The following is a 71,019-nucleotide window of genomic DNA, read 5'->3' on the forward strand; positions in this document are numbered from 1 at the left end:
CGTGTCTCCCGTGCCGGCTGCTCGGGGAACGGGAGCTCTGGCCCGGCCGCACCCCCAAGCCCCCGCCGCGACCCCCTCCGCGCACTGCCCGCGCGGCGCGGAGCCCCCCCTCCCGGCCCAGACACCCCGCCGGACGCCGCGGAGACACGTCCCGGCACGGACCGGCGCCGGCAGAAGGCCGGCCGCGGCTGGGGGGGGGTGGAAGGCGCGGCGCCTCGCCGCCCGCGCGCCCCGCACCGACCCCCGGCCCGCCGCGACCACTCGCGCCGCGACCCGCCGACCGCCCGGCCCCGGCCGACCCCGCGACGGGCGGCGGAACCGGAGCCTCACCGGGAGGGAGCGCCGGCATCCCGACGGGCCCCCTCATCGCCCCGGAAAGCACGGGCAGGCTCCTCGTGGCAGCTCCGCGGTTATACTGCCCGGAAAGGAGCGGGGCATGCCGGGATATACTGCCCCGGAAAGGAGCGGGGCATGCCGGGATATACTCCCCCGCAAGGGAGCGGGGCATGCCGGGATACGTTCCAGTGCGGCTCCGGCGGAAAAATGGCCGCCGGAGGACTTCCGGGCATGGCGGCGCCCATCTCCGTACGGCTCCGGCGGTTAAATGGCGACCGAGGGGCTTACGGGCATGGCGGCGCCCATCTCCGTGCGGCTACGGCGGAAAAATGGCCGCCGGGGGGCTTCCGGGCATGGCGGCGCCCATCTCCGTGCGGCTCCGGCGGTTAAAAGGCGGCCGGGGGGCTTCCGAGCATGGCGGCGCCCATCTCCGTGCGGCTCCGACGGAAAAATGGCCGCCGGGGGGCTTCCGGGCATGGCGGCGCCCATCTCCGTACGGCTCCGGCGGTTAAAAGGCGGCCGGGGGGCTTCCGGGCATGGCGGCGCCCATCTCCGTGCGGCTACGGCGGAAAAATGGCCGCCGGGGGGCTTCCGGGCATGGCGGCGCCCATCTCCGTGCGGCTCCGGCGGTTAAAAGGCGGCCGGGGGGCTTCCGAGCATGGCGGCGCCCATCTCCGTGCGGCTCCGACGGAAAAATGGCCGCCGGGGGGCTTCCGGGCCCCCGTTTGGGGGCGCGAGCTTGGGGGGGGGCTACACAGCACAGCTGCCCCGTTCGGGAAGCTAAGCAGGGACCAGTTCGGTCAGCGCCCGGATGGGCGACCTCCCCCCGTCTTCGAATCCCCGCACCTAACAGTGCCCCCGCCACGTGCGCCCCTCCTCCCAAAATCTGACCCCCCCCGAGGGAGTCCCATCACCTTCGAGGGTTCCCCGGACCTGACAGTGCCCCGGCCGACCCCGCGACGGGCGAAGGAAACCCCGCCTCACCGGGAGGGAACTTTCGGAACGCTGCGGCTTCCGTGCGCTGCGCCACCCGGGCGCAGTACCGCTGCGTGTCCGCAAGGCGGCAGCACCGAGCGATCCCGCGAGGGGGGCGGGGGGGGGGGCGGTACCGGCGCCTCTCCGGGAGGGAGCGTCCGGTGACCTCACAGCTTCCCCGTCCGGGAAGCTAAGCAGGTACCAGCTCGGTCAGCGCCCGGATGGGCGACCTCACCCCGTCTTCGAATCCCCGCACATGACAGTGACCCCCCCCCCCCGCGCGCCCCCTCCCAAAATCTGCCCCCCCGAGGGAGTCCCATCGCCTTCGGGGGTTCCCCGGACCTAACAGTGCCCCGGCCGACCCCGCGACGGGCGGCGGAACCCCCCCCTCACCGGGAGGGAGCGGCCGCCCCGCAATGGCGGCGTCCCTCGTTAAAGCGCCCTGCCGCTCGCGCTGCGCCGCCCGGCCGCAGTCCGCACGCAGCGGGCTCTGCGCGCACCCGCGCAGGAACGCGGCGAGTGTGCACGGAGGCAGCAGAACGCGGCGGCTTCCGTGCGCTGCGCCACCCGGGCGCAGTACCGCTGCGTGTCCGCAAGGCGGCAGCACCGAGGACCCCCGTGTTCGAATCCCCGCTCGGGCCTTTCCGCCAGTGCTCGTATCTCTCCGCCTCTGCTCGTATCTCTCCGCCTCTGCTCGTATCTCTCCGCCTCTGCTCGTATCTCTCCGCCTCTGCTCGTATCTCTCCGCCTCTGCTCGTATCTCTCCGCCTCTGCTCGGCCCTTTTCGGCTCCCCCTGCCCCACTAATTACCCGTCTGCCGCTGACCTGCGCTCATTAACAACCCCCCATCTCCTCCAGCGAATTCAACCCCCCTCCCAACCCTACTGCGACCCCTCCGAGAGCCCTCGAACCCCACCCTGGCCCCTGACCCCCTAGAAGACCCCCGAAGGAACCCCCAACACCCCAAAAATAGACCCTAGAGAGACCCCCCCAGAACCCCTCAGAGACACACCCCCCCCCAAAGAGCCCCCCCACGATCCCCTAAAAAGGCCCTTAGGGCCCCCCAACTCCCCAAAGAGCCCCCCCAAAAAACCCAGACCCCCCAAACAGACCCCATAAAGAACCCTAACCACCCCCCAAAAAACCTGAGACTCCTTAAAGACGCCCCCAAGCCCCTCACATCCCCCCCAAAATGAGACCCCATAAAGATCCCCTCAAAGAACCCCACACCCCCCCTTAGAGAACCCCCCCCCAAAAGCCCTAGACCCCACCAAAAAGAGACCCTGTAAAGACCCCATAGTCCCCCAAAAAGAGCCAACCGCCCTGACTCAGCTGCTGCCAGCCCCATCGATGGAAAGATGCCACAACAACAGTGGCCTTGGCCACGCTTTCTTGGAAACAACTGGTTCCCTCATCACCTCTGAATAATAAAAATTCTAAGGCATTTTACAACAATGTCCAATACAACAGTAAACTGCTGCCAAGTATAACCCAGAAAATTGTCAGCCGATTCTCCTCTGCCCCCCCGAGGGAGTCCCATCGCCTTCGGGGGTTCCCCGGACCTAACAGTGCCCCGGCCGACCCCGCGACGGGCGGCGGAACCCCCCCCTCACCGGGAGGGAGCGGCCGCCCCGCAATGGCGGCGTCCCTCGTTAAAGCGCCCTTTGTCTTGGAAAACAACTTGGAAACAACTGGTTCCCTCATCACCTCTGAATAATAAAAATTCTAAGGCATTTTACAACAATGTCCAATACAACAGTAAACTGCTGCCAAGTATAACCCAGAAAATTGTCAGCCGATTCTCCTCTGTCGAAACCGTTGCCAGCTTTGGGCTGAGATGCCTCCAAGGTTTGGTCACCTTCGTCTTCAGCCAACATTGCCAAGTCTCTTGGCTGTTCTTCTGGATCCCCTGGAAGAAGACTGGTAGACTGCCTGGAGAAGTGACTCAATCTGCTCTTCTGTTAGTCTTTCCTCACTTTCTTCCACCATCTGCAGGTCAAAAACCAATACATTGTTATTCAATCCATACTTCCTTCCTCAGCTCCAAACAGGAAGACTCGGCCCCAGTAAATACTGCTTTCAATGGATGCAAGACGTAGCCTGAACTCATCACAAAAGCATTTTACAAAGTGGAACTCTTGTAATATTGATAACAACACAAAACAAAAAAGCTCCCTTGTTAGCCACGACAGCTGGCATGCCACAGTGAGACCCTGCTTCTGTTACAAGGAGAACACCACGCTCAGAACAGGCTTTCCTCCTAAAGCCTCTCAGCCTAAGAAAAACCAAACCAAAATACCCAAAGAATTCCCACAAACTAGAAACCCCCACAAAGCCCAAAAACCAAAGAAGCCACAAACCCCCATTAAAGACACACACAAACCCCAGACCCCACAAGAAAAGCTGCGGGAACTCAAAACACCACAGAAGCCCCTAGCCCTCCCCCAAACCCGCAACCCACAGAACCCCAAAGCCTTCAAAAGGCAGAGAACCAAAACCCCCCCTTAGAACCCCAGTTAAAAAAAACAAACCAACAGAAAAACCTCACAAGCCCACACTAACCCCACAAATCCCAGACCCTGTAAAAAAACCAACCCACCCAACCCCTATAGCCACAAAAACCAGGAGAAAAAAAAAAAAATCAGTAAAACTACAAACACCTTAACAACCTCCTTGGCTCATTTTCTGAGAGGAGCCTGCACCAGCAGACAGACTAACACATTTTACTCCTAAACTCGGTTCTCTGCGTTCTTTCTCTGCCCCTTCTCTACATCCTTTTCTTTCAACTTCCTCTTCCTACCCACAAGGCTGTCTAAACCAATGGATAGAAACACTAACCCAGGTAACAGTACATCCAGTTCAGATAAAGGCAATGAAATCACCAGCGCCAATACTACGACCTTCTTACAGGTACCACAAGCTCCCAAGAACTCACCTGTAACAGGAAAAGAGGAGAAACCATAGAGACCTTAAATGCAATACGCCAAAACCCGAAAGAGACTTATTCTTGTATATTGAATGTTAAAATCACATGCATAATTACTGAATTCTTTACAGCTGAAAAAATATTTTTAGAAGACGACCCTGACAGTCTACCTGCAACTGCTGCAAGATGTCTATAATAAACCCCCACAATTTTCTGTAATTAAAAAAAAAACAAAACAAAAAAAAAAAACAGGAAAGAATGCAATCAATCATCCAGGTAATTCTGAGTTAACTGATGCCCTGAATGGGACAAGTCGAACCCAAGCTAACACCAGCCAGTTTACTGCAATGCTTGTCTAGCATACACGTATATAAATCAAAATGACATGTGGCTAGAGGCCAGGTGCAAAAAAAATAAGACATTTGCACACCACAGCAGACAACCTGCCGAGGGCCACGATATGATATGCTGCAGCAGAGTCTTGTGGCTGTTCGCTCAAACACGCTGGTGGAATAGTCTGCATAACCGGCCCTGTGCACGATTTACATGGGGTTTTCTAAGCTATGCCTGATGTGGCTAAGGGATTTTTACTGGGCAATCCTGGTTTAAGACCAGTCTCGGCTCCTAAGGAATGCCAGCCAACAAAGATGTTTTCAGCCGTTAACAAGAGGAACAGAAATCCAACGACGAGCTGCTGCTTTTAAAACGTGGAGTCATCATTGTGACAAATGGCACCACACAGATCTCTGTTAACACATTTGTAGACAAAGTGGAAGACCTGGGGTTGGGGACAGCTGTGCAACTCAGCCTTCATTTCCCGAGGGCAGGTATGCTCCGTCAGCTGCTGCCAGGTGTCGTCGACAACAAGAAACGGGCTGCACTCTGCCGGCTTGTCCACCTCGAACTTCTCAGCGCAGAGCTGGCGAACATCTTCGGTGGTTATAGACAGTCTCACCAGGAAAGATCTTTCCTGTACATCCACAGTACACTCCCTGGAACGCAACATGAAGGTGGTTCTGTAGAATGAGAAAACACACATCAGCAACTCAAAAACCCCAACAGCTGAAGCGTCAGCAACAAACCTGTCCCCACACTGAGACTCACCCCCGCGATTCCCACGCCCGACAGCCACCTCGCCAACTGCAATACTGGTGGCAAAACTGTGGCAAGCGAAACAGAAATTCCTAAGCCAACACCCTCCTTTCCTCATATTACACTCTAACCCTGCAATTACAGCCAAACAGGACTTGTCCTGCCGAGCAAAACCAGGAAACAAAATGCAGTGAGGCTAAGCAATGTCTGAGGCAGCAGGGTCGAGAGATGGTGCTGCTGCACTACTGCCACAAAACAGGCACCTCCTATGGCCGTGTCAGTCAGAAGGAATAAGAAAAAAGCCTCTGCCAGTGGCAGCAAACGGTGCTGATCCCCAAGTTACTGCGTGATAAGCCATCTGCATTCTTATGCTGCAGCACGCAAAGTGTTTTAGGGTGCTTCAGTCCAGTCAGGACACTTTCATTGCATTAAACCGGTGACAATCTGGGGTCCGAGCCCGATTTAACCGGCTTTCCCATGACAGCTTTTTTTCTTTTTTACAGTAAGGCTTAGAGGGAAGCAGAAAGAAAGCTTCCTCGGCAACATTAGGCTAAACCCTAATGGCAAAAGCCTCGTGGCAAAAGCTGGACCTTTTTTCTGTGTTGAAACTGACATGTTCTTACAACTCCGATAACATGGAAAAAGTCTAAGTGCACCCTACAAGGAAATGCAGTTCTACCTTTCAGAAAGCACTTAAAGAGGAAAAAAAACCAAGCAACAACTGGGGGAAAAGCAACCACAAACATCTTTTGAACACATGAACAAAGCAAGCTGCTGTAGTGTGCTTTTTTAAAAAAAAAAAGACATTAACTGTGGTTACAGACTGAAAAAGATACAATTAAAGGAAGTGGAAAAATGGCACAGTGAGAAAGACCTGTTTATCAACTCAGCGGGTGCCAATGTCTGTATGCTAAACCAATCAGGCACGCTAAATCACAATGGCAAAGATGTACATTGCACAAAAGCAAGCCAGCAAAAGCTACCATTGAGAAGGTGGTTCTACCACTTAAGTTCCAAGAAGCACTCTTATCTTTAACAAAGTATTTTTACAGCTTGCAAACTGAAACACTGAAGCTTTGCAGCAGCATTTAAACGAGGTCAGGACTGACCCTGACGAAACAGGGCCTATCCGTTTCTGTTACCGGGGTGAAGCAATTATGAAAAATCAGCCCTAGAGGAGGAAAATCAAGCTGCAGTTTTAGTTCCTAATGTATGTAACACACAGATGTTTTTAAAAGCACGCGCTTTAGACAGACGGGACTGCTTCGAGAAGAGGCTGAAGCTCCCACAAGCACTCCTAACATATACTAAGTATCAAAGTTATTTATGGAGCGGCAGAAAATTGTACTCAATCATCCTCACCATATGGCATGTTTTGCCTTTTCATCCTAGAGACGGAGGGAGGATGAAGGCCTTCCGGGGTCCGAGAGCTGATAAAACTGCAGGAGCCCATCACAAGTGTAGCTACCACATTGTTAAGTCACGATGACTCCCCCTGCTCGATCGAAAATATCTCACCTCATAAGGCAGAGTCCATCAGTAGATTCCCAGGTCACACAGGCCTGCACTCTGCAAGCTGAACAGCTTTCTGTACTTCCACTTTACAGCGGAACCATGAGACTCTCTTGTTATGCTACTGATGTTGCCAACTTTAGGACCACCCTTGGATGGATTTCTACTCCAACAATGTCATCAAAATCTGCGCTGTGAAGAAGAACCCACCTTCCCTAGTCCTTTGCTTCATTTTAAGAAAAATAAACGAATGACAGGTTACCTTCTCCATGCAGAAAACACAGATCCATCGATTCCACCACGTACTCAACTTCAGTATCCAGCTCCAGCATGTCACACCTACTCACCCAGTGTGATAACACAGTCAAGAAGTCATCATTTTCATTCAGCCTCCCTGAGACAAAGGGAATAGAGACAGTCAGAGACAAACTGCGCTTTCCTTACCAGCCTCACCGTTTGAAAGGAAAGTGTTGCTTCACTGCCTTCGCTGAGAAGTACATCTGTATTACTCTAGATCCTCCTGTAACCAGTGCGCAGCAAAGTGGGTGTCACCTGACACTGGCTGGACAGGACGCCAATGCCAGCTTCGTCCCATACTCTCTAGCGAGCGCAAATCCGACGATGCACACTTTGAGGCGTGCTCTCCTCAGGCAGCAACTCTGTCTTCTACAGGATCTGCTGGAGATGCCCCTCGTTTCATGAACTGCTGCCAACAGCACCTGCATTTATGGAGAATAAAGCATATTCAAGGGCCAGCTTGCTGTCTGGGACAGTGAGATATAGAATGAAAAAAAAAAAAAAAAGAACACCAGACAACAGGCTAGAGAAATTTTTGGAGAAAACAAGACAGGTGCAGATCACGACAAAGAGATGGAAAAGGAAAGTAACTGCAGTGGCCTGCAGGACAGAGATGGAAGACGAAAAAAGGAGGAAGAGAAAGCAGGAAAAAAGCACAGAGAGAAAAAGAAAAGGGAGAGGGAGATGAAGAAAGAGAAAGGGAGAGAAGAAAAGGGAGCAGGACAGTAGAATAGAGAAGTACAGGCAAGGGGAAAAAAAAAAAAAAATCAGAGGAGTAGTAAGAAAGGGCAGGGGTCAGTGGAGGGCTGGGAAGGACCAAGACTCACAAGAAGGACAACAGGTTCTGGATGGGTAACCACCCAACTCTTAAACTTTTGGGGACTTAATGGGTACAAGGTATCCAAGAAGAAAGCTCAAATAGCAAGCCAAACAGTAATGTCTCCAATGGGCTTGGACATTTCACAAGGGCAACAAAGGCTGACAAGGAAACAAAAGGCAGAGCAGAACCTGTGCTCCATTTTCATTTACCATAAAAAATTATAGAAACCCCGCGAGCCACGGAACCCCCAAAAACCCAATTAAAACCACAAAAGAAACCCAAACCAGAAAACCAACAAAAGACCAGAGCAAAATAACCACCGAGCCGAAGAAACCAGCAAACCCGGAAACCCCAGACACCACAAGAACCCCCGATAACCACTGAACGCCACAGCAGCCACAAGAGAAGCCCTAAGCCCTCCTCTGCCAAAACAGCCCCGCGAGACAGAAAACCCACAAGCGGCAACTAGAGAGAGACACAGACCCACGCAAACCCCCAAATCCCCCCAAACCTGCCAGCCCCGCGGCCCGGACACGCTCAGACTGACCGGAAGAGTCCAGTCGCGCCCCGCCCCGCCGGCCCCTTCGGTGCCCCGTGTCTCCCGTGCCGGCTGCTCGGGGAACGGGAGCTCTGGCCCGGCCGCACCCCCAAGCCCCCGCCGCGACCCCCTCCGCGCACTGCCCGCGCGGCGCGGAGCCCCCCCTCCCGGCCCAGACACCCCGCCGGACGCCGCGGAGACACGTCCCGGCACGGACCGGCGCCGGCAGAAGGCCGGCCGCGGCTGGGGGGGGGTGGAAGGCGCGGCGCCTCGCCGCCCGCGCGCCCCGCACCGACCCCCGGCCCGCCGCGACCACTCGCGCCGCGACCCGCCGACCGCCCGGCCCCGGCCGACCCCGCGACGGGCGGCGGAACCGGAGCCTCACCGGGAGGGAGCGCCGGCATCCCGACGGGCCCCCTCATCGCCCCGGAAAGCACGGGCAGGCTCCTCGTGGCAGCTCCGCGGTTATACTGCCCGGAAAGGAGCGGGGCATGCCGGGATATACTGCCCCGGAAAGGAGCGGGGCATGCCGGGATATACTCCCCCGCAAGGGAGCGGGGCATGCCGGGATACGTTCCAGTGCGGCTCCGGCGGAAAAATGGCCGCCGGAGGACTTCCGGGCATGGCGGCGCCCATCTCCGTACGGCTCCGGCGGTTAAATGGCGACCGAGGGGCTTACGGGCATGGCGGCGCCCATCTCCGTGCGGCTACGGCGGAAAAATGGCCGCCGGGGGGCTTCCGGGCATGGCGGCGCCCATCTCCGTGCGGCTCCGGCGGTTAAAAGGCGGCCGGGGGGCTTCCGAGCATGGCGGCGCCCATCTCCGTGCGGCTCCGACGGAAAAATGGCCGCCGGGGGGCTTCCGGGCATGGCGGCGCCCATCTCCGTACGGCTCCGGCGGTTAAAAGGCCGCCGGGGGGCTTCCGGGCATGGCGGCGCCCATCTCCGTGCGGCTACGGCGGAAAAATGGCCGCCGGGGGGCTTCCGGGCATGGCGGCGCCCATCTCCGTGCGGCTCCGGCGGTTAAAAGGCGGCCGGGGGGCTTCCGAGCATGGCGGCGCCCATCTCCGTGCGGCTCCGACGGAAAAATGGCCGCCGGGGGGCTTCCGGGCCCCCGTTTGGGGGCGCGAGCTTGGGGGGGGGCTACACAGCACAGCTGCCCCGTTCGGGAAGCTAAGCAGGGACCAGTTCGGTCAGCGCCCGGATGGGCGACCTCCCCCCGTCTTCGAATCCCCGCACCTAACAGTGCCCCCGCCACGTGCGCCCCTCCTCCCAAAATCTGACCCCCCCCGAGGGAGTCCCATCACCTTCGAGGGTTCCCCGGACCTGACAGTGCCCCGGCCGACCCCGCGACGGGCGAAGGAAACCCCGCCTCACCGGGAGGGAACTTTCGGAACGCTGCGGCTTCCGTGCGCTGCGCCACCCGGGCGCAGTACCGCTGCGTGTCCGCAAGGCGGCAGCACCGAGCGATCCCGCGAGGGGGGCGGGGGGGGGGGCGGTACCGGCGCCTCTCCGGGAGGGAGCGTCCGGTGACCTCACAGCTTCCCCGTCCGGGAAGCTAAGCAGGTACCAGCTCGGTCAGCGCCCGGATTGGCGACCTCACCCCGTCTTCGAATCCCCGCACATGACAGTGACCCCCCCCCCCCCGCGCGCCCCCTCCCAAAATCAGCCCCCCCGAGGGAGTCCCATCGCCTTCGGGGGTTCCCCGGACCTAACAGTGCCCCGGCCGACCCCGCGACGGGCGGCGGAACCCCCCCCTCACCGGGAGGGAGCGGCCGCCCCGCAATGGCGGCGTCCCTCGTTAAAGCGCCCTGCCGCTCGCGCTGCGCCGCCCGGCCGCAGTCCGCACGCAGCGGGCTCTGCGCGCACCCGCGCAGGAACGCGGCGAGTGTGCACGGAGGCAGCAGAACGCGGCGGCTTCCGTGCGCTGCGCCACCCGGGCGCAGTACCGCTGCGTGTCCGCAAGGCGGCAGCACCGAGGACCCCCGTGTTCGAATCCCCGCTCGGGCCTTTCCGCCAGTGCTCGGGCCTTTCCGCCAGTGCTCGGGCCTTTCCGCCAGTGCTCGTATCTCTCCGCCTCTGCTCGGCCCTTTTCGGCTCCCCCTGCCCCACTAATTACCCGTCTGCCGCTGACCTGCGCTCATTAACAACCCCCCATCTCCTCCAGCGAATTCAACCCCCCTCCCAACCCTACTGCGACCCCTCTGAGAGCCCTCGAACCCCACCCTGGCCCCTGACCCCCTAGAAGGCCCCCGAAGGAACCCCCAACACCCCAAAAATAGACCCTAGAGAGACCCCCCCAGAACCCCTCAGAGACACACCCCCCCCCAAAGAGCCCCCCCACGATCCCCTAAAAAGGCCCTTAGGGCCCCCCAACTCCCCAAAGAGCCCCCCCAAAAAACCCAGACCCCCCAAACAGACCCCATAAAGAACCCTAACCACCCCCCAAAAAACCTGAGACTCCTTAAAGACGCCCCCAAGCCCCTCACATCCCCCCCAAAATGAGACCCCATAAAGATCCCCTCAAAGAACCCCACACCCCCCCTTAGAGAACCCCCCCCAAAAGCCCTAGACCCCACCAAAAAGAGACCCTGTAAAGACCCCATAGTCCCCCAAAAAGAGCCAACCGCCCTGACTCAGCTGCTGCCAGCCCCATCGATGGAAAGATGCCACAACAACAGTGGCCTTGGCCACGCTTTCTTGGAAACAACTGGTTCCCTCATCACCTCTGAATAATAAAAATTCTAAGGCATTTTACAACAATGTCCAATACAACAGTAAACTGCTGCCAAGTATAACCCAGAAAATTGTCAGCCGATTCTCCTCTGTCGAAACCGTTGCCAGCTTTGGGCTGAGATGCCTCCAAGGTTTGGTCACCTTCGTCTTCAGCCAACATTGCCAAGTCTCTTGGCTGTTCTTCTGGATCCCCTGGAAGAAGACTGGTAGACTGCCTGGAGAAGTGACTCAATCTGCTCTTCTGTTAGTCTTTCCTCACTTTCTTCCACCATCTGCAGGTCAAAAACCAATACATTGTTATTCAATCCATACTTCCTTCCTCAGCTCCAAACAGGAAGACTCGGCCCCAGTAAATACTGCTTTCAATGGATGCAAGACGTAGCCTGAACTCATCACAAAAGCATTTTACAAAGTGGAACTCTTGTAATATTGATAACAACACAAAACAAAAAAGCTCCCTTGTTAGCCACGACAGCTGGCATGCCACAGTGAGACCCTGCTTCTGTTACAAGGAGAACACCACGCTCAGAACAGGCTTTCCTCCTAAAGCCTCTCAGCCTAAGAAAAACCAAACCAAAATACCCAAAGAATTCCCACAAACTAGAAACCCCCACAAAGCCCAAAAACCAAAGAAGCCACAAACCCCCATTAAAGACACACACAAACCCCAGACCCCACAAGAAAAGCTGCGGGAACTCAAAACACCACAGAAGCCCCTAGCCCTCCCCCAAACCCGCAACCCACAGAACCCCAAAGCCTTCAAAAGGCAGAGAACCAAAACCCCCCCTTAGAACCCCAGTTAAAAAAAACAAACCAACAGAAAAACCTCACAAGCCCACACTAACCCCACAAATCCCAGACCCTGTAAAAAAACCAACCCACCCAACCCCTATAGCCACAAAAACCAGGAAAAAAAAAAAAAAATCAGTAAAACTACAAACACCTTACCAACCTCCTTGGCTCATTTTCTGAGAGGAGCCTGCACCAGCAGACAGACTAACACATTTTACTCCTAAACTCGGTTCTCTGCGTTCTTTCTCTGCCCCTTCTCTACATCCTTTTCTTTCAACTTCCTCTTCCTACCCACAAGGCTGTCTAAACCAATGGATAGAAACACTAACCCAGGTAACAGTACATCCAGTTCAGATAAAGGCAATGAAATCACCAGCGCCAATACTACGACCTTCTTACAGGTACCACAAGCTCCCAAGAACTCACCTGTAACAGGAAAAGAGGAGAAACCATAGAGACCTTAAATGCAATACGCCAAAACCCGAAAGAGACTTATTCTTGTATATTGAATGTTAAAATCACATGCATAATTACTGAATTCTTTACAGCTGAAAAAATATTTTTAGAAGACGACCCTGACAGTCTACCTGCAACTGCTGCAAGATGTCTATAATAAACCCCCACAATTTTCTGTAATTAAAAAAAAAACAAAACAAAAAAAAAAACAGGAAAGAATGCAATCAATCATCCAGGTAATTCTGAGTTAACTGATGCCCTGAATGGGACAAGTCGAACCCAAGCTAACACCAGCCAGTTTACTGCAATGCTTGTCTAGCATACACGTATATAAATCAAAATGACATGTGGCTAGAGGCCAGGTGCAAAAAAAATAAGACATTTGCACACCACAGCAGACAACCTGCCGAGGGCCACGATATGATATGCTGCAGCAGAGTCTTGTGGCTGTTCGCTCAAACACGCTGGTGGAATAGTCTGCATAACCGGCCCTGTGCACGATTTACATGGGGTTTTCTAAGCTATGCCTGATGTGGCTAAGGGATTTTTACTGGGCAATCCTGGTTTAAGACCAGTCTCGGCTCCTAAGGAATGCCAGCCAACAAAGATGTTTTCAGCCGTTAACAAGAGGAACAGAAATCCAACGACGAGCTGCTGCTTTTAAAACGTGGAGTCATCATTGTGACAAATGGCACCACACAGATCTCTGTTAACACATTTGTAGACAAAGTGGAAGACCTGGGGTTGGGGACAGCTGTGCAACTCAGCCTTCATTTCCCGAGGGCAGGTATGCTCCGTCAGCTGCTGCCAGGTGTCGTCGACAACAAGAAACGGGCTGCACTCTGCCGGCTTGTCCACCTCGAACTTCTCAGCGCAGAGCTGGCGAACATCTTCGGTGGTTATAGACAGTCTCACCAGGAAAGATCTTTCCTGTACATCCACAGTACACTCCCTGGAACGCAACATGAAGGTGGTTCTGTAGAATGAGAAAACACACATCAGCAACTCAAAAACCCCAACAGCTGAAGCGTCAGCAACAAACCTGTCCCCACACTGAGACTCACCCCCGCGATTCCCGCGCCCGACAGCCACCTCGCCAACTGCAATACTGGTGGCAAAACTGTGGCAAGCGGAACAGAAATTCCTAAGCCAACACCCTCCTTTCCTCATATTACACTCTAACCCTGCAATTACAGCCAAACAGGACTTGTCCTGCCGAGCAAAACCAGGAAACAAAATGCAGTGAGGCTAAGCAATGTCTGAGGCAGCAGGGTCGAGAGATGGTGCTGCTGCACTACTGCCACAAAACAGGCACCTCCTATGGCCGTGTCAGTCAGAAGGAATAAGAAAAAAGCCTCTGCCAGTGGCAGCAAACGGTGCTGATCCCCAAGTTACTGCGTGATAAGCCATCTGCATTCTTATGCTGCAGCACGCAAAGTGTTTTAGGGTGCTTCAGTCCAGTCAGGACACTTTCATTGCATTAAACCGGTGACAATCTGGGGTCCGAGCCCGATTTAACCGGCTTTCCCATGACAGCTTTTTTTCTTTTTTACAGTAAGGCTTAGAGGGAAGCAGAAAGAAAGCTTCCTCGGCAACATTAGGCTAAACCCTAATGGCAAAAGCCTCGTGGCAAAAGCTGGACCTTTTTTCTGTGTTGAAACTGACATGTTCTTACAACTCCGATAACATGGAAAAAGTCTAAGTGCACCCTACAAGGAAATGCAGTTCTACCTTTCAGAAAGCACTTAAAGAGGAAAAAAAACCAAGCAACAACTGGGGGAAAAGCAACCACAAACATCTTTTGAACACATGAACAAAGCAAGCTGCTGTAGTGTGCTTTTTTAAAAAAAAAAAGACATTAACTGTGGTTACAGACTGAAAAAGATACAATTAAAGGAAGTGGAAAAATGGCACAGTGAGAAAGACCTGTTTATCAACTCAGCGGGTGCCAATGTCTGTATGCTAAACCAATCAGGCACGCTAAATCACAATGGCAAAGATGTACATTGCACAAAAGCAAGCCAGCAAAAGCTACCATTGAGAAGGTGGTTCTACCACTTAAGTTCCAAGAAGCACTCTTATCTTTAACAAAGTATTTTTACAGCTTGCAAACTGAAACACTGAAGCTTTGCAGCAGCATTTAAACGAGGTCAGGACTGACCCTGACGAAACAGGGCCTATCCGTTTCTGTTACCGGGGTGAAGCAATTATGAAAAATCAGCCCTAGAGGAGGAAAATCAAGCTGCAGTTTTAGTTCCTAATGTATGTAACACACAGATGTTTTTAAAAGCACGCGCTTTAGACAGACGGGACTGCTTCGAGAAGAGGCTGAAGCTCCCACAAGCACTCCTAACATATACTAAGTATCAAAGTTATTTATGGAGCGGCAGAAAATTGTACTCAATCATCCTCACCATATGGCATGTTTTGCCTTTTCATCCTAGAGACGGAGGGAGGATGAAGGCCTTCCGGGGTCCGAGAGCTGATAAAACTGCAGGAGCCCATCACAAGTGTAGCTACCACATTGTTAAGTCACGATGACTCCCCCTGCTCGATCGAAAATATCTCACCTCATAAGGCAGAGTCCATCAGTAGATTCCCAGGTCACACAGGCCTGCACTCTGCGAGCTGAACAGCTTTCTGTACTTCCACTTTACAGCGGAACCATGAGACTCTCTTGTTATGCTACTGATGTTGCCAACTTTAGGACCACCCTTGGATGGATTTCTACTCCAACAATGTCATCAAAATCTGCGCTGTGAAGAAGAACCCACCTTCCCTAGTCCTTTGCTTCATTTTAAGAAAAATAAACGAATGACAGGTTACCTTCTCCATGCAGAAAACACAGATCCAGCGATTCCACCACGTACTCAACTTCAGTATCCAGCTCCAGCATGTCACACCTACTCACCCAGTGTGATAACACAGTCAAGAAGTCATCATTTTCATTCAGCCTCCCTGAGACAAAGGGAATAGAGACAGTCAGAGACAAACTGCGCTTTCCTTACCAGCCTCACCGTTTGAAAGGAAAGTGTTGCTTCGCTGCCTTCGCTGAGAAGTACATCTGTATTACTCTAGATCCTCCTGTAACCAGTGCGCAGCAAAGTGGGTGTCACCTGACACTGGCTGGACAGGACGCCAATGCCAGCTTCGTCCCATACTCTCTAGCGAGCGCAAATCCGACGATGCACACTTTGAGGCGTGCTCTCCTCAGGCAGCAACTCTGTCTTCTACAGGATCTGCTGGAGATGCCCCTCGTTTCATGAACTGCTGCCAACAGCACCTGCATTTATGGAGAATAAAGCATATTCAAGGGCCAGCTTGCTGTCTGGGACAGTGAGATATAGAATGAAAAAAAAAAAAAAAAGAACACCAGACAACAGGCTAGAGAAATTTTTGGAGAAAACAAGACAGGTGCAGATCACGACAAAGAGATGGAAAAGGAAAGTAACTGCAGTGGCCTGCAGGACAGAGATGGAAGACGAAAAAAGGAGGAAGAGAAAGCAGGAAAAAAGCACAGAGAGAAAAAGAAAAGGGAGAGGGAGATGAAGAAAGAGAAAGGGAGAGAAGAAAAGGGAGCAGGACAGTAGAATAGAGAAGTACAGGCAAGGGGAAAAAAAAAAAAAAATCAGAGGAGTAGTAAGAAAGGGCAGGGGTCAGTGGAGGGCTGGGAAGGACCAAGACTCACAAGAAGGACAACAGGTTCTGGATGGGTAACCACCCAACTCTTAAACTTTTGGGGACTTAATGGGTACAAGGTATCCAAGAAGAAAGCTCAAATAGCAAGCCAAACAGTAATGTCTCCAATGGGCTTGGACATTTCACAAGGGCAACAAAGGCTGACAAGGAAACAAAAGGCAGAGCAGAACCTGTGCTCCATTTTCATTTACCATAAAAAATTATAGAAACCCCGCGAGCCACGGAACCCCCAAAAACCCAATTAAAACCACAAAAGAAACCCAAACCAGAAAACCAACAAAAGACCAGAGCAAAATAACCACCGAGCCGAAGAAACCAGCAAACCCGGAAACCCCAGACACCACAAGAACCCCCGATAACCACTGAACGCCACAGCAGCCACAAGAGAAGCCCTAAGCCCTCCTCTGCCAAAACAGCCCCGCGAGACAGAAAACCCACAAGCGGCAACTAGAGAGAGACACAGACCCACGCAAACCCCCAAATCCCCCCAAACCTGCCAGCCCCGCGGCCCGGACACGCTCAGACTGACCGGAAGAGTCCAGTCGCGCCCCGCCCCGCCGGCCCCTTCGGTGCCCCGTGTCTCCCGTGCCGGCTGCTCGGGGAACGGGAGCTCTGGCCCGGCCGCACCCCCAAGCCCCCGCCGCGACCCCCTCCGCGCACTGCCCGCGCGGCGCGGAGCCCCCCCTCCCGGCCCAGACACCCCGCCGGACGCCGCGGAGACACGTCCCGGCACGGACCGGCGCCGGCAGAAGGCCGGCCGCGGCTGGGGGGGGGTGGAAGGCGCGGCGCCTCGCCGCCCGCGCGCCCCGCACCGACCCCCGGCCCGCCGCGACCACTCGCGCCGCGACCCGCCGACCGCCCGGCCCCGGCCGACCCCGCGACGGGCGGCGGAACCGGAGCCTCACCGGGAGGGAGCGCCGGCATCCCGACGGGCCCCCTCATCGCCCCGGAAAGCACGGGCAGGCTCCTCGTGGCAGCTCCGCGGTTATACTGCCCGGAAAGGAGCGGGGCATGCCGGGATATACTGCCCCGGAAAGGAGCGGGGCATGCCGGGATATACTCCCCCGCAAGGGAGCGGGGCATGCCGGGATACGTTCCAGTGCGGCTCCGGCGGAAAAATGGCCGCCGGAGGACTTCCGGGCATGGCGGCGCCCATCTCCGTACGGCTCCGGCGGTTAAATGGCGACCGAGGGGCTTACGGGCATGGCGGCGCCCATCTCCGTGCGGCTCCGGCGGAAAAATGGCCGCCGGGGGGCTTCCGGGCATGGCGGCGCCCATCTCCGTGCGGCTCCGGCGGTTAAAAGGCGGCCGGGGGGCTTCCGAGCATGGCGGCGCCCATCTCCGTGCGGCTCCGACGGAAAAATGGCCGCCGGGGGGCTTCCGGGCATGGCGGCGCCCATCTCCGTACGGCTCCGGCGGTTAAAAGGCGGCCGGGGGGCTTCCGGGCATGGCGGCGCCCATCTCCGTGCGGCTACGGCGGAAAAATGGCCGCCGGGGGGCTTCCGGGCATGGCGGCGCCCATCTCCGTGCGGCTCCGGCGGTTAAAAGGCGGCCGGGGGGCTTCCGAGCATGGCGGCGCCCATCTCCGTGCGGCTCCGACGGAAAAATGGCCGCCGGGGGGCTTCCGGGCCCCCGTTTGGGGGCGCGAGCTTGGGGGGGGGGCTACACAGCACAGCTGCCCCGTTCGGGAAGCTAAGCAGGGACCAGTTCGGTCAGCGCCCGGATGGGCGACCTCCCCCCGTCTTCGAATCCCCGCACCTAACAGTGCCCCCGCCACGTGCGCCCCTCCTCCCAAAATCTGACCCCCCCCGAGGGAGTCCCATCACCTTCGAGGGTTCCCCGGACCTGACAGTGCCCCGGCCGACCCCGCGACGGGCGAAGGAAACCCCGCCTCACCGGGAGGGAACTTTCGGAACGCTGCGGCTTCCGTGCGCTGCGCCACCCGGGCGCAGTACCGCTGCGTGTCCGCAAGGCGGCAGCACCGAGCGATCCCGCGAGGGGGGCGGGGGGGGGGGCGGTACCGGCGCCTCTCCGGGAGGGAGCGTCCGGTGACCTCACAGCTTCCCCGTCCGGGAAGCTAAGCAGGTACCAGCTCGGTCAGCGCCCGGATGGGCGACCTCACCCCGTCTTCGAATCCCCGCACATGACAGTGACCCCCCCCCCCCGCGCGCCCCCTCCCAAAATCTGCCCCCCCGAGGGAGTCCCATCGCCTTCGGGGGTTCCCCGGACCTGACAGTGCCCCGGCCGACCCCGCGACGGGCGGCGGAACCCCCCCCTCACCGGGAGGGAGCGGCCGCCCCGCAATGGCGGCGTCCCTCGTTAAAGCGCCCTGCCGCTCGCGCTGCGCCGCCCGGCCGCAGTCCGCACGCAGCGGGCTCTGCGCGCACCCGCGCAGGAACGCGGCGAGTGTGCACGGAGGCAGCAGAACGCGGCGGCTTCCGTGCGCTGCGCCACCCGGGCGCAGTACCGCTGCGTGTCCGCAAGGCGGCAGCACCGAGGACCCCCGTGTTCGAATCCCCGCTCGGGCCTTTCCGCCAGTGCTCGGGCCTTTCCGCCAGTGCTCGTATCTCTCCGCCTCTGCTCGTATCTCTCCGCCTCTGCTCGGCCCTTTTCGGCTCCCCCTGCCCCACTAATTACCCGTCTGCCGCTGACCTGCGCTCATTAACAACCCCCCATCTCCTCCAGCGAATTCAACCCCCCTCCCAACCCTACTGCGACCCCTCCGAGAGCCCTCGAACCCCACCCTGGCCCCTGACCCCCTAGAAGACCCCCGAAGGAACCCCCAACACCCCAAAAATAGACCCTAGAGAGACCCCCCCCAGAACCCCTCAGAGACACACCCCCCCCCAAAGAGCCCCCCCACGATCCCCTAAAAAGGCCCTTAGGGCCCCCCAACTCCCCAAAGAGCCCCCCCAAAAAACCCAGACCCCCCAAACAGACCCCATAAAGAACCCTAACCACCCCCCAAAAAACCTGAGACTCCTTAAAGACGCCCCCAAGCCCCTCACATCCCCCCCAAAATGAGACCCCATAAAGATCCCCTCAAAGAACCCCACACCCCCCCTTAGAGAACCCCCCCCAAAAGCCCTAGACCCCACCAAAAAGAGACCCTGTAAAGACCCCATAGTCCCCCAAAAAGAGCCAACCGCCCTGACTCAGCTGCTGCCAGCCCCATCGATGGAAAGATGCCACAACAACAGTGGCCTTGGCCACGCTTTCTTGGAAACAACTGGTTCCCTCATCACCTCTGAATAATAAAAATTCTAAGGCATTTTACAACAATGTCCAATACAACAGTAAACTGCTGCCAAGTATAACCCAGAAAATTGTCAGCCGATTCTCCTCTGTCGAAACCGTTGCCAGCTTTGGGCTGAGATGCCTCGAAGGTTTGGTCACCTTCGTCTTCAGCCAACATTGCCAAGTCTCTTGGCTGTTCTTCTGGATCCCCTGGAAGAAGACTGGTAGACTGCCTGGAGAAGTGACTCAATCTGCTCTTCTGTTAGTCTTTCCTCACTTTCTTCCACCATCTGCAGGTCAAAAACCAATACATTGTTATTCAATCCATACTTCCTTCCTCAGCTCCAAACAGGAAGACTCGGCCCCAGTAAATACTGCTTTCAATGGATGCAAGACGTAGCCTGAACTCATCACAAAAGCATTTTACAAAGTGGAACTCTTGTAATATTTATAACAACACAAAACAAAAAAGCTCCCTTGTTAGCCACGACAGCTGGCATGCCACAGTGAGACCCTGCTTCTGTTACAAGGAGAACACCACGCTCAGAACAGGCTTTCCTCCTAAAGCCTCTCAGCCTAAGAAAAACCAAACCAAAATACCCAAAGAATTCCCACAAACTAGAAACCCCCACAAAGCCCAAAAACCAAAGAAGCCACAAACCCCCATTAAAGACACACACAAACCCCAGACCCCACAAGAAAAGCTGCGGGAACTCAAAACACCACAGAAGCCCCTAGCCCTCCCCCAAACCTGCAACCCACAGAACCCCAAAGCCTTCAAAAGGCAGAGAACCAAAACCCCCCCTTAGAACCCCAGTTAAAAAAAACAAACCAACAGAAAAACCTCACAAGCCCACACTAACCCCACAAATCCCAGACCCTGTAAAAAAACCAACCCACCCAACCCCTATAGCCACAAAAACCAGGAGAAAAAAAAAAAAATCAGTAAAACTACAAACACCTTACCAACCTCCTTGGCTCATTTTCTGAGAGGAGCCTGCACCAGCAGACAGACTAACACATTTTACTCCTAAACTCGGTTCTCTGCGTTCTTTCTCTGCCCCTTCTCTACATCCTTTTCTTTCAACTTCCTCTTCCTACCCACAAGGCTGTCTAAACCAATGGATAGAAACACTAACCCAGGTAACAGTACATCCAGTTCAGATAAAGGCAATGAAATCACCAGCGCCAATACTACGACCTTCTTACAGGTACCACAAGCTCCCAAGAACTCACCTGTAACAGGAAAAGAGGAGAAACCATAGAGACCTTAAATGCAATACGCCAAAACCCGAAAGAGACTTATTCTTGTATATTGAATGTTAAAATCACATGCATAATTACAGAATTCTTTACAGCTGAAAAAATATTTTTAGAAGACGACCCTGACAGTCTACCTGCAACTGCTGCAAGATGTCTATAATAAACCCCCACAATTTTCTGTAATTAAAAAAAAAACAAAACAAAAAAAAAAAACAGGAAAGAATGCAATCAATCATCCAGGTAATTCTGAGTTAACTGATGCCCTGAATGGGACAAGTCGAACCCAAGCTAACACCAGCCAGTTTACTGCAATGCTTGTCTAGCATACACGTATATAAATCAAAATGACATGTGGCTAGAGGCCAGGTGCAAAAAAAATAAGACATTTGCACACCACAGCAGACAACCTGCCGAGGGCCACGATATGATATGCTGCAGCAGAGTCTTGTGGCTGTTGGCTCAAACACGCTGGTGGAATAGTCTGCATAACCGGCCCTGTGCACGATTTACATGGGGTTTTCTAAGCTATGCCTGATGTGGCTAAGGGATTTTTACTGGGCAATCCTGGTTTAAGACCAGTCTCGGCTCCTAAGGAATGCCAGCCAACAAAGATGTTTTCAGCCGTTAACAAGAGGAACAGAAATCCAACGACGAGCTGCTGCTTTTAAAACGTGGAGTCATCATTGTGACAAATGGCACCACACAGATCTCTGTTAACACATTTGTAGACAAAGTGGAAGACCTGGGGTTGGGGACAGCTGTGCAACTCAGCCTTCATTTCCCGAGGGCAGGTATGCTCCGTCAGCTGCTGCCAGGTGTCGTCGACAACAAGAAACGGGCTGCACTCTGCCGGCTTGTCCACCTCGAACTTCTCAGCGCAGAGCTGGCGAACATCTTCGGTGCTTATAGACAGTCTCACCAGGAAAGATCTTTCCTGTACATCCACAGTACACTCCCTGGAACGCAACATGAAGGTGGTTCTGTAGAATGAGAAAACACACATCAGCAACTCAAAAACCCCACCAGCTGAAGCGTCAGCAACAAACCTGTCCCCACACTGAGACTCACCCCCGCGATTCCCACGCCCGACAGCCACCTCGCCAACTGCAATACTGGTGGCAAAACTGTGGCAAGCGGAACAGAAATTCCTAAGCCAACACCCTCCTTTCCTCATATTACACTCTAACCCTGCAATGACAGCCAAACAGGACTTGTCCTGCCGAGCAAAACCAGGAAACAAAATGCAGTGAGGCTAAGCAATGTCTGAGGCAGCAGGGTCGAGAGATGGTGCTGCTGCACTACTGCCACAAAACAGGCACCTCCTATGGCCGTGTCAGTCAGAAGGAATAAGAAAAAAGCCTCTGCCAGTGGCAGCAAACGGTGCTGATCCCCAAGTTACTGCGTGATAAGCCATCTGCATTCTTATGCTGCAGCACGCAAAGTGTTTTAGGGTGCTTCAGTCCAGTCAGGACACTTTCATTGCATTAAACCGGTGACAATCTGGGGTCCGAGCCCGATTTAACCGGCTTTCCCATGACAGCTTTTTTTCTTTTTTACAGTAAGGCTTAGAGGGAAGCAGAAAGAAAGCTTCCTCGGCAACATTAGGCTAAACCCTAATGGCAAAAGCCTCCTGGCAAAAGCTGGACCTTTTTTCTGTGTTGAAACTGACATGTTCTTACAACTCCGATAACGTGGAAAAAGTCTAAGTGCACCCTACAAGGAAATGCAGTTCTACCTTTCAGAAAGCATTTAAAGAGGAAAAAAAACCAAGCAACAACTGGGGGAAAAGCAACCACAAACATCTTTTGAACACATGAACAAAGCAAGCTGCTGTAGTGTGCTTTTTTTTAAAAAAAAAGACATTAACTGTGGTTACAGACTGAAAAAGATACAATTAAAGGAAGTGGAAAAATGGCACAGTGAGAAAGACCTGTTTATCAACTCAGCGGGTGCCAATGTCTGTATGCTAAACCAATCAGGCACGCTAAATCACAATGGCAAAGATGTACATTGCACAAAAGCAAGCCAGCAAAAGCTACCATTGAGAAGGCGGTTCTACCACTTAAGTTCCAAGAAGCACTCTTATCTTTAACAAAGTATTTTTACAGCTTGCAAACTGAAACACTGAAGCTTTGCAGCAGCATTTAAACCAGGTCAGGACTGACCCTGACGAAACAGGGCCTATCCGTTTCTGTTACCGGGGTGAAGCAATTATGAAAAATCAGCCCTAGAGGAGGAAAATCAAGCTGCAGTTTTAGTTCCTAATGTATGTAACACACAGATGTTTTTAAAAGCACGCGCTTTAGACAGACGGGACTGCTTCGAGAAGAGGCTGAAGCTCCCACAAGCACTCCTAACATATACTAAGTATCAAAGTTATTTATGGAGCGGCAGAAAATTGTACTCAATCATCCTCACAATATGGCATGTTTTGCCTTTTCATCCTAGAGACGGAGGGAGGATGAAGGCCTTCCGGGGTCCGAGAGCTGATAAAACTGCAGGAGCCCATCACAAGTGTAGCTACCACATTGTTAAGTCACGATGACTCCCCCTGCTCGATCGAAAATATCTCACCTCATAAGGCAGAGTCCATCAGTAGATTCCCAGGTCACACAGGCCTGCACTCTGCGAGCTGAACAGCTTTCTGTACTTCCACTTTACAGCGGAACCATGAGACTCTCTTGTTATGCTACTGATGTTGCCAACTTTAGGACCACCCTTGGATGGATTTCTACTCCAACAATGTCATCAAAATCTGCGCTGTGAAGAAGAACCCACCTTCCCTAGTCCTTTGCTTCATTTTAAGAAAAATAAACGAATGACAGGTTACCTTCTCCATGCAGAAAACACAGATCCATCGATTCCACCACGTACTCAACTTCAGTATCCAGCTCCAGCATGTCACACCTACTCACCCAGTGTGATAACACAGTCAAGAAGTCATCATTTTCATTCAGCCTCCCTGAGACAAAGGGAATAGAGACAGTCAGAGACAAACTGCGCTTTCCTTACCAGCCTCACCGTTTGAAAGGAAAGTGTTGCTTCGCTGCCTTCGCTGAGAAGTACATCTGTATTACTCTAGATCCTCCTGTAACCAGTGCGCAGCAAAGTAGGTGTCACCTGACACTGGCTGGACAGGACGCCAATGCCAGCTTCGTCCCATACTCTCTAGCGAGCGCAAATCTGACGATGCACACTTTGAGGCGTGCTCTCCTCAGGCAGCAACTCTGTCTTCTACAGGATCTGCTGGAGATGCCCCTCGTTTCATGAACTGCTGCCAACAGCACCTGCATTTATGGAGAATAAAGCATATTCAAGGGCCAGCTTGCTGCCTGGGACAGTGAGATATAGAATGAAAAAAAAAAAAGAACACCAGACAACAGGCTAGAGAAATTTTTGGAGAAAACAAGACAGGTGCAGATCACGACAAAGAGATGGAAAAGGAAAGTAACTGCAGTGGCCTGCAGGACAGAGATGGAAGACGAAAAAAGGAGGAAGAGAAAGCAGGAAAAAAGCACAGAGAGAAAAAGAAAAGGGAGAGGGAGATGAAGAAAGAGAAAGGGAGAGAAGAAAAGGGAGCAGGACAGTAGAATAGAGAAGTACAGGCAAGGGGAAAAAAAAAAAAAATAATCAGAGGAGTAGTAAGAAAGGGCAGGGGTCAGTGGAGGGCTGGGAAGGACCAAGACTCACAAGAAGGACAACAGGTTCTGGATGGGTAACCACCCAACTCTTAAACTTTTGGGGACTTAATGGGTACAAGGTATCCAAGAAGAAAGCTCAAATAGCAAGCCAAACAGTAATGTCTCCAATGGGCTTGGACATTTCACAAGGGCAACAAAGGCTGACAAAGAAACAAAAGGCAGAGCAGAACCTGTGCTCCATTTTCATTTACCATAAAAAATTATAGAAACCCCGCGAGCCACGGAACCCCCAAAAACCCAATTAAAACCACAAAAGAAACCCAAACCAGAAAACCAACAAAAGACCAGAGCAAAATAACCACCGAGCCGAAGAAACCAGCAAACCCGGAAACCCCAGACACCACAAGAACCCCCGATAACCACTGAACGCCACAGCAGCCACAAGAGAAGCCCTAAGCCCTCCTCTGCCAAAACAGCCCCGCGAGACAGAAAACCCACAAGCCGCAACTAGAGAGAGACACAGACCCACGCAAACCCCCAAATCCCCCCAAACCTGCCAGCCCCGCGGCCCGGACACGCTCAGACTGACCGGAAGAGTCCAGTCGCGCCCCGCCCCGCCGGCCCCTTCGGTGCCCCGTGTCTCCCGTGCCGGCTGCTCGGGGAACGGGAGCTCTGGCCCGGCCGCACCCCCAAGCCCCCGCCGCGACCCCCTCCGCGCACTGCCCGCGCGGCGCGGAGCCCCCCCTCCCGGCCCGGACACCCCGCCGGACGCCGCGGAGACACGTCCCGGCACGGACCGGCGCCGGCAGAAGGCCGGCCGCGGCTGGGGGGGGGTGGAAGGCGCGGCGCCTCGCCGCCCGCGCGCCCCGCACCGACCCCCGGCCCGCCGCGACCACTCGCGCCGCGACCCGCCGACCGCCCGGCCCCGGCCGACCCCGCGACGGGCGGCGGAACCGGAGCCTCACCGGGAGGGAGCGCCGGCATCCCGACGGGCCCCCTCATCGCCCCGGAAAGCACGGGCAGGCTCCTCGTGGCAGCTCCGCGGTTATACTGCCCGGAAAGGAGCGGGGCATGCCGGGATATACTGCCCCGGAAAGGAGCGGGGCATGCCGGGATATACTCCCCCGCAAGGGAGCGGGGCATGCCGGGATACGTTCCAGTGCGGCTCCGGCGGAAAAATGGCCGCCGGAGGACTTCCGGGCATGGCGGCGCCCATCTCCGTGCGGCTCCGGCGGTTAAAAGGCGGCCGGGGGGCTTCCGAGCATGGCGGCGCCCATCTCCGTGCGGCTCCGACGGAAAAATGGCCGCCGGGGGGCTTCCGGGCCCCCGTTTGGGGGCGCGAGCTTGGGGGGGGCTACACAGCACAGCTGCCCCGTTCGGGAAGCTAAGCAGGGACCAGTTCGGTCAGCGCCCGGATGGGCGACCTCACCCCGTCTTCGAATCCCCGCACCTAACAGTGCCCCCGCCACGTGCGCCCCTCCTCCCAAAATCTGACCCCCCCCCCCCCGAGGGAGTCCCATCACCTTCGAGGGTTCCCCGGACCTGACAGTGCCCCGGCCGACCCCGCGACGGGCGAAGGAAACCCCGCCTCACCGGGAGGGAACTTTCGGAACGCTGCGGCTTCCGTGCGCTGCGCCACCCGGGCGCAGTACCGCTGCGTGTCCGCAAGGCGGCAGCACCGAGCGATCCCGCGAGGGGGGGGGGGGGGGGGGGTACCGGCGCCTCTCCGGGAGGGAGCGTCCGGTGACCTCACAGCTTCCCCGTCCGGGAAGCTAAGCAGGTACCAGCTCGGTCAGCGCCCGGATGGGCGACCTCACCCCGTCTTCGAATCCCCGCACATGACAGTGACACCCCCCCCCCCCCCCCGCGCGCCCCCTCCCAAAATCTGCCCCCCCGAGGGAGTCCCATCGCCTTCGGGGGTTCCCCGGACCTGACAGTGCCCCGGCCGACCCCGCGACGGGCGGCGGAACCCCCCCCTCACCGGGAGGGAGCGGCCGCCCCGCAATGGCGGCGTCCCTCGTTAAAGCGCCCTGCCGCTCGCGCTGCGCCGCCCGGCCGCAGTCCGCACGCAGCGGGCTCTGCGCGCACCCGCGCAGGAACGCGGCGAGTGTGCACGGAGGCAGCAGAACGCGGCGGCTTCCGTGCGCTGCGCCACCCGGGCGCAGTACCGCTGAGTGTCCGCAAGGCGGCAGCACCGAGGACCCCCGTGTTCGAATCCCCGCTCGGGCCTTTCCGCCAGTGCTCGGGCCTTTCCGCCAGTGCTCGTATCTCTCCGCCTCCGCTCGTATCTCTCCGCCTCTACTCGGCCCTTTTCGGCTCCCCCTGCCCCACTAATTACCCCTCTGCCGCTGACCTGCGCTCATTAACAACCCCCCATCTCCTCCAGCGAATTCAACCCCCCTCCCAACCCTACTGCGACCCCTCTGAGAGCCCTCGAACCCCACCATGGCCCCTGACCCCCTAGAAGACCCCCGAAGGAACCCCCAACACCCCAAAAATAGACCCTAGAGAGACCCCCCCAGAACCCCTCAGAGACACACCCCCCCAAAGAGCCCCCCACGATCCCCTAAAAAGGCCCTTAGGGCCCCCCAACTCCCCAAAGCCCACAAAGAGCCCCCCCAAAAAACCCAGACCCCCCCAAACAGACCCCATAAAGAACCCTAACCACCCCCCAAAAAACCTGAGACTCCTTAAAGACGCCCCCAAGCCCCTCACATCCCCCCCAAAATGAGACCCCATAAAGATCCCCTCAAAGAACCCCACACCCCCCCTTAGAGAACCCCCCCCAAAAGCCCTAGACCCCACCAAAAAGAGACCCTGTAAAGACCCCATAGTCCCCCAAAAAGAGCCAACCGCCCTGACTCAGCTGCTGCCAGCCCCATCGATGGAAAGATGCCACAACAACGCTTTCTTGGAAACAACTGGTTCCCTCATCACCTCTGAATAATAAAAATTCTAAGGCATTTTACAACAATGTCCAATACAACAGTAAACTGCTGCCAAGTATAACCCAGAAAATTGTTAGCCGATTCTCCTCTGTCGAAACCGTTGCCAGCTTTGGGCTGAGATGCCTCCAAGGTTTGGTCACCTTCGTCTTCAGCCAACATTGCCAAGTCTCTTGGCTGTTCTTCTGGATCCCCTGGAAGAAGACTGGTGACTGCCTGGAGAAGTGACTCAATCTGCTCTTCTGTTAGTCTTTCCTCACTTTCTTCCACCATCTGCAGGTCAAAAACCAATACATTGTTATTCAATCCATACTTCCTTCCTCAGCTCCAAACAGGAAGACTCAGCCCCAGTAAATACTGCTTTCAATGGATGCAAGACGTAGCCTGAACTCATCACAAAAGCATTTTACAAAGTGGAACTCTTGTAATATTGATAACAACACAAAACAAAAAAGCTCCCTTGTTAGCCACGACAGCTGGCATGCCACAGTGAGACCCTGCTTCTGTTACAAGGAGAACACCACGCTCAGAACAGGCTTTCCTCCTAAAGCCTCTCAGCCTACACGTTACCTTGGGCCAGGAATTTCATTTCGCTCATTCTAAACCTATTTTTCTAAGTTCCTCTGCTTTCACGTGAGAACAAAAATGGCATAACCTGATGGTGGTTACCTGAACCTTGGGATCTTATCCAGCACCTAGGCTGTAAGTAACGGGACCAGAAAAGCAGCCATCTAACCCTACAGTAGCCATACTTTACTGGAACGTACTTAGATTGTGAGATTCTTGAACGTAAAAGCATATAAAAACTCTGGGCAACAACCAAACATGCTGTCACAAACCAATAGTCAAATGCCGTAAGGTTAATTAGGGACCTGCTCTCACTGTGAAGCTGTGGGACCAGTAAAAATAACTGCCCTAATTTATAGGCAGCTGTTAAAAGGAAAAGCTTGTCACAAGAATGGAAAAGCCAGCCAAATGAACTCTTCAAACGCAAATGAAACCAATTAGGATTGTGGGATTTTAGATTTTTCTTTTTTATACACAGTCCTTTAAAACATCCTTTGAAGATCGGTGATTTCTATTAATTACGGTTCCATGTCAATGCAGGTTTAATCAGTTCTAGCTATCAATTGTCATCTATTCAGACGCATCTTGCCTTCCAAAAAGCAGAGTGGTGCATTCAATTAACCTTTTTTTAGCCCTTCAATGGGCACTGAGCCCTCTTTGCCCAATCTGACCATCTTTCATCAGCCGTTATCCACAGATCCTTGATGGGAGGTGAGCGAGCAGGCTAGAATCCACTCCCGTAGCAAAGGCAGGTAGTGAATATCCATTTGCAAATGCCACTCTGACCAAAGGATGAAATGCTCTGTGGAGTGGCTTTCCAGCTACGGTTAGCTCAAGAATTACTGTAGGACCCTGGCTTGAAGAACAGCCCTGGTTCTTGCTACAGCCAGCTGCTACACTATGCACTAGGAGTTAAAATACACTAAAAATCCTCGTAGTGTCACCCTTCCGAGTAAGTAACTCGGCTATTGAAGCTATTGAAGCTGTACCAGACTCCCACCTGGCAGGCTGTTTAGGAGGCGATCATCTCAGCAGCTTGACAGAAGCAGCTTGGAACATCAACTTACACGTTACAGGCGTAAATACACCCTTTGCTGCCAGTGCTGCCAACAAAGCCATTACTCTACAGGTGACCTATGCTATTAAGCTTCCTAGAGGATTATCAGCCTGGGTTTTGCACTGGATTATAGTGTCATTCATTACTGTTACGTTGAACTTTAAAGGTGACATCCCCCATCATACACAAAGCCACATCCTTTGGACAGGCAGTATGACTTCAGACAGAACGACTTCTCTCTTGGTGGCCAGTGTCTCCTGCCTTCGTGACCATCCCGCTGCTTTCTGATTGTCAGAAAAACGGCACCTTTTCTGGTTGAGATTTGATTGACTCGATGGCGTGAAGTCTTTCCCTTTCCCTTTCTTCTCCAAAGACTTTCTCCTTTAGCTGCTCGCTTCAGGTAGCCAGAGCCAAACACATGGATTTGATCAGAACCTGGGCAGATAATAGAGATCAATTCCTAGAGTGGCATCACCTCTTCTCAACTTCTGCATTTAAGGCAGAACAGGCTTAAGTGTCTAATCACTGCTTCTTATGTGCTCCCAAGTGTCAAACGAGTAGCGCCCAACTCCCAACATCAACGATCACAGAATCATAGAATGGTTTGGGTTGGAAGGGACCAACCTAAGATCATCAAGTTCCAACCCCCCTGCCACGGGCAGGGACACCTCCCACCAGACCAGGCTGCTCAAGGCCCCACCCAGCTCAGTCTTGAACACCTCCAAGGAGGAGGCATTCACCACATCCCTGGGCCTCCCTTGCCCACTTCTCCTGCTGTCTGCCTCGGAACAGGCGGGGGGCACCCAGGAAGCTGACAGGGTACAGGGACAGGGCACGTCACCCAAAGTAAGTAGAGGGCGACGCCACACCAATGACATCGTGCCCAGCGTAAAGGGAGGCTGGGGGCTGGGGGGCAGCTGTGGGGCTGGAGCGCACGGCTCCGGGATGCGCGCTCTGGGGACAGGCCGGCTCTGGGGCAGCTCTGAGCTGTATAGCCTGAGCCCTGCACTTTGGGGATAAACTGCACCGCCCATCACCAGTTTCAAGCTATCTTCCTACATGGTCCTGCTTTTGCTAATTGTCTCTCTGTTACTTCTGGATAAACTCTCCTCAGCCCTGCACACTAGAACTGTGCCTTTGGTTTTGTTTTCCCTCCCCTTTCCATCATCCTCCCCCTTGCAGAGAGCACCCGTGCGTGCGGCGCTCAGCTGGTGGCTGGGGTGAAACGATGACGACGGCACTTTTCAAACTCATTCCTCACGCTGCCTGACTCTCAAGTGCCTGACCGCATCCCCCAAAGCCTCAGAAATGGCTTCTGCGCCAGGCTCGCTCCACTTCCATGGAAAGTTATTGCTCCAGCCCAGTTTGCCACAAGAGTTTCCATCTGGATCCAAGCTGCATTGAAGCCCCTGGAAAAAAGCAAGAAAAGGGACTCTAGGCTCAGCTCTGAGAGACGTGGCCGCTATGAGAAAAAGCCAGCTCCTTTGACGTCAGTGGAGAGGCAGGCTAGACATGACACCACCCCAGTACAGAGCTGTTACAGCGGGGAAAGGGAGGAATTAAAAACTGGCAACAGGGAACCAGACAGAGACAGATGCGGAAAACAAGCAAACTAACTACAATACCCAAAGAATCCCCACAAACTAGAATCGCCCCCCAAAGCCCCAAAACCAAAGAAGCCACAAAACCCAATTAAAAACACCCCAAAAGCTCAGACCCCCACAAGAAAACCCACCAAAACCCCAAACGCCACAGAACCCCAAAGCCTTCAAAAAGCAGAGAACCAAACCCTTCCTCGCAACCCAAGTTTCAAAAAAACCCCAAACAAAACCAAACAAAAAACCCCACGCTAACCCCACAAATCCCAGTCCCCATTAACACAACCCACCCAACCCCTAAGCTGAGAAAAACCAGGAAACAATAATAATCAAATCAGCCTTACCAACCCTCTTGGCTCATTGTCTGAAAGGAGCCTGAACTAGCAAGACTGACAACACATTTTCATCCTGAACTGGGCGCTCTCCCATCCTTCTCTTCCCACTTCCTCTTCCGACCCACCGGGTTCTGTCGAGACCAACAGGCACAAACACCGACCCAGACCACGATGTGTCCCGTTCAGATAAAGGCTCCAGGATCCCCAGCCCCGGGGTTACGTGCCGCCTTCCCCCGGGCAACACAAGCTCCTGAGCTCTCACCTGTGCCAGGGAAAGAAGAGGAACAGCTCAGACTTCCAATGCAATGCTCTAAAGCCAGCCAGAGATCCATTCCTGCAGCTTCAATGGTAAAAATCACACACGGAATTACAGAATTCTTTAGCATTAAAAAAAATCTCCAAAAACGACCCCGACACTTTACCTGCACCTGCTGTAACACGGTGCTTTCCATAAAATTCAGCTCCCTGAATATTGTCATCACGAGTGGCCAGTGTAGAAAGGAAACAGCAAAAAGTGACCTTTGAACGGAAGCCTGAACTGTAACGCTGTTCTGCAGTTAAAACTGTTGTGTACCAGGAGAGGAAAATGGGACGAGGTCCCGTACGGGGATTTGCTCTGTTACTCAAGAGAAAAATCAGAGTAGAAAAAGAATGCAAATCCATCAACCAAGAAATGTCTCTTACCATCAAAGTCAAAAAGGTTCAAGGACATTGCTCTGCATGTACCTCTAGCAAAACGTGCTCTAAACATCTGGCATTAAAAGGAATTGACAGAATTAGATATTGTTACCCCTGCCCCAATAATTCCTGCTGTACCTTCCTCTGAGCATGGAAGAGTTAAAATAAGCTAAAAAGAGAAAAAATTAAGGAGGAAAAAAAACTCCTGAAGAACCCGGCACACAATTTTCAACCTGAAGATTATGTTTATATAAAGACCTGGTATCAAAAACCTCTACAAGGAAAGCAGAACGGACCCCACCGGGTCCTTCACCACAACCAAGATTGCTGAATCAGATGCTTGGATCCACGACACCGAAGCAAAGCGGGTGACGCCCACTAGCTGGAAAATGCTTGGAAATCCAGAGACTTTAAAGTTAACTTTGAAACGCAATTAAGAAATTTGGTTTTCTGTTTGCTCTGCAGTCTAGGATGGTGGAAACACGAATTAAAGAGAAACCACTGTCAAACCATGAGCAGGTAGCAAACAGTACACAGAGACAAATCTGTGTCTTGAATGACTGACAAGGAAAAGTAGGTGAACAAGCTCGGATAAGGAAATAAATACAAACCAAATATCATAGAAGGTTAAAAAAAAAAATTATAATTTGAACAAAGAACTTGCACGCTCCTCGGGCCCGCGGCGCCACAGCGGCCTGGTCGCGAGGCAACGGCTGCCCAGCCGCAGTACCACGGCGAGCCGGCAGGGCGGCAGCATGCAGCGGCGGGGGCCAGAATTATACTCCCCTTGAAGTTCCCTGCAACGCAAACCGTTTTATGACCGTATGATGAAACGGGGCTCTGTGGAACCATATAGGGTGATATGGAATGATGCAGGTTCGCACCCCATCCTTGAGCTGTGGTTTTTTTATTGTACTTTCCCCAACATCAGCAAAGGACATGCTTATTTCAGAACTAAGCAGCATGCATTTGGCCATACCTCACAAAACCAGTCACATTTAAAGGATAGGGAAATACAGTCATAGGAGCAGCAACCAGAGTCCCAGCTCTCCAGGTTCCAAAACCTGGGCATTTATGCCTCCAGCCTCTCAAGGCTCTCTCACAGACAGAAATGTTTGCAACAATGTAGGTTGGAAAATGTTTCTAGGACCAAATCTCAAGACATCAAAGCTGCTCACTTATTCGTAACGCTTTTCTCATCTTCCTTCCTGTATCTAGCTCCCCAGACGCCAAAACCAATACGTGACAAGAGAGCTGCCACGCAGGACTAGCTCCTTCGCAAAAGAACGAACGGACCTTCCGCTCTGCATAACTGATCCCTACTCCGAGCACAGTTCTGCCTGAAAGCGAGCTGCTCCCGGCCGAGAACTCTTTAATTTGCCGAGTGCCGACAGCCAGGTCTGCGAGAGGCAGGGGAGAGAATGAAGGCGGAGCGGCCGCTCCTCCCCACGTCCCCGCTGTGCCCGAAGGAGCTGGCGGCCCCGCTGCCAGCCGACAAGCAGGGCGCTACAGCCAGGGGCGGCTCCCGGTCCCGCGGCACCAGGCTCGCATCCCGAGGGGCAGGGGTCCCGCGGCAGCCCCTCCTCGCCCGCTGGGCCCCGTCCCGCGCGGCTCGGACTCACCTGCTTCCAGCGGAAGCCGCGCACCGTGTTACCCGGCGGGTGCTGCAGCGCTGCCCGCCCGCCGCTGTACCGACCGTAGAGCCGCAGCACTGTGCTCAGACACCCTGTCCCCCGACAGCAGCCACCCCGGCCCCCGCCGCTCCTCCGGCTCCTGCCGCTGCTCCAGGGCGTAGTCACCTGCCACGGCTCTCGCCCGGACGCTCCGCTCTCCTCCCGACGCAGCGAGCGTTCAGCACGTCCCCCAGCGCCAGGCACAAGCAGCCTCAGCCCAGGCGGAACAACACCCAGCAGGTCGCCGCGACCTGCTATAGGTCGCCCCTCCGAGTCGGGCGGGCAGGCTCCGGAATGCCCCTCCTGCCCACTGTCCCGGCCGGTGGGCCGTCGAGACCGAGACGCGCCAGCGGTTCGGGCAGCTGCAACGCCCGCCGGCGAGAGGTGCGGGTAGGGCCGCACTAAAAGCGCGGGGAGTGTTCCAAGTTCGGAGAAGAAAAAAACCAAAAACCCACACACAACCCAAAAAAGAACCCCACAGAAACGGGGCGGAGGGAAGCGCGGCGCTAGAAACCTCCGGCCCTCACCCGTGCCGAGAGCGGTTGTTCCCTTGCTGCGCGGTGCGCTCCGCCCGCCGCACTCCCGCTCCTCCGCTTGCACCGGCAGAGGTTACGCGGGGCGCGGGCGCGTCCCTGCGCGTGGCAGGGGGAAAGGGGGATATGGGGGGGGGCCCTCTCTTGAAAATCCAAACAGAACAGGTGGGAAGACACATAACATCAGACATGCCAGAGCTGTATCATATAATGTTTTAAGAAGAAATCGAGATATCACAGAAATTATATATATATATAAAAAAAAAAAAAAAAGAGTGGCTGTACTGTAGGAAGGCTCATGAATACAGGCAGAAAGTCACAGGGAAAGCAGCAACACCCTGGCAACCAAGGAGAGCCACAGGCTCAGGTCTTACAAGAAGCTCCCAGCCCAAAAAGAAAAGTCCTAGGTGGTAAATGCAACCAAACTCTTCTGTTGGGTACAAGTGATACGTGCACAGAAAAGTGATACCGCATTAGCTGTTTCTTTAGGCCACTCTCAGGATTTGGGCTTTTTAGGAGAGACAACAGTTTTGTTTTGCCCAGATAGTCATGAAAACTCACTAGTGAAAAAAGACCAGAAGCATGACCACCAGCACAACGCAGCATCTCAGCTTCCCTTGTGCTCAGGAGGCGATGCAGCTCCACTTGGCTACAGAGCTGCGGAGTGATTTTTGAGGGCTGGTATGGGGGCAGAGTTTAGATGGACATGCAGTAATTTTTGTACTAGCTGACATTCCTTTAGCTGTATTTCTTCAGCAGTTTGTTTTCTTTTAAGCATCATTAAATAAATGTTTGGTTTATGGTGGAATCCTTACCTCTAAATTGCTAATATGCTGCTTTGACTTTCACTTACATGCAATTTGAAATCTGCTGCAGATGTGACAACTTGGATATTTCTTCAAGTCTGGCAATGGAGGAGGAGATACAAGTCATCTCTGGAGAGACCGGGAAACAAACAGGCTTTAGCCTGAACTTAAGCCTAAACTTAAACCTTCCCCAACAACAGCAAGTGTCTCTCAAGCAAAACTAGGCTGAGTATCAACCAAACATTGCAAACACTTCACGGCACCTTATTTACTCACAGATTCCAACTTCCATCCCTCTAAACAATTTTGTTAATCAGGAGCTCACTGATGCTTTTATCAGGACGACCCACTTTCGTAACCGTTTCACTTGACAAGATTTAAGCAGTCATTGCACGGATTTATTGGTGAATTGCTATTTTGTTGTTGGTACTATTAAGGAAAAAGAAACCACTAACATATGACATGAAATATAAGCCTAGTAACAAAACACTGCTGCAGACCAAAAAAACAAAGACTTTTAGAGAAAGCTCTCCCTTGCCTCCTCACTGCCAATTTGCCAAAGAAAACAAAAGATTTCTAGACTCAGGAAGGTCATGGCGGGAAGTCCAACTAAGGTCCTCGACACACAGAAACTACCTCACCAGCACCTATGGATTTAGAAATCAGATATTAAATGTAGTGGCAAAGTTGTTACAAAGTTTGTTGTCTGGAGAGCTGCATGTCATCCCTTTCTCTCATCTTCTGTTCTTTTTTTCATAGCTCCAGAAATTAAAGGATATAAAAAGGCAAGAGAAAATGGACAGGCTCAGATGAGAGAAGGGGGGGAAAAAACCCACACCAAAAAGCAAACCACCACACACACACAGAGACACAGAACATGGAACAGCTTTCACATCACCTACCTGCTTTCCTTTACCCACTTGACTGCAAACTCTTCAAAGCAGCTACCAACCAGTGCTAAATTTTAGCACCGCATTGAGCCCAACTGCAACACTAACAGGATATAAGAGCGAATTAGCAGGAACTGGGGGCTGTCAGGCTGAGCACCATTTTTAGGGTGACTGCTGCAACCAAGCACTGAAGGTAAGCAGCTGCTTATTGCTGCCCTAGGATGCCACAAGCTGCAGAAGCCACACTTGGCCCCTGAATGCACCAAATGTGTCTAATGAAAACTGGGAAGCAACTGTGACAGGCCTGAGAGCATTGTCTCTGTTGGAGAAGCAAAGGCAAGAACCAGCTCCACACCAGGTAGAACAGCGTTCCGAACAAAGGTTAATGAAGTGAGCAAGATATTTGAACAAACAGAAGCTACTAGATGTTTATGTTTTCTTCAGTTGCTGACTGTACTGTATCAGTTCCTTGAGCTTCAAACCAAACAATTAAAACACCTGAGAGGCATTACAGAATTCCGGTGCTGCATGCAATTATCTCCACAACTAAACTTGGGGTTAATGTGCTGCAACATGCTACTCAAACACCAAATGCTTCAAATCCATTCCACGAGTCTGATCGTTGCTACACGTGCGCCGCACAAAACCGCGCTGGGCAGAGCTCACGTGGTTAGCCAGAGCTCGCTGGGCACTTCGAATGCATCTCCCACCTTCAGCCTAAAGTAACTTCTTCGTTTCGGTTACTTCTTACATTTCCACACACTTCTCTAGGCCTCTTCTTGTCTATGGCCTAACATACAACGAACTTGGCATAAACAGCCCCATACACCAGGTTGCCATTCCACCCGTTGCCACAGATGTTACCATGTTGCATTGGCTCCCTAGTTTACTCTGACAGCTGGCAGAACCAGCTTGCTTTTAGTCAGCTTCTCTCAAGGTTACCAGAAGACCTTTGCTTCAGCGTCAGACCCTGTTGCACCTTGGTCACCTCCAGATTAGTGTGATTTAGCAGGCTTTTCATCAGCAATCTGCCAAGCTGACTCAGCTCAAAGTCTTGCACATAGAGAGTAAACAAAATGGCATTTGTCTGGAGTGAACATGAAGTTTACATGGCAAAGTGAAATCTGACCCCAGTGAAACTACAACAACGTCTTTGTTTCACTCCAGAAACTTAAAATCAGGTCATAGAATCACAGAATGGTCAGGACTTAAAAGTTATCAAGTTCCACCCCCCTCTGCCATGGGCAGGGACACCTCTCACCAGCCCAGGCTGCTCAAGGCCCCATACAACTCGGCCTTGAACACTTCCAGGGAGGGGGCAGCCACCACCTCCCTGGGCAGCCTGTGCCAGGGCCTTCAGGTAGTAGAAGTCCACTGGAAGATCTCCCCAGAGCCTTCCCTTCTTCAAGCTGAACCCCAACTCTCTTAGCCTGTCTTTATAGGAGAGGTGCTCCAGCCCTTCAGTCATCTTCACAGCCCTCCTCTAGACTGGTTCCAACAGTTCCAGGTCCTGTTGGCAACTCCAGAACCGGACACAGTACATCAGGTGGGGTCTCATGAGAGTGGACTAGAGGGGCAGAATCACTTCCCTTGACCTGCTAACAATGCTCCTTTTGATGCAGCCCAGGATACAGTTGGCCACCTGGGCTGCGAGCATGTATTGTCAGCTCGTATCAAGCTCATCTACCAAGAGAGCTGTGTCAGGGGCATGTGAGAAGACAGACAGTAGAGACTACAATAAAAATACACAAGACAGACTTCAAGAAACAATGCAGCAAAAATGCTCACTTACTGCAGGAAAAGTGACTGTTTACTGGACCATCACATCAGAAACAACCAACCAAATAAAACCCCACCACCCAAAACCAGACTGTCAATGAGTCATATACATAACTCATCTTTCTCATGGATGCAGACCAAAATATTACTTTTCCCATAAAGTTCAGGGGCACAGACAGACTCAGCTTTCAAGTCCTTCAGGTGAGAACTACTTTGGTCCATTAAGATTCCAGGATGAAATGCATCTTTGGATTGTAAAAGGGACACCACTAGACTTGCAAGGAGTTTTGCACTTATCAAAAACCCTTTGCAGTAGATGTATGACTAAAATCAAGCAGCAGGAAGAGTATTCCCTTCCATCTTCCTTACTTAGAGCAGTATATAGACAAGAGTGCTCTTCTCTAATTCATGTAGGACAACAGCACATGAAGCCACACCACTATCATCTGTGCCCTCAGAAAGGATGTTTGTGCTACTTTTGGAAACGTTTCGAGAGCCAAGAACTAGATCCCCAATAGCTTGTTTCATGTAACCACAGACAGATGGAACAATTGTTTTGTATTCCCATATGGACTTTCTGTACCCAAAAGAGCTATATGTAGTGGACACCACAGAAGGTATTTATGCCTTTGGCTGACTGCACTCCCATATGGGTGTAGGTCTGGCATTGTTCAGCAGTAACAAGTTAGGTAGTCGCTGTTTTAGTTTGCTGCAGGCTGGGGCAGACTCACCACCTGCTTAGCAGCTCAGCACATGTGTTTCTGGTGAAAACATAAAAATCAGTCATTCTCAGTATTACAAGTCTGCCAGAGCCCTTCTGACACCGCAGCAAGTCCCCGCTAGGATTAAGCAAAGATGCTCACATGCAAGTGCACCTAAAGACTAAGTAAATGACAGGTTGATAAAGAAATAGCTTGCTTCCCTTATTCTCAAGAGAAACATAAAATTATGTAAGATAAGAGAAAAAAAATAGCGCAGACTGTTCTCTATGCGTTCATTTTGCCCACAGCTTGTCCCTAAGTGGCAACAGTTAGAGAAAAAATCAACTGGTTTCCATCTGCAGGTAGACCATAAATACAAACAGACTGGCACAGCTGGGTGTAGCCACAATAGGAAAAAACCTGGAAATGACTACTGACAGATGGTTGTCAAGGACATACAACCCACACAGGCTTCCGCTTGCACACTGCCCCTCATCACCCATGGCCCTTCCCAGTTTGCTCATGTCAATGGTATGCATACTGCTGGCAGTCCAACATCTACCTTCAAAAGGGGCCAATTGAAGGGCTACTGCTATTGAAACCACAGTCAGTTTCTAACAATGATGAGCTGCACACTTCAATTCTGATCTGTCCTGCCAGAACATCTGTAGAGATCCAGTCTCCTGAACATCTGTCCACCTGCACACTCACTCACACCCTGCAGCAGCAACAGGCCACGCCACATCAAAATATTCAATTTTGCTCATGGTACTGTGTTTGGGAGGGTACGGCGCAGATTATTAAATTCTTAAACCCCTAATCTGCCTGTAACCTAGTGAAAGCAAAAAGCTATGCAGCCCATGGAATACCTACGCATCCAAGTAATTTCTGTATGGCTTGTCTTACCTACCAAGGTCAACGTGGCAGCGACACAAAAACAGGTACCAAGATCTATGGCAGAACCAGCCAGCCAAGTCAAAAAGGCAAACAAAGGTGTCCTGTCCAAAGACCTTGGAATGCCACAGGAGAGAGACCCTAGAATAGTACAAAAGGTAAATTAAAAACACTTATTATAGAAGATGAGGATCAATATGTCTGCTTACTTTTTTCACCTAAAGGTAGCTTCTTTTTTTCCTCTAAATCTATCAGGTAGCCATGCCTCATCCACGCTGGAGACACAGGGACTTGTGACATGCCTTGCAAATCCCCTGCCCATGGGCTAAAGGAGCCTGCAGAGTGGCTGGAGCCAAGAGAAGCCACATTCTTCTGAGCAAGTCCACAAGCCAGGTAGTGCAACCGCCCTTCTTGAAGGGCCTCACAGCCTACCAGGTCCAAAAACCCTAACCCATCCTACTCCTGTGACACTATCCCCCCAACACGCAACAGCAAGGACAGCGTCAATTCAGGACTGTTTGTCCACTGCAGTCCCCCATTTTCAGGTATCTCTTCAATGTCTTTATTTCCACCCTGGTCTGGGGGAGGATGTGGGGTTGTTTGGGGGTTTTGTGACTGATAAGGAAGAAGATTTGACCCATCTGTATTTCTTCTATTGCTTTTTCATAGGAGCTTTCAAATTTTTTTCTTTCTCTCTTTCCACATACACCTGACAAATGTAGGGGGGTAAAAACCCAAACAAAACAACCAAACCTAAAACACACAACATAAAAACCACCCAAAGAAAATAACAAACAGAAATTCCTATTTGAAAAGCAGGAAAAAAAGAGGAGACAGTTATACCACACTTCCAGTCTAAGCCACCTTTCAGCTAGGTAATTTACGTTTCCTTCCAAACCCAAAACTGCTCAATTGCTAATTTAACTGTTTACTAGTAAAAATGTGGGAAGAGGATTTCTTGCAACAGCTGAAAGCAAACCAAGAAGTCCACATGAAGGATAACTGCAAGGTTGTGTTGTGCCAAAGGTTCCAGGTAAACAGAGGTGTCACGGGAAGGAGCAGACCCCACTCTGCTCCCCTGCAGTTAACTGGACAGTCAATGGCACCCTTTACGTCCAGCTAAAAAGAAGGGAGATCAAGGAAGCAGGGGTAAAAAAATAATGGTTTTCATATGCATTTGGCACAACTCATTTAATGACATTTTCTTTTAGTGGCAGTTTGTTTCTGTTCTGTACTTTACTTTTTGAGCATTCGCAAACAGGCGAGAGGCAAGAACAACTTCTGCTAAAGGCTTCTCTTCCACAGACAGCTTTCCACGCAGCTACCCCCTGTCAGCTGCTGGAGTTTAATAAGGACTTGCATTTCCTCTGGGAGGGAAAACTAATACTTGTCTCTCCTTAAAGTTTAGCAACCAAATTTCTTACACATTAAACTTGAAAAGGACTCCTGGAGCTGGCCAGGCAGCAAATTCTGTCTCGTCCTTGATGTGGGCCTGCGGTTCTCACTTTGCTGCAGAGCAATATTCCTGCTCAGAAGTACTGCTTTGCAAAAGACTGCAATCCTTGACACCTATCAGAGGAGGAAAGCTATTTTGGTTTTCACTTAATACAGAAAGACACAGATTTCAGCCCTTCAAATATCTCCATTCAGGTGGCACGTTATTGGGAAGAAGCTACAAGAAGATGCGGATGTTGGAGCATTCCTGCCTGAGGCAGTTACACTAAAAAGAAATAGACATCAAAATCTTCAAGCCATTTCTCTTTTCTAGGTATTTAGCTCATCTTAGCTAGAGTTGGCATTTTTGTAATACCTATCTCATTCAAAAGCTGTCAGAATCAGCAGATTATATATATATAAAATAGATATCTATCTCCAGCAGATTATAACTGCAGAAATCCACAGGCTAGAAAGGAAACACTTTTCTGCATCCACCTAACTACACTTTATTTATTTATTCCAAATATTTTCCCCAAACTGTCTACACATTATAAAGAGAAAAAAAAAGTGAAAATATGCGAATCAATTTATTCCTAGGCAAAAAAAATGTTGATTGCAACGCACTTCCAGGTGAAAAAAACACATTTCTGCTGGTGTGAAAAATTCAGTGCCCAGAGCAGAAAGCTACCCAAACACTCCTGGACCTCTTCAAAAAACTTTTAATATCACATTACGAACAATAAGGACATAACACTCCCAACTGTCAAAACCAGCTCAGGTTTCTGTGCTACCCGGGGGACAGATTTCACACACAGTGAATTAAATGGTCATGGATACGAATATATATCACTCAAAAATTGTATTTAGGCATTTGTTCAGCTACTTTTCTTTTTCAAAAGCCTGTGTCATAGTCTGTATTGTCAAGGCTGGAAATCCTTATTCTTTCCACACTGTATTTTGATATGCTGGAAAGCGTGTACATGCACCTATTTCTGTGAAGCATCAGCTGGAAATTATGTCACCTACCACCTTGTTCCTCACTGTACCACTTAAATAAATTTTAAACCAAAACAAGCGAAAATTTTGAAAAGCCACAACCACACAACAGAAAGAAAAAAACCCAAAAACCCCACCAAATAAAGAGCTTACTGCAGTCCCATTCTGAAGTACTGGCCAGTGATGGACAGAAAGATGGAGAAACCTTGTTCTTCTAGTTTTCCCAGTTCTGAATTCGACAACTGAAAACAGACAACACATTATCCTTGCCTGCAGCCACTGATGTTTCCCTTCTCCCCTTGGCCTTTCAGCCTGACTTGCAAAGGACTAAAACCACTAAGTAACCCAAAATTGTTAATATTTACACAAACAGTATTAGTATGTACACCTTAAAGTCACATCTTTGGCCAAATATATCTGCCTAGCCATTTGTTTCCCTTCCAGGTTTAGTCAATTTCATCTGACTTGATGCAGTGTACACCACCACAAGTCTGTCGAGGGAAACAGAACCACGTCTTTTTCTTGCTGGTGATGACCCAAATCTCTTCTAGGCCCATCTTCAAGAAAGGAAGTTACTGCTTTATCTGTTCAAGAGGCTTACGCTGAAGACACCACACAGCACAAGGGGAAGTAGAAAGAAACTGCTCACCAAACTGATCTCTACAGTCTCAGACAGCCTTCTAGATGTTTTTCATTTTAGTGTAATCATCAGGAGTTCGAGGAAAAGCAAGAACGAATGTCTGGTGCTAATTTAAGCGTCTACCTATGTCTGTGGAACCCCTAAGGCATCTGACAGATGCCTGCCCTATCCCACTCAACTTTGGGCTAACCAAATCAAAATAAGGACGATCAATAAAGTGTCCTCAATTATGTCTTCCTTGCCAAAACATATACAAAGAGACAAAAGTAGCATTAAGGTTACATGACCATTTAGGGATTTTGAGCTGCTCTTTGCACAAAAGCAAAGACTGGAGATTGATGAAAGATGTTTTATTTTCCTAAAGAGTGTGGAAAAACACTAACTGTGTGTCAAGATGCAACAGACATCAAGAAGCAACAGCAAACGCAGACAGGTTGTAAGTATCAGAAGGGGGGGGGGGGGGGAGTTCACGATTATCAGCACCTAGAGCTGACGCAGCCAACTGGTAGTACAAGTCTAAAAATTAACCAACTTATTCATCTCCTAGCATTTTCTGCAACACATTGTTTTGTGTGTAAGAAGGAATTCTCAAGCCCACCCCTTTTTATGGCTGGATCTCTAGAGTTTCAAGTCATGACAGAAGCAGAAAGAACTACCAGATCTCTATATCATCAGCAAGCAATTGTGATCAAGTCTGTGCTCCAACAGCAGTGGGAGTTGCATTCGTCTCCCTTCTTCATTAGTCTGAGAAAGTTATGTTTCACATTGAATTGCTGAGGAAAACATGCTGCTATTTAAACAGTAGAACAAATGATAAAAAGTCAGAACACAGGGAAAGCTGGTTTCAGTCCCTCTATAAGGTTTAAGAAATGGGTCATCCTTCTTTCCCACTAAGGTATCAGTTTAAGACTACAACAGAGGTTGTGGAGGAGTAAAGAAACACAGAGAGAAGAGGAAGATGTCCACAAAAGCTGTTTTGCTGGGCCAGAAGGGCCACTTTGAAACATTCTTAAGGCTGTTCCAGTTTGCTCTGTTTACACAATCTCGAGACATGCACAAGCTTCAAAAAATTCAGCTCAGAGAAGCCTTCCAACACTGATATCCATCTACATGTTATCTATACATTATAGGCTTATAAAAGGTGGAAGAAAAGCTCTAAGATATTCCTGCTGTGGATTCTCTCACACATTCTCCATTTCTTACTCATTCCAGTTGAGCCAAAAAGCAGACTGTCAGCCACGTGAATCAAGCAGTTTGGCCTCTAGGCCCAGCAAGTTCTATGAGCACCAATACATGCTGATACACAGTATAATTAACTACACTTTTCCCATAGTATCACAGAAAAAAATTTACAGCGGTGCTTCATGATAGCTCTGGGGGAGATTTGGCAGGGGACAAAACTAGGAGTGGCTCTACCACATCCAAAAAGAACTCGGTTCTTCAAAGCCTCGGAGAAAGTCAGCAACTTAATTCACTCAAAAACAGGCACCCAGCTGCCTTCAGTGCCTTTCAGCATCTCAGTCACATCTCAGTCTAGGTTCAGTCAATATCTTTAATGCTACCTAATAAGCCAGAAGTGTTTAAAATAGCTACACCTTGATCTAACCTCAGGTCTAAGACACTGGCACACCCAGCAGAGTATCACACACTCACCACACTCTCCGCATCCTTCCACTGAAGTGGTTTCTTTGATGCAGACAGTACCTTCCCCAACACTCCTTATATAGTCCATGCCAAAGTCAAAATTAATTTACCAGTGAAAATGGGAAAGGCAGGGACTGAAACCATGCCACATTCCTCCAGAATCCTTAGGTGTGTTGAAAGAAGGTCACTTCCCATACACCTTCAAGAAGGAACAGATTCACTCCTTCCTACTTCCTCCCTCTGAAGGACTATCCATATAGCACTGACCCACAACTTGATTCATACAAAAATATCACCCCATACGTTACCATTTAACTGTTTAGAGTCTTCCCTGCAGTCACAGCAGAGTCCATGAGGCCTGCACTGGGTGCAGAACCCACTGCAAGTACAAGAACCAGGCAGAAGACTGGAATGAAGAACCCAACTGCAAGTTCAAATCCTAGATGGTGAATGAAGGCCTGCTTTTGACAGACTGTTTTTTAATTTCTGAACATAAAGACTTTAGACCCTATGCACAGACACGCAAAAACCCCTAACCAATGATTCTGTGTTAAAGATGTTGCACTTAACATTACAGACATAGAGTTGCTTTGGGATTCGGCATTCCCTACATTTCCAGTCATGGAAATCCATTTAAAGAATTAGGCTACCATTAAGTGCAGAGTCCTCCAGTTTAGTTCTTTGTCTTATGTTTCAGTGGGATCACTTGCAATACCAAAATCCAAAGCAATACTTCCAAAAAAACCAAAACAAAACATTCCCTTCCCCACTTTTAATGCTTTGTTCTGTTTTAGTGGCCTTGAGCACATTAAAGAGAAGGCAACCAAAGACCTACTACTGACCCATGTACCAAAATACCTGTTTTCCATACAGTTTGTAAAAGGAATACATTTTAATTGCACCTGACTGGTTCCCTAAGAGAAACACATGTATGTATAAAAACACATCCTGCAGACAAAAGTGCTTCTGAGCCAACACCTCCTGGGTAAAGGATCAGAGGAGGAGTAGCACAAAAGGATCTGGTGCCAAAGACAGACAGTTTAAAGTTAACTGCTTTTGGTAGGATGCTCAAGGAACACTTGAAAATGAGCCACTCCGCAACTGACTCAAGACTGACTTCTGCTTAATTTTCTGCTTTCTCTGATAAAGGGGCAGTCTCTGAGGTACCTCCTGAATCACATTATGCAAAAGATAAAAGCAAAGCTGGTAACATCTGAGAGAGGCCTAACATGTGCTCCCAGAGTTTCATTCCCTCCCCTAAACTGATGAAATCCAAATCCAGGTTTCCCACCACCTGGGAGCAAAGCCCAGCTTTGCTGTTTGCTGTTCCGCTGCAACCCACATTTGCACAAGAGACGTATTTACAGGCTTTCTGCTCCAAAAGGCCAGTGCTAGCATCCTAAGCCTCAGAAAAGCAGCCCTACAAGTGATGCTGAATGCCCTCCCCTTCTCAGGTACACATCATGACTGATGGGCTAACTTGTCACCCTCATGCTCCTTCCAGGCCAAAAAAACCCCCACCCTGAAATCCAGTGGTTGTTTTATGCACAAAATGGACCAGTTTCAGAGGACAAAGATTCCAGAGCAGCTCACAGTTGAACATGATTCTTACATTTCTGGGGCACAGACATGAACATCCCCATGCAGCAGCAGCTACACAGGACTTTTAACACCTGCCAGAGCGATACAGGCTTGGCATTCTGAATGCAAGCGGCCTTTCCTTCGGAGGAAAGCCTCAGTAAGGATGGTTCCAGTGCTCTGGGGTCCGGGTTTTTCCCTTCTCAGACTGCTCATACCACTAGGCAGTCAGAGACGCAACGGGCTGTGAATCTTAAGGAGAGGGAGGCCTCTCCTGGTTACATCAGGTAAGGCACCAGAACCTCGAAGTGGAGAGAGAGAAGAGACCCCATCCTAAACGTCCCCCCATTCCAGTCACTTCTCCTTTGACTGCAGACTTCAGCGGTTCCCTGCACAGGGGGCAGAGACAACTCACAGCTACGGCACCACACCAGTGACCAGGCCAGTACCAAAAGTGCCCATTCAACACGGACAGCAGTGGAGCTGCAGCTGACGTGGATTCACAGTGTCGACAGCGTTACTCAGTACTAACTCTTGTACTCACTAGAGAATACTCACGTGACACTCAGAAGTCACTTCAAATCCAGGTGAAAGCAGCTCCCTGGTAAGCAGCAGCCACAGTAACACCATGGTACAACACGGGTTAGGAGCCGCACAGCTGTCAGTCAGTCCACGCAGTCTGGATCCAAGCTCTGAAATGCAAAAGCAGATAAACTGCCGCTGCCTCAGATCGTTCAGCCAGAAGAGAAGATTAAAGCATCGTAAAGAGAGCTTAAAGCATCGTAAGGCAATACTGTATTTTCAATTGATAAAACTGAGAGTAACTTGTTTCCTATCCTGATGTCAACCAGAGTTTTATTTATGTTGTGCACACTCAGCTGAAAAAACACAGCTGCTCATAAACATCAATGCTATGCAAGTTACAGGAAGCTTCCAAGAACTTCACTGGCACTCTGGACAAAAGAAAAAAATAAACCACCTTACACTCATTTAGAGATGACCTAATACCAAAGGAGAAAAAAAAAAAAATCTTTATCTCCACTTGGCTTTTGTAAAGAAAAAAAAAAAAACACAGCTCTGGACTGAAGCCCCTTCATTTCAGATCCCAAAGAAACACATGTACATACGTCCTGCAAAAAACAGATGGTATGCTATGTCTCTATATGCCTCTCTCAGTCTCTGGTTCACTGCTTTTTATTATTCTGTTTCTTTGATCTTGCCAAAAGAGCCCAAATGCATTTTTCTGATGGCGCCTCTTTCTTGTGGAAAAGCACAAAGTATTTTAAAATAACTAGTCTGTTTTCTTTAGTTTCCCCTATTGATTTCCACTTGCCTTCAGTTGTGATACTAAGACCAGTAAAGTTTAAGGCTGCTTCACAAAGAGGGGAAACAATCGTGCTGCCTCCAGCCCACACAAACTCATTTTCTGCAACACAAACTCAACTTATTCTTACCGCTTGCAAAGGAAGTCCTACCAATCCTAAGTACATGCCTTAACTGATCATGTTATTTAACTAAGCCAAAGACATTCAGGAGGCGGAGGTAAGGATTCAGAGGGAAACCATGCTACTATTTTAGACATTTGAGGGGAAATATTGGCCCTGCTAATCAGAAGAAACCTTGTAATATGGTGTGATATGCAGCCACTCTGAAGATAATCTATTAAATATGGGTAAAGATTTGCCTTCCTACACAGGAAGGGGACTGCTTAGTTCTCACACAAACCCTGACCACTGCACCTAAGCAACAGCTGCAAAAACAGAGGAGCACCCTAAGAGCGACCACCTTCTTTGTGATCACCTTTACTACTGCTGATCTACTGCTACTGCATGGGAACTATGCTTGGAAGTGTTTTATTGCAGCTAAGGATACTTCCCACTCACTAATCGTTGCATAAGGCTTTACATTTGCAGTAAATGACAGGTTTCTGTGATGGTTCTGCAGTAACAGTTGCGGCAGTTATAGGCTGTAAATGAGGCATTTCTGACCATTGACAGACAAATGCTAAGAATAAAATGGGAGTTACAGAAGCCTACAGCAAAGAGCAGATGTGTGTAAGACCCAGCAGCACGCCGTGGAGCTGACATGCAGCAGAGGCAATCTATACTATGGCTAATGGCTTATTTTAGGCCTTTTTGGCAACTGGATCTTGAAGCTGGCTTTGTGCAAGACCAGTGGTGTACAGCATTCCTTTTGACTTAGCCTGTTATCAGTAACACACATGGGAAGCACACAGGCTGTAGCAACCCCTTCCCTGAGACTATCAGCTACTGTGTAGATATTTCCAAAAACATTAAAAGCAAGTTTGTTTCCACAAGAGGAAATGAGGAGTCACTTAGCAGCTAACTCCTCTGTATTTTTATCCAAATAAAACCTTCTGAACCATGTATCCCAGCTTTGACTTAAAAGACATTTGTTTTCCTTTGAGGAGAGTATTGTGGTGTGGAAATAGCCGGTTCTTTTTTACAGGACAGCAGGCAGCAGGTGGGGGATAGAGAGGAGCATCAAAGCAGAAACCCTGAAGGCAGCTGCCGAAGGAGTTTTCTCTCATGTGCAAACATCACCTGGGCAGTTAGGGTGGCTGCATGGGTCACCCTTTCTGAGACCTGTGCTGCCAACTCCAGGAACTGTTTTTCTGCCCAGAGAAAACCACAGGTATGTTTTTTGAGAGCAGATAGTTCAGAAGCCCTGACAGCAGTAACTCTTGAAATGGGGTTTGGACGATCTGCTCAACAAAAAAAGTACAGTTAAAATAGGCCACCTAACCCCATGAGTCCGGCCTGACATGTCCACTTACAAACTAATGGGAAACTCAAAGAATAACCAAACAAAAAAGGACAGCAGGACAGAACACCTGATCGAGGCATCAAGGGCAGAGAAAACTGCACTCAGAGCTCTGGCTTTCATTCATTTTCACTCATCTCTACACAAGGAATCACAGAAAGAGTAATTAATAGCAATCAGCAGTTTTGAAACATACCTTACAAGGACATTACAAGACCAACCAGTCAGCCAATTGAGATCAGTTCTTACTCTACCCACCTCATCAGCACTATCACCATCAGCTTCCTCTGGCTAAAAAGTATATCCTGACAAGAATGATAGTGTCACATACGTAAACATGTATGATACAAATTAAGCTTTTTTGTCTTGATTGAAATAAGTAAGCCTTTAGTTCTGCAAAATTAATTTCTCCATATAATGACACAAACGGTTACTTTTTAAAATAATAAGTCACCTTATAGAATCACAGAATCCTAGAATGGTTTGGGCTGGAAGGGACCTGAGAGACCCCCCTCCCCCAGCGCTCCCCCCACCATGGACAGGGACACCCCCCCCACCACCACCAGCCCACAGTGCCCCATGCCCCATCCAACCAGGCCTTGAGCCCTGCCAGAGATCCAGGGGCAGTCACAACTTCTCTAGGCACCCTGTGCCAGGGCCTCCCCCCCAAAGGATGTCTGCCTAGTGTCTAGTGTAAATTTACCCTCTTTTAGTTTAAACCCATTACCCTTGTTCTATCACTACAGTCCCTGGTAAGAGACCCTCTCCACCCCCACTGCAGGCCACCTTTAGGGACTAGAAAGCTGCAACACTTTCGAGGTACTTATGCCCTGAATAGAAGTTGGATGCAGGACCGCAGGCATGGCAGCAGCTTAAGTACGCAGCACAGGCTGTTGGCCTACAAACGCTACCAGAAGCATGTGAGACACGCTACTCAAGTCTGGAACCGCATTCCTGCTGCGGCACGGAACAGGAGAAGCACCACGGGCGAGTCAGACCCGCACAGGCGCTACACTGCGCGGGCGGAGGGCGCCACCTGGCGGCACAACAGGTGTACGCGCGGGTGGCGAATGCCCGGGCCCCGCCGCTCCCCGCCGCAGCTCCGGGCCCGCTGTGGCATATTGCTGGAGGGGGAAGAAACGAAACTCGTGTCCACACTTTAAGAAGTTCCAGCAGTGAAGAAATCCCCGGGGTGAGGAGCTGCTGTCACGCCCGGACTCCATCACAAAGCTCCCTGGGCAGTCAGAGGTTGGCAATCGGGGAGCACGAAGTGCTGACCCCGAGCGAACAGCACACAGAGGGCAGCCCGCGGCGGGCTCTGATCTGTGGGGTCCTGGCATACACTAAGGTACTGCATTGTTTCTGCCCCGAGTGAGAACTGAACCAGAGCTGAGCCAGCAGTTCATCATTTTCTTGTCAAGATCATGTTCTGCGGGTCAACTTTTGCTCATTATAATACAAACACACACCTCCATCCCAAAAGCTACCTACCTCCGAGGTGCAACCACCCCTCACTGTGCATGTGCTCTGAAGATCTGTTAGCCTATACCTTTAAATACGAAGGGAGGAAAATTTACACCAATCACAAAACAGATACACATGGCTAAAGTCACTCGAGCTCCACCTGACAGGTAAAAACAGTATAAAAGTAGCCCCAAGACAGAGGCATGTTAGGGAAGATACCATCACGAGCCACACCAACATCTGGAATCAGTCAATGGACTGAACCTCTTTTCCTCCCCCCACAGGGATGCCTTGGGTGAGACTTGAACACTCAGTTATCCTAGGAAAACTAGAAATCTCTATATAGAGTTATTTATATTGCTCAAAGAGATTTATGTTGTTTTATGTTGCTGTATTACTTGCACCTGCTTTTGTAGACAGCAAGTCATCACCAGCAAGCCAAAGAATCTGCATGCTGTTATCTCAACAACCAGCACCACTCGCTAATCTAGCCATGCTAGTTCCTAATCAAATGTGACCAAACCACTTGAGTCTGGCCACAATAGCTCATCAAACCTGACTAGACTGAACGGTGCTTGCACGGTTTGAATCCGCAATCATATAATTCAGTATTGAACACAACCTGACTTACAGTGCTGTCGCAGATGGGATAGACCAGAGGGATGCACTTCGCTCTTAAGAGAGAGCCAATAATATGTTTATTGATATAAAACTCCTGCTCAGAGAGGAGCCGAGGTGCGGCTGGATTCAGTCTTAGTCCCAGACTTGGTCAACGGTTTATGTCTAAAGGATTATATATACAATCAATCCTTTCTATTTCTTAGCCAAGATCACAAATGTTAGTGCACTTATTCCCAGCTCACTTACCAAGGATCTGTTGCGGATCTGTCGCGGCAAGGATTCTCTTGACCTCGAGGAGTAACCTTGAGAGGCGTCCCTTTCAAGGGGAGATCCTGACGTGCAGCCCGCTGTCGTCTCAGGAGAGCTCAAAGGGCTCTTGGACTGCTCACTATTTATGGAGTAAGATGATTGGCTCGTAGTCATATTTACATACCACACCCCCCCCATATGCCAGTGGACACTGACCAGTGTTTGGTGGGCACATTAGCATAGATAACCTTTGGCTATTGTGAGACGGATGCAGGAATCACAATCAGCACCAATGGTTATCAATCAATCAATGTAAACAGGATAAACAGGAAAACATGGGGGCAACATACCGTCACAAGTGCAGAACTGGAAATCACTCAAAATCCTAGCTGTCCTCCAATTCCAGAGGGGCTGGGGACAAGCTGGAACTCAAGGAGGTTTATTTTTTTGCCAAATTCCTTTACGTGTTTAATGTGACACAGCATCCTGACGTGCCATGGCCACTGCAGATGCTGCCGTCTGCAGTGGCACACAGACAGGACTGCTGGGGTCAGCAACCAGGGAATGTATCTGAGGAAAGGGGGGAACAGTCTGCATGGCAGCTCCTGGAACCAGCTGTGCTGAGCAGCCGTGAACTGCCGACCCAGTGGGGCTGCAGACAGCTGCAGGCTCAGCCTTGCTCACATCTAACAGAGATGAGCATTGCCATGCTGAGCGATGAAGGAGCTCTGAGCTCACCAGAGGGGCTCTGCTACCACATGCATGCCTACGACAACTCAGGCAGCAGCAAAGAAATCTCAGAAGCCAAAACCATGCAGTTTCTTCTCCACCTTCCTCCACCTGCACTGCACCAAGGCTCCAGGAAAGGACACATGCTGTTTTTTACACCTCCAGCTGAAACCAATCCCGGAGTCTAAGCTACCCTCCCCACACAAGACTCACACTGATAAGGTAAGCACAGGGATAGGAGGCAGCTGAGCTGGGGGTGAGGTATTTCCACCTGACAGGCAGAGCATCCCAACAAAACAATCCCTGCCACTTCCACCCCAGCCAGACACCTGTCCAGCTCTCCCTAGGCCACAGGAATGCTGCCAGAGAAACAGAGATAGGTAGCTGCTTTCTGAGAGCAAACCTGTAAGCAACACCACCTGCCTTCTAAGTGCAAGACAGAAGGCCTTTTGCCACCGTCCCCAAAGCATTTTCCAGCGAGCAAGGTGCGCTGTTGTTTCTGAGCAGTCAAAACTCCAGCAGTTGGTACCCTCTGAATACGTGAGTTGTGTGAACAGGCACTGGCCTCGGAACGATTCAGCCTAAAGTTCATGCTCTGCAAGCGCTGGAGGCGATCTTCCCAGTTTTGATTAGGAACCAGCCCAGCACCAGCTTGAAGCTGCCCTGGCACATCAAGGCCAGTCCCAGCGCCTTCAGCTCCTATCCCCACACGGGCAGGATGTTTTGTTTGTTGCCACAGGTTGTGGCTATCAACAGCAAACGCTGCGGAACAAACACCCGCTCACCCCAAAGGCTTCCTGGTCCAGAGCCGCACCTGAACCTTGCTTGTGAGCAGACCGATTGCGGCTCGTGCCTGGCACTTCTGGGTCCTACCAAGGCGCACACACACCCCCCCCCCCCCGCTGGCGACCAACTGCAGCCCAGTGTCGGGGCGTTCTCCGCACGCGGGACCTGTGCCAGCTCCCTCCGCGGGGGGAAGCGGGGCGGTTTATTCCCCGAGGAGAACGCGCGCTTTACCCGTGAGACAGCCCGCCGACGTGCACGGACCCGCCACCGCTCACTCGAAAGCTCTCCCGCGGCGGCTGGGACCCCCGAGTAGAGGCCCGAGAACCGCGGAGGGGAAACCGGGGCAGGGCACACCTCCCGCCTGTCCTGCCCGAGGGCGGCCGGGGCCCGTCACTGACCTCTGGGGCGCGCAGGTCCCGCGGCGCCGGGCGCCCTGGCGGCTGCGGAACGGCGCTGAGCGGCCCGAAGCGCGCGCCGCCGGCCGCCTGACCGCCGCCGCGCGCTCGAGCCGCCCCGTCCCGGCCACTCAAGCCGCCGGGCACGGCGGAGCAACACGCGGCGGCTCCGCGCGCTGGGATCGCTGCCCGGCGCGGGAGGGGGGAGGAGGGGGCGGGGCTGCCGCGTGCGGCCCCTGCGCGCGAGGGCGCGTAGCCGGGGGAGACGGCGGGGCCGCCGATGCGCGTGCGAAGGCGGCTCCCCGCTCGCCCCCGCCCGTCACCGCGGGCACCCGCCGCACACGCCGGTTGTTTAACGCAGGCGCTTGCCCCGCCTCGGGCCGCGGTTCCAGCGGGGGGCTCTTGCCCCCGCGCCCCGGGGAAGCGGCACTGGAAGCCCTCACGGGGCTCAGCAGGAAGGCGGGGAAGGGCCCGCAGCTGTGGCACGCAGCATCCCGGGAGCGCGGGGCCTCAGCACCTGTTTCTGGGGGCTGGGAAAGCGAAGGATCGCGGCAGATACGCCTGTAGAGGCTAAAGCCAGGATGCGATGGGGAGAGGGGGAAGGCGAGGGCTTTTTCTGTTTCAGAAATCCAAGGCGGAGATGGGGCACAAGCAGCACCTCAGTGCACTCCACTGTGCTTCCCGCAGCCCCTTTCTCAGGTCCGCATGGATGTGCACCTCCTGTTATGGCAGCAGTTGTTTGCAAAGGAATTTGGGAGTCACCTTTGCTTGTTTCCAGCACACCCCAGCACCGTAGTGGTAAGCTAGAGACAGACAGACAGACAGAAAGACAGAAAAAAAAAAGAGCCACAAACCATAAAGACATAGACCATGACAGCCCCCGGCTTCCCAAAGTATGTGGGGTTTAGGCCAATGTTGTCCCCATCAGGTAAATTCAGTTTGGAGTTAATCCCTCAGGGGAAAACCACCACCAGCACAGCCTGCTCAGGGGAGCTCTGGGTGAAACAAGCCAAATGGGCTAAACCACCAGCTTTGCAAAGCAAAAAGCAAAGTCGGGTGCTCCCAGGAAACTTAACGTTTGTTCCAACACTTACATCATTCTTTGAGCTGAACCTCCAAAAGCGCTGTGTCTCTCCCCATGCAGTACACTGCCTAATCCACATCTGAGACTTTATATCTGCAAAGCCTGCAGGAAAAAATTACTCAGAGCAAACAGGACAGGAAAACACATGATCGATTTTAAGTATCGGTCCACATAGTGCAGTCACACCATTTTTAACCCTGCTGAGAAGGAGCTCAGAGGCATCCTGCTGGTGTCCTAGGATGGCTAACTTCACACACCCTGTCTCGCTGTATGCTACCCACTGCTGGGCTTCACAGCAGCCCTGTGCTCAGCATGCTCCACCACTACAATTGCCTCAGAGGCTGCTGGACCTTCACTAAATGTCCCCCCGCAAGCTGATTCACAAGTCTCCTCCCTGCTTGCTTTCAGCAGCCAGACCTCCCCTTGGTTCCCAAACACCAAACCTCTTCCCCAACATGCCCCGCTGCCTTCAGCACACACACACACACAAAAAAAATAAATCAAGAAGGGTAAAAAGGCCCCCTCCTCAATTTGCCCCAAAGGTTTTTCCTCTGCACACAACAAAATTAAGGCAACATGAAGAGCTTCTATATAAAATAAATACAAAAATCTGAGCCCAGCAATTAGCACTGCTGTTACTGAAGCCTAGATGATAAATCCACTTGGATGAAACAGGAGTGACTGGCAGGGTAGGACCTGCAGAGCTTCAGCCTTTCTTTTGCTGGACCATCACAGCAGTTTTCCCCTCATCCTGAAGTCACAATACTCTTGTTCCCATTGCTTCTGCAGGAGCAATACTTGCACCAGCATGGAAGACTGAGTGCTGCCAGCAAGCAGAAAGTGTTTTAGTCTCACATCCTTTCTCCCAGCAACACCCCACCTGTTGAAGGGCAAGGAGGCTCCCCCTTACCTTGTGAGCAGGACAGCATGAAGCTCTGGGCTTCTGCTGCAGGTTTTGGGCTCCTCATTGTGCTCAGGGAATAGGTGGCCAATGCAACATGGCCTCTGCTCTGCTTGCGAAAGCAGTAGCCAGTAAGGGTTAAATGCAATCAATAGCTGTAAATAAAAGCAAAAAGTGGTTTTGGCATTGGCTTAAGTGCAAGAAATAACACAGAAAAAGTTACTTTTACTCCTTACAAGTCTATTAAGTTGTCCACAGGCTATTTTTCAACATATTTACCCATTTTTTAAAATGCTGTCAGTCTCCTCCAGATAAGCAAACCTATTTAATTTCCTTGCAGGAGAGTAGCCAGAAAGGAACATGAAGGCTTTGTCAGTCCATGCCACTCGGATTAAGTTGCATTAGGCTCTCTGCTGAGGTTGCTAGCAAGCTGCTGCCTGCCGTGGCACAGGCCTCTCCATTGCAACAGCACAACTGCACTTGAGCCATTACTGTAATAGTAAAGCACCAGCTTCCACCTGCAGCTCCCTGCACTGGTCAGCACCCCTTACCTGCTAGCTGAGGGGCTGCTCCAGCTGCCAGATGCAAGTAAAACATCGGTGTTTCAGCAGCAGCTCTGAACACCAGCCCCCATGCCCCTTGGGAAATGGGGGGTGAGGAGAGGCAGCACGTTCACCTCCTCAGATGACTCCAGTCCTCACCCTCCGGGGGGGTCGAACAGCGCAGGCCTCACTAGCCCCCAGGAGGAGTAGACACCCAGGCTGCTTCCTCAGACAAATTTCACCTGACAGCTCTGAAATTCAATACATCATGGACATGTAGGCGTTGGAAGGAACCTCTGGAGATCATCTAGTTCCACACCCCTCACTCCTCTTCACCTCAGTGGGAAGAGCAATGGGCATCAGGAGAAGCACAGTTCAAGCAGACCCACAAACACAAGGTGACAGTGGTGCTCATCCCCCACAGGAGCACTCACGGGGTGGGGGTGGGAACCTGAGCACCAGAAGCATCCCTCTCTCCCTCAGGTGAATCCCAAGGATGATGTGCTCCAGCCATAGTCCCCCAGGCTCTCACCGCTCCCGTCAACTGCAACGGAGCAAGCAGTGCTTCCCGGTAGTTGCTATGGCAAACACAGAATGCTGCCGTTGCAGCTCAGTGCAGTATCAGGTTTTGCCTGATCAGAAACACAGAGATTGAAGCATTTTTTGGCCATCCATGCTACTTATCAAGAATTCCACTTAAAGATTTAAAAAATAACCATTGCCCTCTAAGGGAAAGCAGTAGCAGCAAGGGACCAGCTCATTGGCTCCTCTTACTTGACCACAGAGCTCCAGGCACCCACCCTGGACCCAGGCCAAGGATGGCACCCTCCTATGTGGTTCCTGCAAATGTTTTCAGTCAATTGGTTCTTTTAAGAGGCCCCATGCTTCACTGAGCATTAATTTCACCTAATTGTGCCTGGCCGCTCAACAGAAGATAAGCGGTATCATTCGAATGTTGTAGGTTTGCAGCCAGGCTGTCTCGCTGGAGATGGCTGGGGTGCACAACGTGTCTGCCTGTATTTGGCTGGCATACCCCTGCTGTGACTCGGGCCCCAACAAGTGCACAGAGGAGCCCTCAGGAGCTTTGTCTCTGCACAGTGTGCAGAGCATGGCACACAAAGGATGCGTGTGCACTGATTTTATTCCTCTCCGCCCTGCCACCAATACCACACCAGCCAAAGCCTCTGACAGAGACATGCGTAGCAGCTAATGTAGCAACATGCATTTCTCTCCTTCAGGGAAAGGAGAAGAGTGCATGCATGGACAGCTGACAGGCAAGAGATTACACAACCAGGCTGTAAAATGAAGCATGATTATATTTTAGCCCTTGTTCCAGCCCATCCTTGCACGTGGATCTCATGCCCTTGTGCAGAAGTATTTGCTGCCTTGCTGAGCAGATGCATCTCGCCAGGGCCTGCCCAGAGGACGACAGGCAAAGCAGCACACAGTTTCAATGCAAATAACCATGCGTACCACGATCAGATCTGGGAGAAGGCTCGGCAGTGCCGCCTGCCCTCGCTACTGCTGCTCAAGTCCAGCAGGGCTCGGGTCAGGAGGGGTTTTGCTAACACAAGCCCACCTAGGCTTCTATTAAGGTTTAACCGGTGAAGTTCAATGCTACCATGTTCTGTGCGCACACCGCACAGCTAAATGCAGATTAAAAACTCTATACATGCAATTACTCCACAGGTAATATGGCAACAGAGGAACAATTTGACAATTGGGGCCATAAGGCAACCTGGGTGGGGAAAAAACACTTTCAAAGATACAGGTAGCTGTAACAGCATTTATTGCCACATCGCCACGCCCACTATAAAATAAACCCCTTTCCCCCTCTTCTGCAAGTGGATTGTGAATGATAAAATAAATATGCCACACAAACTGTCCAAATAGACCAGCATGCACCCAGGGGCCAAAGGCATCCTGGTCCCTGGGCATTAGTGGCAGAGAAGGGCTTCCCCTGGCCCCCCCACGGAGGGGTCTTGCTGTGGCTGCTCCCTGCATGAGCAGGAATGCCACTGAGCCAAGGTGGAGGTATTCTAAACACAGACATCGAAGCCATACTTTAATGGACAGGAGGAGACTTGCTCCTTCACCTGTCCAGGGAAGAACAGGAAAGACCACCAGGAGCTGGGCCGCAAACGGCCACCCTCCCCAAGCCCGCTATCCTTAAAAATAAAAATCTATTATTGCCAACAAGGAGTTAAGACAGCCCCCTTGCACCACAGGTAAAGTGAATGACTATTTTTAGGCTTGGTCTTGTTGCGTAAGGGAGGAGCTGGTTTGTAAGGAAAGGGGAAGGGGCAGACCTGGATATACGGTGTCTGAGGTATGGTTGGAAGAAAAAAGTGCAGCAAAAAGGAGATGCAAAAAAACTAGAAATAAAAGAGAACTTAATAGGTTGGCTCTGAACATATGTCCTGTCTGAAAATGATTGTCAAGAGAGTCAGTAGTGAAAATAAGGTAAGAAAAATGCTTGTTGTAGAGGTACCTTTCTGCTTCTTTCAACAACAGAAAATTAACCTGAGGTCCATCAAGCGTTTTCTGTTCACCACAGGAATACTCTTTGGAAAGCCCAAATTACACTGTCCCAGCACACGCCTCCAAGGATGCCGTCTGGTTTGCAAATTGAAGAGAAGACCCCGAGTCCAACACAGGTACCTGGAGCCTCCCTGCGCCCATCTGCAGGTCCCCCTGCTTTGGGTCTCTCCCATGCCAGCATCCCTGCTACAGGCACGCTACCCGAACCGAAACTTCAGCCGGTACTTGACGGGGCCTGGGTTTTTCCGAGGTGGAGATGGGGCGACCTTCGGTTTCGGTGGTGGCAAGGGCTTCTTTTCGGGGAGGGTCACGGTGAAGGCAAGCTCAGGGGGCTGGGGCTGCCGAAAGCGGGGGAGGAAGTGTGTGGAGACGTGCTGGGGCCGGGCACGTGGGCTGCAGCCCCGCTTGGCTTTGCCCCGCTTGTTGAGCGCCACGTACCACTGGCGACCTGAGCGTGGGCTGCGGTGGATGGCCGAGGCGTAGGTGTTGTAGCTGTTCTCCTGGAAGCGCTCCCGAAACTGGCAGTCCGCTGTGAACCGGGCCTGCGGGGACAGAGCCGGGGACACGGTTAGCTAAGGGCTGGCTTGACCCTTCCCTGTCCTGTGACATGTGCTGGGCTTTTAAGTCTCCTGAAATGATGTCCAAAGAGGCAAGCAGCAATACAGGTCACCGAGGAAACCCTCCCCAAGGCTGTCAAGCACCCAGCAATTTGGAAAATCCCCACAGCAGATACTTACAGTAGCTGCTTGTCACCCAATTTTGGACTTTCTTGGAAAAACAACAGGCTTGGTCTACCCCAGCAGCATCCTTCCTCCCTACCCCAGCTCTCCTCCCGCCCTTCCTTCTGATAGGAAGAAGGACACAGTCCCTTCCACACCCCCTGTGCTGCAGCCCTGCCAAGGGCCCTGGAGCTGAGCCCCTGCTCCACATCCCTTCTCACTCTTGCATTCCTCGCTTGGGCACTGAATCATCGCTTAATAATCTGGAAAGACAATTTGCATGCAGATTTTCATTGCTTCGCTGAACATGCCTTCGTATTGAGTTTTTTTTATCTTCATCCTAAATGAACTCAGGGCATTTTGTCCCTTGATAACTTGCAGAAATTACTTGTAGCCCAACAACATCGCCTCATATAAACAGGACAGCCACACAGACGAGGCAAAGGCTTCCTGAGAGGACCGGCCAAATGCTGCCCATAACATAAAAACCCAAACGCACCCATGCAGAAATACAAAAATAGGACCATAACGCTCATGGCCCCGGGACACCTGGCAGCAGCCTCCATTATCCCTTCAGAAGTCCTCTGCCATGCTTTAGTCTGACCATTAGCGTGGTACCTGGTGCCCTGAGAGCTTCTCCAGCCACGCTTGGGGCACCGCAGCCTGATTGCAAAGCAATGCATCAGCACTACTGATGTAAAAGGGATACCAAGCTCTCGACCTTCAAAAGCCCCTGCAGTGGGGAACACAAGACCCCCAAGGGGTGCTTCACAGCCACGCAGAAAGCCCAACGGGCTGGAAACATTTTTCAACTCCTGACTTAACCAGAGGAGCAGAGTCCTGCAATACAAGTGACGCGAGTCCCTGACCCACAATGCAATTATTTTTTTCCCCTAGCACTTTGAATTCAGTCTCCTTTTGCACTTTGCTTGAAAGAAACATTACCTTGTGACTCAGTTTTGCTCTCCCTGTCTTTTATGCATCCTCAACGCTGCACTGCCCATGCACAAACATTGACCTTCCCAAGGGAAGGCTTTGCTGACTCCTCAGAGCTCTCTGAAGCCTGGTTACACGCAGCTGTGCTCGGTCAAGATACCCCCACATACAAACACCAGCCTTTGCACAAGGAGGTTTTAGGGTTGAACAAGGTGCCAGTGTACTCCTGAAAGGGTGCTCAACACAGATGGGGCCTTTCTGGGACCCTGAACTACTTTTTTTTTCCCATGGAATGTGGGCTAACGGCAAGAGTGGGCTTTTTCAGCATTGGAGATGAAGTTGTCAGCCCTGGTCTGGGCATGGAGGCTTGCCACAACCAAGGAGCCAAAATCGGCTCCCACAGGCTTCGCAAGCGCTGCCATGGACAGGTGAAAATGCTCTTGCGATCACGTACCGATGGGTGAGCTTGCCACTGCTTTGCTCCTGCAGAACCCGAACCAGGGTTTCCACTCTGGCACAGCACTTTGGGGGCAATTCCACACCGCAAGGGAACATGGTGGTCAGAAGGCTGCCCAGCTCCCCATCTGGAGCACCACAGGAGAAAGTCCTGCTTAAAGTAGTTCTGGGAGCATTGCTGCCTAAGTGTCAGAGTTGCATTCCCTACGAAGTGGGATTTGGGGAAGCGGAGAGGGTCCCCAGACATGGAGAGATGCTGTGGACTGGAGGCACGGGGAAGGAGGAGACCCACATCCGGCACGCACGGAGGGAAGCCCTCACCCCGAGACACAAGCATTAGCCGTTCACTCTGACAGGCTTCAGACCCTCATCTCAGCAGCCACACCATTCCAGGCAGGGAAAAGGCATTTTTCCCAGCACAGGGCAGGCAGCAGTCACAGTACGCTGCCTGACCGCTGAATCTGCTCTGTGGCAGCCCCAGAGACAGCCACAATGACCAATCTTCACCCCAAAGTTCAAAACCCAGTTCAACAGACAGCTGCCCCAGTGAGGACCATGGTGTTTGGTCAACTCGGAACAACGCCTGAGAAGGAAGAAACCTCCCCTCTGGGGTCGGTACCAGCCCTTGCCAAGACAGACACCAAACCCTCTCCCACCCATTCCACTGTAAAAAAATGTACAAACAGGGGACCAAGGATTTAACACTGAGGAAAAAGCCATCTGTGCATGCAACTGATAATTGCTGGGATTACTGTCATTTTCTGAAGCTGGTGCCTCTAAAAACAAACTGCTTGGTAATTTAATTAAGTTGCCAGAAAAAAAAAAAAAAAAAAAGGAAAAATCTTGGAAAAGGAGGAGGCTGCTGTAAAGCACCAAGCTGCAATAAAGCTGGGCTTCAAGAGATGGTTTCGAAGGAGCCCAAATTCCTGCTGGAATGACTTTTATCTGTGGTTCAGCACAAAGTCACCGGCGTGACTTCCATATCAAAGCCCTGCACTGAGTGACGGGCACAGGATGCGCTTTGTACTGCTCAAAACTCATTAGGCCATGAAATAACTTTATCCTGCCAAGGCAGGAAAGAACAACAGATGCTGGGTTTGCATTATCGGTGTTATTTAGCCCAGCAATCTTGAGACATTTGGGTCAAGTTTCTACAAATTTGTGGCTTTCATCCGAGCGGGTCATCATGTGTCCTCACCCCCACTCTGACCCGCCTAATTGAGGTTCCTCTCCAGCACTGCCCTTTGTGTGCTGACAATTAACCATACACCAACGAGGTTTGATTTAATTTCTGCCCGCACCAGGGCATAAATCAAAGCTTCAGCTCAAATAAGGGCCCCATTGTATGCTGTGAGGGAGGGGAGGGTCTGGAGGGTCCAGGGATCACGCTCCGCCTGCTTCCCTCTCCTCTCTATCCTTTACCTTTTCACTGCTCTCCTCCTGCTCTGCCCGTTTCCTCCTCTGTCTCATTCCCTCATGTTTTCCTCTGCACAGCCACTGCCCCTTTCCCCAGGAGCTGTTACCGGTCCTACTTTGTTTCCTAAAATAAGCAACCATGTGCACACCCTTGAAGCATCATTAGGTTTCAGGAGCAACACCCCAATAAGACTCAAGGGAGAGAGAGTTGAGTTCATAAATCTCACTCAAAGGCGATCTGCGGGCTCAGGCAGTGCACTTCCCAGCCATGAGGTTTGGCTCATAACTGGAAGGCTGACAATTGTTTTTTCCCCTCTTCCATGCTATCAGCCCTGAACAGGCTCTGTGGAAACCAACTGGGGTCATCACGCCTTAAAAAATGCCCTCCTTTAGGTGTGGCATTTATACACACCTTTAAAAGGGGTCAAATCTATTGTAAGCATGGTAGTTACTTTAATTTGTTTAAATGAACCCCAGAACTAACGGGAAAAAATTAGGAAGCAGCACCTTAAAGTTGAAAAAAGCAGTGAAATTAACTCACAGGATCCATTCAACACAGAAATCCTGGGAAAAGGGCCGTGGGACCTGCAAGAAGGCCCTGCCTCCAGGAAGACAGCCCACAGAAACGCAAGTTCATGGGGTTTTTCCTACTCTACCTGCAACACTCACCACAGGCCAGACCCAACCCGGCCAAAGCGCTCTGTGCAGCCGCATGCTCTCAGCGGGGACATCTCTCCCCCGTGCTCCAGCCCCTTCCCTGCACGCGCGGGCGCAGGACGGCTGCCGGCGCCACGCGTGCCGCTCTCCAGGAGACATTTGGCTAAAACCGTCTGTGCGATCTGCTGCAGAAGTTGCTAAAAATAACCCGGCGATGCTCTAAGAACAAGTCCTTTTGATGCAAATACCCAACTGCAAAAAAGAAAGCACGCAGCACTTTTTGTGGTCAACAGCAGCAAGCAGACACAGGCCTCCGGGCCTTGTAGCTCCACCTGTTCCCTCTCTGTCTGTGCGGTGCCATTGCCACCCCGCAGGGAGCCCTCCCGCAGCCACGGGGCTCAGCACACCGGAGCCTTGCCCTGGAGCACTGCTGCCATGTGCACACGAGGGTGTCACCAGGCCTTAAATACACAACACATACTGATAAGCGGGGGGTTACTTACACTTGCATGGAGTTTTCCTTTTTTTGACATCGCTAAAAATTTGTTGCTGAAAACTCCTCGTATTCCTACAATCCCCTGAGACACCGCAAATATTTCCAAAATACCTAGGATGACAGAAATCCCAAAATAAATCACAGTTCTTTCCACATCAGTGTGACAAAGAGAAAAAAACAAAACAAAACAAAACAAAAAAGCAATCTAATCGGTTGCATTTCCTCTCCACATGACCCTGCTCCTCAGCTCCCTGCCTCCATGCTGTACTCCTGCTCCATCCCTCCACCAGCGGAGGGACCTGTATTGACTCTGGGATGGCTACAGGGTGGTGGGGGGTTTTGTTTTCAAAAAAGCAGTATTTTACAGGACAATTCCTGACTCGGCTGTGACAAAGCAAGTTCAAGCCTGGGGAAATCCCTTTTAAGGGCCAGAACAGCCCCCCTGTGCCCACATCCAGCCTGCTGAAGTCAGCTTTGACCATCCTCCTCCTGCACACACCTGACTAGGGAAATAAAAGTGTGACACACATCACTTGGGACTAGAAATAACAATAATGGTTTCTTAGGCCCCCTCCTCACAGCAGGGCTCAAGGAACAGGGCACTACACAGCCCAGTCATAAGAAAACAAGCCATTTTCCCCAAAATGTTTTTGTTTTTCCAAGTGCAATTGGGCTCTGGCCCTGGTGGGGTGTGGGGGTCCAATAACTCATTTTACAGTAGAGCTTCAATCTCTGAGCATCATTCAGCAACAGCACTGACACGTTTCACTTACCCACACCATGCAGTGTTCCCCCCAGACAGAGGAAAGGTAGTGGCAGGGGACAGGCAGTCCCCCCAGCCCCCCACCCACCATGAAGAAGCACCAGGTCCCAAATACACACCCCCCACATTGAGATGAAAGTGCTGCTACCCTCAGCTGCAGCCCTAGGGTAGAACCAGGGGGGTCTCAGTGGCCTCAGACACAGAGGAAGGAGCCTGCAAGAGCATCTCTCACCCTAGCAAAGGGCCACACTGATCAACGTGCCAAGAGCAAACATGAAGCTGCTGTTAAATCCCTGAGGCTGAGAGATCAGATCACCACTTCCCATGTTTATTTTAAGGAAGAAGAGCAGAAGAGCCTGGAGGGTACCTTGGGGGTCTGGCAGGCTGCCCCTCATCACCCCACATGCCCCAGGGGTAGTGACTGCCAAAAGTCATGGAGCGGCACAGACCCACTGCAGCAAGGCACGTACCTTCTCCAGCATGCTCCCTGCCTTCAAGGGCACCCCAAAACCTCCTGGCCTTAGGGGGGGTGGACATGCTGGCTGGGAGACATGTTCCCAGTTACTTGTGTGCCCAGGGTCAAGGCCAGTTTTCCAGGGACCAAAGCTGATGTTTCCCTGCCGAAAGCCACCATCTTCCCCACAGGGGACAGCTCCTCAGGGCAACACCCCAGCACAGATCCCCTGCCACCACCATGTGGTACCTCAGGGCAGGGCTGGCTCTGCTCCAAAGTGCTGAGCTGGTGCTGCTGTTGCCTTTCCAGGGAGAAAACCTCCAATTAAAGAGGAAGAAACTTCATATAACCCAAGTCCCTGTGATACAGCTGTGGCATTAAAGGCTGTGCATGTCTCTGCCATGCCGCTGCAGGACAGGGTCAGGGCACAGGCAGCCCCTCTAAACTCACATCTCCCAAAACATCCCCAGCATTGAAGCCCCATTTTCCCATCCACCCTCTCTACAGTCCCTAACTCCCTCCAGGCCATGCACCCTCAGTGCTCCTCAAAACCCAAGCTCTATTTCTGGCCTCCCGTCATGGATAGGTCTCCCACAGAACACCCTCCTTTGTGGGGCCACAGCACAGACCAGGGCCTGAGTTACGCAGTCCAGACTTGATATGGACTTTGCCTGATGTGTACGACCAGCAGCTGGAGCCACGCAGGCTGCCAGGGCCACCTCAGGCCCTTGAAGCGATTTTGCAACCCTGCCTGCCATTTCATTCTCTCTAACAGGATATCACAGCAACTCCGACCCAAAGGATAAGCCATGAGTTAGCACAGCTTTCTCTCAGGGGAACGTCAGCCTCAGTCCTATTTTTAAACTGAATATATCCTATCACTGTGCAGGAAGAATGAGAATGCAGAGGGAAGAACGGAAAAGTTACATGGGGAAAGGCCAGAAAAGGGGTGCAAGAGAGAGACCCAGTGCAGCATTCGTCCCTCCCATTACCCAAGCAAGATGCAGTGGTGGGAGCACGAGCCTCGTGCCTTCACATGACCCCCACAGACTCTGCTCCTCGAGGCGGACAAACCCCATGGGCGGCACTTCCCAAAGACAGCAGGGCAGAGCTTGTTCCACTTGCTGGGGTAGCAGCCCACCCGAGCCCACAGGGCAATTCCCCCACCCCCGCTCGCCCCCCCGGCTACCTGGGCAGCCAGCACCCCACATTCACCCTTCCCGAGGCTGCCGGGACCGCAGCTCACCCCAGGTGAAGGCAGTGGGGAGCAAAGGGCTGCAGCACCCCAGAGAAGACACCCCCAGGAAAGGGGGTGCCGCAGCCCCAGAGCCACACCAGAGGAGTGCCCTGCTGTCACCCGCTCCAGGGCACGGCCAGACGCCCCCCGGCCCCCCGATTCCCGCCCTCCTCCCCCCCCCCCCCCCCACTCACTCAGCGGGCTGGCGTCGTGGGCGCCATCCACCCGGCCGTCGGGGTGCAGCTGGAGGTGGAAGCCGATGCCCACTCGGCAGTACAGCCGGCCCCGCCGCCGCCCCGGGCGGCTCCGCGGGAAGCGACTCAGCCCCGCCGCCGCGGAGGAGGAGGAGGAGAAAGAGGAGGAGGAAGGCGCGGGGGCGTTGCGGGCCGCCGGCCCCGGCTGCGCCCCGCCGGGCACCTGCTCCCGCCGGGCGCGGGCGGGTAGAGCGAGGAGGAGGAGGAGGAAGGACGGGCTCATGCTGCCGGCAGGAGGGAGGGAGGGCGCCGCTCCGCATCCCGCTCCGCCGCGAGCCCCGGCGGGGGGGACCGGGACGCCCCTCCCCGCCGCCGCCACCGGGGTATTTATAAGCGGACAGCGGCCCCGCACCTGTGCCCGTGCCCGGCCCCGGCAGCGCCGAGCACCTCCCGCACCGCCCCGGCTGCGCCGCCCCCCGCAGCAGATGCTGGAGCTCGGGGGGCGCATAAATCTGGGGAATTAACTTGTCCGCCCCGCCGAGACAGAGGCGCTGGGGCCGCGCCTCGGGTTACCGCCGAGAAATACCTTGTCAGCGACTTCACCCACGGCCGGGCAACGGGGCTCGGCGGGGCCGGCAGAACCCTTGGGAAGGGGAAGGGATTGGGTTGCAGCCCACCAGACCGGGGGTGTGGGGGATGACAGCCGGCAGCTGCACAGCCAGCCCAGCCCCAGCCCCAGGCAAGGGGTACGGGAGTGGATTTGGGGCTGGAGGAAGCACCCCGAACAGGGAAAGCTGCTTTGCCTCCTGCACGGGGTGACCATGTTCAGCCCCAGAGAGCTGCCCTTGGGGATGCATGGGGGGCCTCCCAGCACTGCTCCCCCCCCCCATAAATCCCCTGAGAGCATCTCAAGGTGCGCAGGGAAGCACTGGCACTTATCTGCATGCATCATCCCCCATGGTTCCTGAGCAGGTGGCTCAGCAGCCTCCCACTGCCAGCACGATAACCCAGACACATACCCAGTGCCCCACCAGCACCAGACCTTCTTCCCAATTACTAAGACAGCTGCCACACATCACGGGACTGGACCCTGCAGCCACAGCCCGTCTATCACCCCAGCACAGCACCAAGTATATTCCCTTTTTTCCCCCTCCCAGTTTCCCAGGGTTGCTGGAGACTCTCTGCACATCTTCTGAAGCCAAAGAAAAAACCTCACCTCCACAAAAGTCAACAGCAACCAAACTTGCTCTGCTCACCACACAGCTCAAGTTCTGCACCTACATGTCCTTACTGCCCTTGCAAATTTGTGTTTTCCTCTTAAACCCTCCCCAGAAAAAAACCTTCTGCAGCCATCACCAGGGCCAGCCAGCTCCAGCAGGCAGGCTTGGCCAGGCTGTGCGCCCAGGGATCAGGTTCAGCAGGAAGGAGGCAGAGTGATGGCATGTGGGAGGGTGACCTTTGCCTTCAGAGGAAGCTGAAGGTCAGGGGCACAGGGAAGGAGATGCACTTAAGGGGCCTTATCCAGCCTGACTGACACCTGGCACAATCTAGTGTGAACAGAAATGATCTCACAACAACATTACTGCAGTTTCAAACTATTTATCAGCACATATAGACACACACACAGATATACACACCCATGTGTTCATATATACATATATACACACACACACAGGCCTATGTATAGGTAACACCTACCTGAAGGAGAGTCAGGGCACTCAAAAGCTTGTTTACTTCTTCCAGCAGTAGCACTTGGCCTGGCAAAATCTATGACTCCTGCTTACCCACCTCATCTTATTTATTTAATTACACACTCTAAATCCAGAACCACAGACTAGCCAAGGACCTTAAGCAGTTACAAACATCCCCCATGATGTTTGCACTGAACCTTATATATCAGCACAGCTGAGGCACACACAGAGACACAGCTTCCTCACTGGAGGAGGATCTCTCCTTTTGCATCTTGCTTTAAAGGCTGCAGCTGCCAAAGCATCAACACCTGGGAGATGCCTGGTCTCCATCTAGGTCAAGGAGCCCATACAGCATTTCAGCTGCTGCAAGTAAATGTAAATGTAAAATCACCTGAAGTTTCCACCATGGGGTGACTGGGTACAGTAGCAGCCCAGGAACAGCAAGGAGGCACTTGGAACTCCCATAGGAAAATGGTCACACAAAGCTGCCACAGGCCAGTTGGCCGTGCTGGCAGAAAGATGATTCTCACAAGATATTGTCCATGTGGCACATGGCATATTTTCATCCTCACAATGCAACCCTGACAAAGATGACTCCCCAGGAAGTCCTTTGGGCATTAACTATATTGTCCTAGACTGCTTTCATTTGAATCTATTATTTAGCATAACACGTTCATTTCAAATAGTCCAAGTGCCCGTGTAGAATAACCTACCAAAAAAAGGAAAAAAGGCTTAAATCAAAGTAAATTAGTAGATATAACAGCCAGCTTCCTGGCATAAACCAGTGTCATTGCAAGCCTTACGTACACACCAGAAGCTTCTGAAGCCTAACGCTGAGGTTAAGTTACCTAAACTATTCAAGGCTTCATCACAGAGAAACCTTTTAACAAATTGAGAGGAAAAGTGTAAAACTTCTTATTTGAAGAGTAAAAAAATGCCCTTCTGAAGCTGTTTGATCTGCTGTGTAACACAGGGCTGTGCTTCACTGCACAAGAACATCTTCCCTCTGAACGTGAGCCCAGTGCTATATAACTGCCCCTTAAAAATATGCAAGGTAAAGGTTACATGACCAGATGTAACACAAGCCAGCAAACCTCTGTTCAGCCGGCTTGTGTGTGAAGCTGTAGCCCTGGCCATACCCAAGCTGCTGCGTGCTCTGCTAGCCCTGTGTTTATAGGAACCACCCCTGGGTCCCATGGGGTGGACATCTACAGGTAAAGCATCCCCAAGCCAAGATGAGCCAAGCTGCAGCAGCACCCTGCCAGGTGGCCTCCTGGGGAGAGCACGCTGGACTTTCAACATCACTTTTTCCCCTTAATCACAGGAAGGGTTGTTTCACAGTGTTAGCAGGGGAATAGCATGGTGGATGCAACCTCTCAGGGAACTGTGGAGCAACAGAATCACAGAACATTAAGAGCTGGAAGGGACCTCAAAAGATCATCTAGTCCAACCCCCCTGCCAGAGCAGGATCACCTTGATTAGGTCACACAAGAACACATCCAGGCAGGTTTGAATGTCTCCAGAGAAGGAGACTCCCCAACCTCTCTGGGCAGCCTGTCCCAGGGCTCCCTCACCCTCACAGGGAAGAAGTTCCTCCTGACTAACCCATGGAACCTCCTCTGCGCCAGCTGCACCCACTGCCCCTTGTCCTGTCGCTGCCATCCCTGAGCAGAGCCTGGCTCCATCCTGAACATCCTGGCCACCAGAACAGCTCTGCAAAGAGCTGGAAGCGGAGTATCTTACTTGGAATACATGCATTGAATGAGTTTAATTTAATTGAGACAGTAACCCAGGTGCTGCTAGGTGACATGCACCCCTTCCCCATGGGTACAAAAGGCACCAGGGTCAGTTGGAAGCCACCTCACAAGGCTCACACCAGCCTGGCACACGGCTGCTCCTCAGAAGCCACAGCTGCCCGTGGCTCTAGGAAAGGCAAAGGCTGAGCCAAGGCCCCAAGAGGCTTCATTTGAGAGCAGCCTGAGCAAAGCTTCCCCTGAAGCACCTTGGCCCAGCAGCATATCCCCATGTGCAGCTCTTCCACCCCACAGCGTTTCTGCAGGCAGGGACTGGCAGCAGGCTTGCAGGATGATGACGAACAGCTGCTGCCCTAACAGATTAGTTTGGTCTATTAAGACAAAATGTAGGGTAAATGATGTGTTTAGAATATGGACATGACGCTGAATGCATTAGGCTGTGGGTATGTGCTGGTCCCAGGTGTGCCACAGCCCTTGCACACCACCTGGAGCAACTCTTCTGTACCTACCCAGTCTCACCACCAATACAGAGACACACTGGTGCATCCCCCCAGGCAGTGCAGTAACCCCTGGCACCAATGGAGACCCCTTTAGAAGAAGGCAAGCCCACAACCCACCCCAAAGCAGTGCAGAGGGATTTCTGACAGGCAGCTGATACACAAGGGGGAAACGGTGCCAGCAGCACAGGTGTCTTTGCACACCAGCGTGTGTCCATGCACACCCAGCATCTGCTTTGCACAGCAAAGTCCCTCAGAACCCTGCAGGCTGCCATGCTCAGGTCTGCAGCACATCCCTGGGGTAAGCGCAGCTCTAAAGCCATCCCTGCAGACAGGCATCACGGCACTCCTGGATGACTGCACCCCTGCCACGGGGAGATCCCAGCCTCCAGGGGCATCCCCACACCACTGCTGGCCACCCTCCTCCTGCCCATGGGACAAGGCAGAGAAAGCAACCTGCTCACATTTAAACCTTGCAGGAGCAGCTGCTGCAGTGGAAAATGCATAAGGAAATAACAGAAATATTAAAAAGTGAAAAAAAAATCACTTCTCATTTAGAAAAATCCAAAGCAAGCCAGCTGGTTTCCAGCATTTGTCACAGCAGCAGCATATGCAAGAAACTTCCCTCGTGCATTTTGCGGTTTTGTGTGCATTTGTTTTAAACCCACCATCAGTAGCTTCTGTGCTGGGTCGCCTTGTGCACATGGCTTTTGCTTTACCTACTAAACCGTCTTTATCTCAACCCATGAGTTTTCTTACTTTTGCCCTTCTGATTCTCTCCCCCATCTCACCGGGGGGCAGGGAGGGGGGAGGAAGGCTCTGCAGTGCTTGGTTGCCAACTGAGTAGTGACACTGGGTAGATCTTTAACTGCTCCAAATTAAACCTTAGCAGCAAGGTCTGGTCTTGGCTCCAGAGCGGAGAAGAAATGCTGTGTAGCTCATATTATTTTCAAAGCAAAGAAACTACTTCAGTCTTTTCTTATCTATCCACAGACACATCACTAATTTCTGTGGGTATGACAATGAAATCTTATTAGCTGATTTTTCAACTGTAACAGCTTGCACAATTACAGGTTAACTAGCAACACACAACTTGCAATGAGGACCCAGACTACTTGGCAACAACCACAGCAAGTGGTGTCACCAGCCAAGAAGCAAACTTTCATCCCTTCATCATGCCTGCACACTGCTTTTCATCGCCATGCTTAGCAGAAAACCCAGCAGAGAGATTTTTGGGCAGGCTCTGCAGGCTGTGGTACAGTGTGTAAGCACAGCACCAAGGGCTTGCCATGAGCCGGGGGATGCTCTGGGGGAACTGGGCTGACCCCTGCAAAAGCCTGACTCAGATGCCTCTGTCCAGTCATAAAGAAAAAGCTCTAGGTGAAAGCAGCTCTGCTCAGCCTGTGTCCATGCAGCCAGGGAGTTCAGCTGCCCGTGCCTGGCTGCACGGGTGCTAACGCACAGCTGAACCTGCTGCCAGGTTCAGCCAGAGGCAACGCTCCCACTGGCTTTTGTGGGGGCTGGATCAGGCCCCAAGGCAGACAGCTGCTCTTCACTCCAGCCTGGGGGGTTGCGAGCTGTAGGGCTGCTTGTTGTATTAAAAAGAAACACAAACCCCCCAAATCACACCTTTGCCATGCATATCACTGACATGTATTACAATAACAGCACTTCCCATGTGCTTTCAAATAGTAGCTGCTGTGGGTGCAAGCCTGCCCAGTGCACCCCAGTAACAGCATTAATGTCAGCATTTGTTGGGTTTGGTTTGTTTTTTTTTTCTTTTTTCCAGTGTGGCCCAGTTGCAGACAGGGCAGCCTTACATTGAGTGCTGCAGGGAGCAGGCACAGGGCTCCTCTGACGGTGCTGGGGCAGGCTGAGGCTGAAGACTGCCCTTCTTCAGTCCCAAAGCACTTCACTCCTCTGCAGCGTGTTGAAAATCTCCCTCATGTGGAAGGTTTCAGAGGCAGATGCAGCTGTGTTCCAGCACAGGCTCAGAGGGGCAACTGTCTTCCAAATAAATGATGCTGGGGGGGGGGGGGGGGGGGGCAGGGGGAGAGGAGAAGGCTGACTGGTCCCAGAGCCGGACCAGCCTCTCCACTGCCACAGGAAGCAGCAGCTGCTCACACTCGCTGCCATGCAGAAATGCAGCACAGCTTCACCCCACAGACAGGGAAAGACATTAAAAAAAAACCAACCAGGAGAGATTCCCTTCCTTCCTATTTCATATGCTGCAGTACTGTTAATTGGCAAACAACCAGTGTACAGGCAATGGCATTATGACCACAAGGAAAGCCAGTGTGGCTCTGGGAGTGAAGGATCCGCTGCGGCGAAGTCCTGAGCCCAGTGGCAAATACCATCACCCTCCTTGGTACGGTACCCAACCAGGTCCTTTACATTTTCAGTAGTCATGTGGAAGAATAGCGTGGTCTTGGTGTACTAGTTACAGCCCAGGGTCACTGCTGTGCCATACAGGCAGTACATGACAGTATTTTTAAGGGGCTTACTGTGCAGGCAGATACCCCCGAGCCAAGACAGGCCTCATGGGCAAGGAACAGGGGCTCAGCACTGTGACTGCAGACAGGGG

The 71,019-nt window shown here is 52.0% G+C and overlaps 1 protein-coding gene and 4 long non-coding RNA genes across 7 annotated transcripts; all 5 read right to left on the reverse strand.

Moving 5' to 3' along the window:
• Positions 1-2,700: 2,700 nt before the first annotated feature.
• On the reverse strand, positions 2,701-7,357 carry LOC311193846. 2 transcript variants are annotated; one of them, XR_014617414.1, is made up of 4 exons: positions 7,104-7,357; positions 5,016-5,253; positions 4,150-4,246; positions 2,701-3,300 (listed from the first exon to the last, which is right to left on the reverse strand). It is a non-coding gene; the product is annotated as an uncharacterized lncRNA (long non-coding RNA). The 2 variants fall into 2 exon arrangements; XR_014617415.1 differs by lacking the exon at positions 7,104-7,357 and having other exon boundaries at positions 5,016-6,923.
• Positions 7,358-11,249: 3,892 nt separating this feature from the next.
• LOC311193733 lies at positions 11,250-15,628 on the reverse strand. Of its 2 annotated transcripts, XR_014617410.1 has the most exons (4): positions 15,305-15,628; positions 13,217-13,454; positions 12,352-12,448; positions 11,250-11,502 (listed from the first exon to the last, which is right to left on the reverse strand). It is a non-coding gene; the product is annotated as an uncharacterized lncRNA (long non-coding RNA). The 2 variants fall into 2 exon arrangements; XR_014617411.1 differs by having other exon boundaries at positions 13,217-15,628.
• A 3,838-nt stretch (positions 15,629-19,466) lies between these two features.
• LOC311193695 lies at positions 19,467-24,631 on the reverse strand. The gene is made up of 4 exons (XR_014617409.1): positions 23,508-24,631; positions 21,420-21,657; positions 20,554-20,650; positions 19,467-19,704 (listed from the first exon to the last, which is right to left on the reverse strand). It is a non-coding gene; the product is annotated as an uncharacterized lncRNA (long non-coding RNA).
• A 2,612-nt stretch (positions 24,632-27,243) lies between these two features.
• On the reverse strand, positions 27,244-50,289 carry LOC311193957. Its single transcript, XR_014617421.1, has 5 exons — positions 50,185-50,289; positions 45,628-45,761; positions 30,830-31,082; positions 29,194-30,296; positions 27,244-27,536 (listed from the first exon to the last, which is right to left on the reverse strand). It is a non-coding gene; the product is annotated as an uncharacterized lncRNA (long non-coding RNA).
• A 7,073-nt stretch (positions 50,290-57,362) lies between these two features.
• Positions 57,363-64,776, reverse strand: FGF5 (fibroblast growth factor 5; the record flags this gene model as incomplete). Its single annotated transcript, XM_084266798.1, has 3 exons — positions 57,363-57,707; positions 61,853-61,956; positions 64,494-64,776. 3 exons carry the CDS (start codon positions 64,774-64,776, stop codon positions 57,363-57,365), a joined length of 732 nt encoding a protein of 243 aa, XP_084122924.1.
• Positions 64,777-71,019: the final 6,243 nt, after the last annotated feature.

The sequence above is a fragment of the Gallinula chloropus genome, assembly GCF_964237585.1.
Source record: "Gallinula chloropus genome assembly, chromosome: 7".
In the NCBI taxonomy this organism is placed as follows: Eukaryota; Metazoa; Chordata; class Aves; order Gruiformes; family Rallidae; genus Gallinula; species Gallinula chloropus.